General features: G+C 40.4%; 2 protein-coding genes across 2 annotated transcripts; one reads left to right on the top strand and one right to left on the bottom strand.

The window, feature by feature from the left end:
- Nucleotides 1-42,063: 42,063 nt before the first annotated feature.
- LOC134535310 (peritrophin-48-like) lies at nucleotides 42,064-47,685 on the bottom strand. The gene is made up of 2 exons (XM_063374378.1): nucleotides 47,540-47,685; nucleotides 42,064-43,361 (listed from the first exon to the last, which is right to left on the bottom strand). The coding sequence occupies exons 1-2, from the start codon at nucleotides 47,591-47,593 to the stop codon at nucleotides 42,408-42,410; spliced, it is 1,008 nt and encodes a 335-aa protein (XP_063230448.1). The 5' UTR covers nucleotides 47,594-47,685; the 3' UTR covers nucleotides 42,064-42,407.
- A 9,689-nt stretch (nucleotides 47,686-57,374) lies between these two features.
- Nucleotides 57,375-66,866, top strand: LOC134534741 (zinc finger protein 300-like). The gene is made up of 6 exons (XM_063373249.1): nucleotides 57,375-57,702; nucleotides 58,164-58,327; nucleotides 61,602-61,748; nucleotides 62,979-63,076; nucleotides 63,239-63,324; nucleotides 64,490-66,866. Exons 2-6 carry the CDS (start codon nucleotides 58,235-58,237, stop codon nucleotides 65,689-65,691), a joined length of 1,626 nt encoding a protein of 541 aa, XP_063229319.1. The 5' UTR covers nucleotides 57,375-57,702; nucleotides 58,164-58,234; the 3' UTR covers nucleotides 65,692-66,866.
- The last annotated feature ends 5,223 nt before the right edge of the window (nucleotides 66,867-72,089 follow it).

Raw genomic sequence — 72,089 nt, 5'->3', positions numbered from 1 at the left:
CATTTTAATTATGGACATGCCCTTTAATGTTTACCTTTACTTCTGCTAATGTTGTGAAGTTGTAGTCATTTAAATTTGTCCACAACTCTTTGAAGTTTACTATGAGCTGGTCAAGCAGTTCATGCGGATTTTTAAGTTTTTGGTAGCATAATTGGCTTTTAATAGGTACATGTTTTTGTTCTGCACGAGACACAACTGTAAATAGGTTGTGGATATTGTGGTCAGGAATCTGTAGTAGGTATGGTTTTTTGTAACATACTATAGTTTTTTCATTTTGGCATGTTTTTCCTGATATTTAAAAACATCGGTTAAAACATCGATGTATCGGTTGTCAGAACGATGTTTTTTGACATCGATGCTTTTTCATTTGAACATCGATGTTCGTGATATCGATGTTTTTAAGGGCGATGTTGCATCCCTACTTAGGGTTAGAATTTCGGAAACTATAAAAAATGTTATTGTTTGTTTTAATATGTTTATTATTAGAACCCAATATAATTTACAACGCTTAATTGAATTGTGAGATATGATTATTAATTTTAAAGTATACTTACCTCTTTTTTACCCCTTAGGAGTTGGATTTTGCAAAATATAAATATTGTGGTTGCTTGTATTCGTATGTTTATTATTGTTACCCAATATCATTTGTTATGCTTGATTTAATTATGTGATATAATTTTTAATCTTAAAAACACAATTACCCTTTTTTCACCCCTTAGGGGTTGATATTCGCAAATATAATAGTTTTTTTTTATATTTGTATTTTTAATATGGGCACTAATATATCATTTATTCTACTTAATTAAATTTGGAGATATAATTATTATATTATTATTCTTTTAAACATACTTACCCATTTTTTCACCCCTTAGTGGTTAAATTTCGCAAATTATAAAATTTTTTGTTGGAGGTTTTTGTAAGTTAATTACTGATACCGAAAATATGTTATTTAGCGTGATTAGGTACATAGTTTCAGAGATATATCATATTTACTCCTTTTTCAACTCCCCCCCCCCCCCAATCGGGGGTGGAATTCTGAAATAATATATAGCCTAGTTTTTAAATTAGCCAAATAACTTTCTAATAAAAAAAAGTTCATCAAAAAACTGTCAAGTAGTTTTTGAGTGATGCTCAAATAGAAAAACACCAAAAATTTTAAAAACTATATTTTTGAGTTCTCTATAATGTAAATACAGTAGAACCCCGATTATCCGCGACTCGATCATCCGATTCGCGGATTAACCGCGATTTATGTCCATCAAGTCCAATTTTTTAGTTACATATAACCAATGATTCAAAATGTATGTAAATGTTAAAATACTTTGCACAATGTATGTTGGTCAAAGTACTTTGACTCAGTTATGTTTATATACACAAAGTTTTTTAAAAAATACTAGTACATACATACGTATGTACATAATATTTTTGTGTTCCATGTTACGTGAATAGATTATACACTGGTGCGCGATTCCACGTCCGCATGACCGGACTGTACACTCCCGCGCGCAGCACGGCGCCGTGCCTCAGAGATTACCCGGCGCATGGAGACAGTCCATTCCATTAGTGTACGTTGTTGAAGCGTGAAGGTGGTAATAATTTTATGTATTGTAACAGTGATCTGCATTCCTACGGATTATACCGTTGTGTTGTGCGGAAGTGTTGAGCGCAACATTTCATCATGTCATCAAATGAACAGAAAAGAAAGCGAGCGGTACTGTCCATCGATAGCAAAACAAAAATTATAGAAAGATTTCAGAGTGGAGAAACGATTGCAAACTTGCGACTGAGTTTAATGTCGGTAACACAACAGTGCGCGACATCATAAAACATCGCGAAAAAATCCTTCAGTTTGCTTCACAGGCTGACACTTCAAGTGGATTAAATAAACGCAAGACGATGAAAGAATCCACATTTAGCAGCTTGGACACTTGTTTGTTTGAATGGTTTCAACAGAAAAGGTCGGAGGTTGTACCATTAAGTGGCGTAATTTTATCACAGCAGACGTAAATTTAAAAAAAAAAAAAAAAAAAAACTAGGCTTGACAGAAGAACCATTTTCCTGTAATATTACTTCTCCGTTATTTTATGAGCACCGACTGTACGGAAGTGTGTGTGTTGCAACTAGTGCTTGGCAAGCAAGATAAATTCAGCCCACGGTCTAAGAAGGGGAGGTCTGGACACTCGCCAGATAAAAGTGACCACTTACTGTCTCCATAATTCGTTCGACGTCCGCTATTCAACTCGAGCGCTAGGTGTCTTGCGGTGGAAATATATCACTAGACGTTATGATGAATTTGTCAATTCTCGTGAAAAACAAACAATAGGTAAATAATATACGATACTTCGATAGTTTAAAATCATCGCCGGAGGACTGCACAGTAACGTGATAATCGGGCATAGGGCCACGTTTCCGCAACCTAATATGATAATATCTATAAAACTTAAAAAAATACACTCGTTTAAAAAGGTAATTCTAGGCAAATTACTGGAAATATCGCAATGCCGTTTTGCAGAATGATCAGGAATCATGTAAGGAAGTAAAAATAAGTTGTTTTTTTTACTTTTATTTATTTCCATGGTGGCCCTCTACTCCATAATTACAAACGTAGAGAGTTACGACAGTATTTGATGCACTGCAATGAATTTTAATATAATTACATTATATTTGAACATTTAAAATTAAAGGCTGAATCAAATTACATAACTTGGCTGATTTACGTATTTGAATAACAATACCAAACCTGCATTTACAATACATTATTTGCTACACAAATAAGTGCCATCGTCAATGTTTTGTCTCTCATATCAAGGGTTGACGCTTCACATAGTAGAGACGTATTTTTTTTAAAAAAAATGTATTTACATTGGAATTACAATATTCAAATAAAAAATATATACGTTTTTATAAGTTGTCGAAAACAAACAACACGCACATACACAGCAAGCAAAAACAATGTCGCGACTGCATGAATGCACAGGTATTGTAATGTAAATTACAAACGGCGATTACTCCTAAACGAGTTGGAATACCGTATCTGCGCCTTTTTGAAATAACAAAGGAAAGTTTAGAGCACTGAATAAAAGTATTTTGGGGTTTTTATTATTTTTTTAAGGAAGAGACCGCACTCGTTTGGCAAATTTTGTATTTTAATAAAAAATGGTGTATTGTCAAACTACTTACAAACAGGTATTATCAGGGTTGTGCTGGTCATTAATAAAATTCGACATCATACATACATTTTTTAAAAAGTCGGGCCTATACAAAAATAAGTAATCTTTAGACAACATTCATACAAATAATAAAATTTAACTTACTATTCCAATGACGTTTCCGAAATGATCTTTGTGTTCCTTTTTTTGTGAGAATGTCTTCCACAAAATGTTTTTCGCATACATAATGGGATCTTTTAAGTACAAACTTGTCTCGTGGAATTGCTTTCTGCCACAATTGCCTAACATTGTCATCATTGGGAACTCGGAATATTGCAACTTTCTCGTCCGACTTTGCCTGATAATTTGTTTTGCAATGGTTTTACAATGGTTAGGCATTTTCACAATTAAAATAATATACGCTTATTCTCTTTACTAACAATCAATGCTCCTTGCTCACAATGAAGTTCCTGGCTTCCCGCCAATGCCAATGTGGAAACTATACTTCGTAACCTAATTTACCTCATTTATGAAATAATTCCAAAAATTATAAAACATAAACACATCCAATTTAATACTGTATCGATATCTGGAGATTAATGCATTTTTAACATTTAAATGAAAATTTAAATGATTATTATGTTGAGTTGTTCATAACAACAAAGCTTAAAATACCACCGCAGAACAACCAGCGCTACAGGTCAGATGGTGGAGCGGAGCGGAACTACGGAGACATTAGGTGTGCCACTTTTGCATGCTGGCCTGGTTGGGGAGTGTCCAGACCTCCCCTTCTTAGACCGTGATTCAGCCTATCACTTGATGACGCGGCGCAGTGATACGACGACGGTGTTTGTTTATTTGAAAACTCAGCTAAGAGTGAACCGAGAATAGATATAACGACCCCTCACGGTTCCCGAGATTAGGGTCGTTATAGAGAGGTGGTCGTTATAAGATTTCCGACCCATCTGCAACACTAAGTCATAATAGGCCGTTTTTGCACTAATTCCACGTTCAGCAAGCTAAAAATAAAAAATCTAACATTTAAAATTCATATAAATAAAGGGGGATAAAAACACCGTGAATTATACGAGACAGAGACACAGTTTCAAAACCATCAAATCAAGTCTCAATGCACTGGTATGAAAAATCTTATCTCGAAAAGAATTTTGAAGGCAGTCGTTCTGTTAAACCATAACCAGCCCGATGGTGTTACTGACAACAGAGCAATGAGCGAAGTGTGGCAGCGTCGCTTACGGGCGATGAAAAGAATGCGTGACCTTGGCAGCTATCAGCTGTCTTGGGCCCTCGGACTGGCGGGCGGCTAGTCACACACCTCGGTGCAACAACGACTCGCGTGCCCACGTCTCCGCACACGAAAGACTTAAAAACCACTGCTGCCCAGCACTAAGCAGTCCGCTTCTATGTCAACAACGCACACGCACACAAAGCATGTGTATATATGTAATCTCCGAATGTCCACAGATGGCTGTCTGTGGGCTAATGACCTTTGAGGCAAGCATGACTCGGTTAACCGCGATTTTCGATTATCCGACTCACTCGTCCCCTTCATTAACACGGATAATCGGGGTTCTACTGTAACCATTTCCAATAGTTGTTTTTAAACATCCCATCCAATGTACCGACTTTTTCCTCTAACAGTTTCATTATTAGTATAGATATAATTGACATAATGAATCATGCAATGAAGACTTAAACAATGGCCAGTAAATATTTGAGGTTTTTGGCCATACATTAGAGGACCATTTGCTGTTCCAGTACTCTTGGCACCTGTGCTTCCAGAAAAAGCCTTCAGGTAAGTGCTAGATGAGTTTACCTGTCCAGAATGTTTGTAGTGTAGGCTGTGGAATACGTCAATTAGAATGAACGGACCGACCGACCGACCGACCGACCGACAGACAGATTCTGCTAGCTTGTGAACTTCTCATTGTTGAGCCAAGATAGAGTTCATGTATTTTTTTGTATTTTTTTTTTTTTTAAATTTTTTATTAATTTATTTTTATTTTATTTATTAAATATTTTTTTCTGTTATTTTATGGTATCAAAGAAAAGTGAATTTCTGCTACTAAATTAGCACTTGCAATATTTTACCAGGTGGAATTAAAAAAATTAACAACCATTACTATGTCAAATAATATGCCATGAGACATCTGTGAAGCACTAACATGCAAGACGAACATCCTTCTCCTTGGTGTCTAGAGAAGCCCTCCTTCTTTTGCGATAGTTAGTGAGCATCCTGCATCCCACATAAAAGAACTAAATAATACTTACCTGTAAGCAAAGAGTATATAAAGGATAAGAGTTTTAACTCAATGTTCTTACGAGCACGGTCTAAGAAGGGGAGGTCTGGACACTCGCCAGATAAAAGTGACAACTTACTGTCTCCATAGTTTGTTCGACGTCCGCTATTCAACTCTAGCGCTAGGTGTCTTGCGGTGGAAACATATCACTAGGCATTATGATGAATCTGTCAATTCTCGTGAAAAACAAACAAGAGGTAAATAATATACGATACGATAGTTTAAAATCATCGCCGGAGGACGCACAGTAACGTGATAATCGGGCATAGGGCCACGTTTCCGCAACCTAATTTGTTAATATCTATAAAACTTAAAAAATACACTCGTTTAAAAAGGTAATTTTATGCAAATTACTGGAAATATCGCAATGCAGTTTTGCAGTATGATCAGGAATCATGTAAGGAAATAAGTTTTTTTTTTACTTTTTTTATTTCCATGGTGGCCCTCTACTCCATAATTACAAACGTAGAGAGTTACGACAGTATTTGATGCACTGCAATGAATTTTAATATAATTACACTATAGGCCTATTTTAACATTTAAAATTAAAGGCTGAATCAAAGGGTAAATATTTACTTGGGCGGTATTTCCGAAAAAAAAATGTTAAAAATCCGAAAATACCTTTATATAATGCTCTTCAACTTCCTCTTTTCATTAAAAGCGGCGGAGATTAGAAATTCCAAATACTTTAGGAGATATCGAATTTTTAAATTTCTTCATATGTAGTTGAGCGGTATTTGCGAAAAAAAATGTTAACAATCCGAAAATACCTTTATTATATGCTCTTCAACTTCCTCTTTTCATTAAAAGCGGCGGGGATTAGAAATTCCAAATACTTTAGGAGATATCGAATTTTTAAATTTCAGCACAAAACCAGCGCATTCCTGTGGCGTGCGTGACTGCACCATTGTTTCTTGTTTACGTACGAGTATTTTTTTTTTATTGGATAATGTCGTCACGTGATTGTTCGTGATAGGCCAGAATTCAAATGAACTAATACGTGATTATTTAGTTCAATTATTGTTTAAAACGGTGTTTAATTACCGCCTCCAACTTAGGTGAGTTTTTAACGTTTCTAATTTTAAAGTCTTATTTGTTATTTTGATATTGTTGCGCAAGTAATAAGTAACAAAAAAATTTACGTCAGTTGTTACTGTACATCCTTTGTTACGGGTTTGTTAGGTAAGGTCAGTTACATTATAAATAATTTAAAACTAAGGAATAATTAAAATTAATTCACATTATTTTTAATATCACCTTAGTTTGAAAGTATTTATAATGTAACTGACCTGACCTAATCGACCATTTTAGTTTACTGTTCACCCTTTGTCCGGGTAAGGTTAATTCTACTACAGGTTAGGAAGAAAACGGGTTTTCTTATGGGCGAGTTTGGCACAGGGAAAATTTCTGCCGCTATGTGCGCTGGCGTAGCGAAAGGGTGCACAACATAGTGATGGGCAGAACGGTTCTTTTGACCGAACCGGTACTTTCGGATCAGTTTCGTGAAAGATTCGTTCAGAACGATTCGTTCATCTCGGTCATTTCGTTCTTTTCTGTGAATAGGATCTGGCTCTTTTATCAGGTGTCGTAACTCGTTCATCCTTTAGAGTATTGGCTACGTGTTTGCTTCCAGCCTCCCCTCGTTATCGCGTGACCCGATAACGAGAGGAGGCTGGATCGCGTGGGTGGTTATCTTTATCTACTCTGCATGGGTAAATGAAATTTCAAACGTCTAGTTGTATACTGACTGTTATAAAATTATTGACTGTTGATCGCTGCAAATGCTTCATGCAGTGATTCTATATAATACGGGAGCATTAAATCTAAGAATGTTAGGTACGAAAGTGATCTTTCTTAACTTTAATTTGTAATCGCACTATTATAGCTAGTACTTGAACATTGCTTTTCGTAGCCAGTGAATCACAGTTGCGTATATGAAACAAGATTATTTATATTGTATTACTTTTTAAGTTACAAATATTAATATACAGGCTATTTACACTCTAGAGAGAGTAAAGTGTTTACATGTAGACCAACACATTTAGAGAAAAAAAGACAAAAATTGAATACTACTACTGCGATTCAGTATGAAGAGAGAAAAATGAAGTAGGTACATTAATTAACACCTAAATGGTAAGTGTGAACATTTGTAGTTACTTTCCCTGTTATTTTTAATTCATGTTTTTTTTCCCCCCCAAATTTGTGTATGTGAATGTGAAAACGCAATTTTAAACCACTACTTAACAGTTGACATTTTCAGGTATAGATACTTTTCATGTTACCCTATTTTATTTGATCAGTTATCGTTTGCTCTTATGAACATGCTCACGCTGTGATTACTAATTCTTCAGACTCCTGACGTCATGAATCATTTCACGAACGAATCAGACCGGGCGCGTGGCCGGTTCTCTCATCTCGTTCTCTCGTTCTCTCCGCGTTTTCGTTCTTCCGAATCTTTCAAGGTACCGGCTCTCAAAGAGCCGGTTGGTTCTCTCGTTCTCTCGTTCTCTCCGCATTTTCGTTCTACCGAATCTTTCAAGGTACCGGCTCTCAAAGAGCCGGTTCTTTACATCGCGAACGAATCGCAAGATTTCGTTCTCTCAAAGATTCGTTCTTTTTGAACGAATCGTTAACGAACGACCCGTCACTAGCACAACACTGCCATTTTATGAGGGTGAACGTGAGAAAACCGCATTGAAGTCAAATAAAATAGTCGGTATGGTATTTAGTTATGTGCTTTTTGTTTGCAAGAATTATATTGAACAAGTCTTCCGTTAAGAATGTGTGGATTTCACAACTTTATGAATACGTAAATAAAAACTATACTGCGTTTTTGTTTCGCTGTGAGCAATCTGCATATGAAGGTAAGCTAATATTTGAGGTAAGTTATGTCTGGATGAAAAGAGATGTGTTTGTTTGTCTTTTTATCTGTTTGATATCACAGTAACTATACTATTGTGATGAACGTTTTTTAGTTTTTGAACGTTGTTGATTCGCGGATTAATGGAAATTAGGCGAATAATAACCAAAGTGAAGTTGAGGTCAGGTAAGCTTTGTACTTCAATTACAGATTTACTTGTTAATATAGCAAGCGTAACATAAACAACCTTTCACTTGGTTATTATTCGACTGATTTCTTGGGATATGCGACAGTCTTTCCAAGCTTAACGTAATTTTTATTCATGCCTCTAATACAATTTACATCCCATATTCCATTATCAGTTGCAGCAAGTCCGAATTTAAAATTTACGGACACAAAACATTGGTGATTTACTAAGATATTTAAGAGAAAAATATTTTTTTTTTCAACTTTGCATTGCTTCACTGTGAAATTTGGTTTTTAAAACTATGAGTGTAGTGAGCTTGTATGGTGCACCCATCTACTTGCAGCATTTGTGCTTGTTTAGAAATTTGAAATAGGGATACAATGTGGTAGGTAAATGGTTGTTCCTTTTGTGCTTAATCTTCTAGCACTATGTGTAGCAGGATGGAAAGTATATTCAATTAAAAAAATTAAATAATTAAATCAATGCCATTGGATGTGTAGTTTAAAGGGGCGGTTCTTAACTAAATGATTTTACTATTTTTTTTTGTAGCTAGCCTAACTCAACTGACCATTTTAATATCTCAATCGTTGTAATGTAACTAACCTAACCAACTGTCACACCCACTATTTAAGTATTTTAAACATAGCTTACTAAATATAACCTAACCAACCATTTTCACAGTATCAAAATTCTTGACATATTTTTTAAAAATTATGTTATTGTAGTATACTGTTTTAACAAGTAGAAACGTTAGGTTAGCTACATTAAAATTACTGTGAAATGGAGTGAATGATTGGTTAGGTTAGTTTTATGTGTATGTTGCAGAACTATTAGGTATTAAAATGGAAACGGGACAAAACAAAACAATTCAAATTTTCAACCACATGACTGCCTTCATAAGAGTGGAGAATACACCATGTAGATATGTGTAAAGGTTTTAAGTTGGATTTGTTATATTTAATTTAGGTACTTATTTATTATGCTGTAAGTGATTGCCTCCATTTAATTATTTGTTTTTTAAATTGAAATCTCATTGCAAAGTACCACACTTAATTGAAACATATAATTCTATATCCATGTAATATGTTTTAAAATTGTGAACTTTTATAATGAAGTACCAAAGCTGTATTTTTTATGTTTCAATGAAATTTCACTGAAGTCAAAACACATGTTTTAGAGAAGTAATATAAGCAATTGTAACTATCACGTTTTAAAATTACTAGCTGATTGTTTTTAAATATATCAAATTGTGCTGGAAAAATCAATTAAATAATATGTGTATTTGTATTACTAAGCCTGCACTAGGATTAATTTGTCCCTTGGCATGTAGTGTCTCTTGCTCCTGCCCTCTCTGTCATCACCAGGTGCTCAGAGGCAGGGAATGCCACAATTGATATGTCCATAAATTTGACGTCAGCCGGGGCTACGCCCCATGAGCCTAGTCAGTCTCCGTTTCCTCAACATTCCTCTCCCCTTCCCCGGCATTTGTACCGCCATGTACGTAGTCGTGTGTTTGAATTGCGCGCCACGAACTACCACAAGAGGGCGCTTAGAAGCAGTGCGGCGATCCCTAAAATTGCTATGTTAATATTAATTGTAAGCCTTTTTGTTGTTTTCATCCATCTTCGCCCCAGTGCTGTGTAGTTTACTTGTGTTTCTTTAATTTAAATAAGTTACCTTAAATAACTATAGACGTTGCCCGGGCGGACCCGAACAGGCACGGACTTGGACGAGGATAGGAATGCTTTTATATGAATTATCATTAAATAAGTAAATAGTAACAAACTTTCCATTGTCAGTAATTTTTATATATTTTTAATGTTTATCTGTAATTTACTCAACTTTCGCCGGGGCACGGAGTCGTAGAATATAGTAACGGTAATTGCGTTGGCGCGAAGGGCGCCATGTTGCCACCTGCGAGCGATGAGCTCAGCCCAGTCGATCTTCATCACTGACCGAGAGCAGACGCGCCAGCACCCCGGGGACTTCAACCTTTGTTCTGCACTGACCAAGTAATTCTGTCTCGTTAAGTATTTCTGAATCTCTTTCGCTCGTCATCCTCGGGGCAGCTCTCGGCCAGCGGGCTGTTTAATTAATTAATTGTCTCAGTCGAGTTTTTTCATCACCGTGTAATAAGTATACTTTGCAGCATGGCCACGTGTGTGGACCATGCCTTCACCTAAACCGATTCGTGCCTCAGGCTTTTTAACCGTGTAATGTGTAACGTGTAACGGGCGTGTAGAGAGATGTGTTAGTGAAATTAAATCTGGAGAATAAATATAAAGTGAGTACTTATTTAATCACGTGGTGAGTGAGTCTAGGAGTGTGGCGTGCCCGACGCCTAGAGCGGGCCAGGTCTGGGTAGCTAGGATAGAAAGGGCTGGTAACTCGTCCCCACTTGGGCTACGTCACGCCCTGAGTGAGAGACTCCGCCGGGTCCACGTGCCCTTCCACGTGGTGGCGCCCATAGTTAACATCTCGAAATCACCGGCAATGCGCGATCAGCCCTCAAATGGCGCCCAAGAGCGTGGGGCGAGTTACATCTTCCGCGAAAACCAGACCTGTACGAGCGTGTGAGATAGGCGGTTGTTACGCGGAGCGCGCGGAACTAAAGTTCGCGCTGGAACTATTGTTCGCGCGGAGCGCATAGCGGGACTCTGGCGCGCCGGCCACGTGACCAGCCGGGCGCGCGCTTCCAGGAATTCGCTGCGAGCAGCCAGGTGGCCGCATTCCTCGCGACAACAGCAGCCGGGCCAGGTCAGTGTGTGTGTGTACCGCCATCCGCGTCGCGTCGCGTAGCGAAGGGAAGAGGGGCAATCGACCGGCCTCACCACCACACGACCATGTCGGACAACCACGGACTTGACAAAAATCCGGGCGCGATTAAGGCAAGTGAGTTGTTTCAAAAGAATAGCTTATATTGTGTTATGTGCGCGCGACCGCGCCAGGTGAGCGGGACGGCGATTTCTTCGTGGACGGACACGTGCGTGTGCGTAGGACAGTATGAAGCGCAGCCGAACCACGAGCAGGCAGAACGGGCGGATCAGTTTGAGGCGGGACACGGGAAGTGCACGGATGCGGAGTGTGAGGGCAAGACGCGGGAGGGAGGCTGGTGCCGGAACTGTCGCGCGTTCAAGCACACGGCGTGTTTCGCGAAGTCCGAAATAATCTCCTTTCAAGACGGGTGGTACACGTGCCAGTGGTGCCACCACGTGAGAATAGCGGGCCCGTCAGGCCGCAGCCCGGTGAGAGACGCCGCCGACACACCACGGAGCAGGGTACCTCTCATAGGACACGTGGAGCTACCGGAATTTGCGGGCAGAACCAGCGACGATCCGCGGAGATTTGTACACGCGTGTCGGGAACGCCTGAATCGCTACGGAGTGCCGGAGTGTGAGTGGGCGAACAGGGTGAGCACCGCGCTCAAAGGCGACGCCAAGACGTGGTGGCAGATCGTCCAGGAGTATGACATGCCGTGGACCGAGTTCGCGAGATTGTTCGAGGCCAGATTCGCGGACGTGAAGACAGAGATGAGAGTGCGGACGGAGCTGTATTGTCTCGAGCAAGGCGCGACGGAGGCGGCGGAGGCGTTTATCATGAAAAAAAATACGTCTGTACAAGCGGCTGTTTCCCGGAGAAGAACCTACCGGAGTGCTGGAGCGGGTAGTTGAGCTGATGCGCCCGGAATTTCGCCCGTATTTACGCCCGATGACGCGGCGTCCGGCAGAGGAGTTCGTCCAACAGGCGCGCGTCTTAGAGCAGGACCTACGAGCTGTCAGACCGACCAGGATCCACGCCACCCTGAGCACCAAGCAGGAAGACACGACGCCCGCCGACACCAAGGCGCTGGTGCCCTACACGGCGCCCACCCGAGACCAAGCTAGGCGCGACGAACCCGGACCGAGCGGCCACGCGCAGCTGACATGGCGGAGACGGACTACCGGCGGCAGCCCACCACCTCAGTGCCACACGTGTCCACCAGGCACGTTCCATTGGCACGAGAACTGCCCGGTGAGGAACAAGTTCCGGCCTGACTTCGCGGCGCAGCAGCCGTCGGGAAACGGACGGCAGGGGGCGGCGCGCTAAGACAGCCCACCTCCCCCGCCTCACCTAACAACAACAGACCTACGGCGGCGGGGCCTCTCCTGGGTCACGTGGGAGCGGCGGAGGCCGACCTGTTGCGCATTCCGGTGGTTGTCAACGGGCGCGCAGTCCACGCGCTTGTTGACACCGCCGCCAGCCACAACTGTGTGGCGGCACGCGTGATTGGCCGTGACAACTTCGAGTACCACCCGGGCCAACTCCAGCTGGCTACCACGGGGGACGCCTGCTACACCCAGGGCGTCGCGACGCTGGAGGTGGACGTGCGGGACCAACGGTCCGTCACGACGGCGCTGGTGGTGGAGCAGTTACGTGATGACGTCATTCTGGGGCTACCCTGGCTCTACGAGCAGCACGCAGCCATCGACATCCGGGCCGGCTGCGTCCACGTCGGCACCCAGGGGCGGCGGACCATCCACGGGCTGGGTAAGCCTACTCCACCAGCAGTAAACCAGGTCAGTCTCGACGAGTTCCAGCACGGAGTTCCCCCCGAGTTTCGTGCTACCATCCAGCAGGTCCTCGATCATCAGTGTAATGTGTTTGCGTCCGCGGACCCGCTGAAACGTACCACCATAGCTGAGCATGCCATCCCGACCCATCCTCACGAGCCAATGTTTATCCCACCCGGTAGCTACGGCCACGTTGGTAAACAGACCATCCTAGACCAGGTTCAGGACATGTTGCATGACGGGATAATTGAGCCTAGCGAAAGTCCGTATAATTTCCAGGTCGTGTTGGCAGAAAAAAAAGACGGGAAACTACGCTTCTGTGTCAATTTCAAACCTATCAATAGAGTGACAATTAATGCCCCACCCCCCCTGCTGAACATAGCCGACACACTTTCAGGCCTGGGTAACGCCAAGATATTTTCTTCCCTCGACCTAAAATCTGGGTATTGGCAGGTGCCGATACGTCCGGCGGACCGACCCAAGACGGCGTTCACAGCCCCAGACGGGCGGAGATTTCAGTTTTGCGCGATGCCATTCGGCCTACAGGACGCCCCCGCTACCTTCCAAGGGATGATGACACGGGTCTTAGACAACTACTCGGGCAAGTTTGCGGCCGCGTATCTGGACGACATAATTGTTTGGTCTCAGACGTGGGAAGAACATGCGCATCATTTAGCATTAGTCTTGGAACGCCTGGCGAGCCATGGTCTGACATGCAATCGCGAAAAATGCCACCTGGGGACCACAGAACTAGATTTCCTGGGCTTAGTGGTTAACGCGGACGGAAACCGACCCACGGAAAAACAGCTGAGTGTAATTATCAACAAGGAGCCCCCACGCACGCGCAAGCAACTGCAAAAGTTCTTGGGGCTAGCTAACTGGCTGCGAGCCTTCGTCCCAGAGTTCTCGGTAGTAGCGGCGCCGATGACAGAAGAGCTGTCACCCAAACGTCCGTTCAGGTGGACCGTGGAAGCCCAGAACGCTTTTGACGAGCTAAAACGCAGATTTCAACAGTGCCACTTACTCGCGCGGCTGGACCCAGGCAGACCCCTGATCGTACAAACAGACGCGAGCGAGAAGGGCATCGGGGCCATCCTGTTACAACTCGGCGACGACGGCGAACCTCGGGTGATTGAATATGCAAGCGCCAAGTTCGGCGACGTCGAGCAGCGGTATAGCGTGAACGAGCGTGAGTGTCTAGGCGTAGTTTGGGCCCTCAGACGCTACCGCCCACACCTGGAGGGGCAGAAATTCGTACTGAGAACTGACAGCCAATGTCTCAAATGGCTGGCCACGATGCAGGGGCGACGTTCGAAGCTGACGCGTTGGGCCATGCTTCTACAGGCCTTAGATTTCGAAGTCGAGCATGTACCGGGAAAACAGAACGAACTAGCGGACGAGCTGTCGCGAGATCCGGACGTCACCGTCACAGCCTGTGACGATGCGGAGTGGGAGGAGCTTTTGCCACCACCCAGCGGGCGCATACCCAGGACCCCGCGCACCCCGACAACCCAAGCCGCATTGTGTGCCCTAAACCTTAACGTCACACCGACATTACCGCCAGGCGCGGAGCTTGATGACTTAGACGCCTACGTGCGAGCGGCCCAACTCACGGACACAGACACACAGGAGATCGTGCGCCGTTGCGGGAGCGGAGAATGTGAAGGCTACCGTGTATTGGACGGGACACTGCAGGCGCGACCTAAGGGGACAGCTGGCCAATGGCGGACGTTCGCGCCAGCCGCCACCCGCCGGGAGGTGTTTGACATGTATCACGTGAACAGGCTAGCCGGACACCCCGGCGCAGACCAGACGCGACGCGATCTGCGGGAACAGTTCTACTGGCCAGGGGTAAACAAGTTTGTACGGGACTGCGTGAGGAGATGTAAACATTGCCAGAGGCACAAGGCGCGCCGCACCGACGGGACAGCCCAGCAGGTACCCAGGCAGCCCACCGAGCCATTCCATACAGTCGCCATAGACCTAATGGGACCATATCCCCGCACGCCCCGAGGGAAAAGATTTTTGTTGGTGGTGACAGACTGCTACACGCGTTGGGTGGAGGCCTACCCCCTGGCGAACATCCGCGCCGGCACCATTGCACGCAGCCTGGAAACGGAGTTTTTTCCTAGGTGGGGGTACCCCCGGGTCCTGTTGTCGGACAATGCCACCCAATTTGTCGGGCGCCGGTGGGCGCAGCTGGGGAGAAAATGGCGGGTAATCCTACACACCACCCCCGTGTACCACCCCCGCGCGAACCCCACGGAACGACGCAACCAAGAGGTGAAGGTTCAACTGCGGTTGAGGCTCGCGGATGACCACGCCCAATGGGACACGCACATCCCGGACGTTCTGTACTGCATCCGGCGACGGGTGAACGCGGCAACCGGCGAAACACCAGCCACCATGGTCCAGGGGCGGAACCTCACCCTCCCCGGGGAATATCACGTGCGGCAACAACAAACGGACCCGGACGTAGAGAGCCCCGAAGGACGCCTGAGGCGATTGGCCGAGACGCACGATAGGGCGCGACGTAACCAGGCAGCTTACCAAGCACAACGCACACCCGAGACGACCCGCCCGCCCCCTGAACTGAAACCAGGCCAGCTGGTTTACGCGAGGCTCCACCCCCTCTCCTCCGGCCGACGCAACTTCTGCGCCGGCCTGGCGCCAAAGTGGTTTGGCCCGGTGGCGGTGGTCAAGGCGGGGCCCACGGCGGTCGTGATAAAGTTACCCTCAGGCCGGGCCGCGAAATATCACCGGGACGATGTGCGCTTGGCACAGGAAGAGACGGAGGCGGCGGACGAGGCGGAGACGGGGCAGGAAGAGACGGAGGCGGCGGACGAGGCGGAGACGGGGCAGGAAGAGACGGAGGCGGCGGACGGGGCGGAAGAGACGGAAACGAGACGTGACGGAGCAGGGACGCGGCAGGAAGAGACGGAGGCGGCGGACGAGGCGGAGACGGGGCAGGAAGAGACGGAGGCGGCGGGCGGGGCGGAAGAGACGGGAACGAGACGTGACGGAGCAGGGACGCGGCAGAGAGAGACGGAGGCGGCGGACGAGACAGACGGGAGGGCGGCCGCACAGCTGGTCACGTCCACCCCAACAGACGGGGGCGGGTTCAGAGGCTTCCCGGACCTGGGGGCGGGACAGGCGACGCCCCTCGCAGTCACAGATGTCCGGCCGAGGCGGCTGTTCGAAGACTCGGGGAGTGACGTCTCGCCTTTCAGGGGATTTCTCAGGGACACGCCCGGAGTGACGGAGGGCCAGTCGACATCCCAACCACTGATAAGGTGGCCGGAGGAAGTAGAGAGTAGGCCGGGTTCGCCGGACGAGCCATTATGGCCGCTGCATTACTCGTTGGCAGACTCCACGTTCAGGGTGACAGTAACCGAACCGCAGGAAGACGAAACACCGCGGGAAGAGAGGGGAGACCGGGCGTCACAAGACCCAGTTCCGGCTCCGCGATACACGCTACGACCCCGAGGGATCGCGAGGAAGCACAGCTGTTGTTGATAAGGGGGCGACCACGCCCACAGGCGACCCAGCGGAAACGTCGACATGACCGGCTATTCGAGGGGGGGGGGCAATTGACGTCAGCCGGGGCTACGCCCCATGAGCCTAGTCAGTCTCCGTTTCCTCAACATTCCTCTCCCCTTCCCCGGCATTTGTACCGCCATGTACGTAGTCGTGTGTTTGAATTGCGCGCCACGAACTACCACAAGAGGGCGCTTAGAAGCAGTGCGGCGATCCCTAAAATTGCTATGTTAATATTAATTGTAAGCCTTTTTGTTGTTTTCATCCATCTTCGCCCCAGTGCTGTGTAGTTTACTTGTGTTTCTTTAATTTAAATAAGTTACCTTAAATAACTATAGACGTTGCCCGGGCGGACCCGAACAGGCACGGACTTGGACGAGGATAGGAATGCTTTTATATGAATTATCATTAAATAAGTAAATAGTAACAAACTTTCCATTGTCAGTAATTTTTATATATTTTTAATGTTTATCTGTAATTTACTCAACTTTCGCCGGGGCACGGAGTCGTAGAATATAGTAACGGTAATTGCGTTGGCGCGAAGGGCGCCATGTTGCCACCTGCGAGCGATGAGCTCAGCCCAGTCGATCTTCATCACTGACCGAGAGCAGACGCGCCAGCACCCCGGGGACTTCAACCTTTGTTCTGCACTGACCAAGTAATTCTGTCTCGTTAAGTATTTCTGAATCTCTTTCGCTCGTCATCCTCGGGGCAGCTCTCGGCCAGCGGGCTGTTTAATTAATTAATTGTCTCAGTCGAGTTTTTTCATCACCGTGTAATAAGTATACTTTGCAGCATGGCCACGTGTGTGGACCATGCCTTCACCTAAACCGATTCGTGCCTCAGGCTTTTTAACCGTGTAATGTGTAACGTGTAACGGGCGTGTAGAGAGATGTGTTAGTGAAATTAAATCTGGAGAATAAATATAAAGTGAGTACTTATTTAATCACGTGGTGAGTGAGTCTAGGAGTGTGGCGTGCCCGACGCCTAGAGCGGGCCAGGTCTGGGTAGCTAGGATAGAAAGGGCTGGTAACTCGTCCCCACTTGGGCTACGTCACGCCCTGAGTGAGAGACTCCGCCGGGTCCACGTGCCCTTCCACGTGGTGGCGCCCATAGTTAACATCTCGAAATCACCGGCAATGCGCGATCAGCCCTCAAATTTGTCCCTATTTTTCATTTTCAACACTGATTACTTTCCTGCATTTCATAACATTTTTTCTGAGGTCTCAAATATAGTTATTGAAAATTTTATAAGGCCAAAAAATTAAATTCCAATTGCAATATTAAACTTTTCCTATAGACATCACATAAGGATTAGTTAATTAGCTATTATTTGCTTTAAAAAATCAGCAACGAATGTTTTTTAAATAATACATACCTCCAATATGTTTTGGTTGACCTTTGATGTGAGAAGGTAACAAAAGCCAATAGAATTAAGTATATGTGACAACTCAATGATTGATGTTATCGTTACTCTTATTCCACAGGCTGTTGATGGTGAAAGAAACAATTCTGGCTGATATTTGGTGGATAATTCCCATGTGTCAATATACTCGAAGGAACCAAGAAGTGTCTACATAAGAAATAAAGAATTTTCCATGTTCCAATACAGGAAAATCTTTATTTTTGTTAAGTGCAGTTTATGAATAGAAGCAAATATTTCTTTTAATGTTTTATTATTACTGTATTGTTTTTATATCAGTTATTATAATAATTAACTAAACAAATAATTCTGAGTAGCCTATTTGTTATGTACAGACATAATATTGAAATATTTCAAAATTTAGAGTTTTACCTTTTCATCATCTGATCCAACAGTCAGGCCTTTCCATGGTTTGTTGTTGTCTAGTATGGAATAAACTTGTGCAACTTTTTCTATGTAATTTACGGTGCCAGAAATATTTTCTAGACCAGGCTTGTTACTGTAAAACTTCAAAGCTGCAGCTGTTTCCATTGTGAAAAGCTAAAAGCATGAAAATTTCATTATAATTTTTACAGCAATAATAAATTATTTTTTTTAAGGTGAGTTTCATGTAAGTTTCTAACCAGTTTTAATCATGTAATTACCCTCAATGTATTGTGTTTTTTGTGATATGTAAATTAAATTATTAAGCTAGGTTGTTTGTATAAAAAAATGTTAAATATAAAACTATACTGGTGACATACAATTTATTAATTTTTTTAGTTCTTAAATATAATGTTTTCATCAGTGATTATTGGATTATTTCATTTCATGCATATGCCCAATACAAATAACTTAATAATTTAGTAAAACTTTTGTTGTCTCCCCATGTTACAAATAATTAATGGTAAAAAATAAACTGTCTATAAAATTATTTTTGTGTACTTATTTAATAAAACAAGTATATATATTTAATTTACAAAATAATTTGTGTTGTGTGCACAGGATGTGAATAAATTGGCCGAGTCCATATTTCCCATATCATTCCCAAAAATGCTCTTGGAAGCAAAAGAAAATTTTGTTCATAAATTCATTAGTGCCACTGGTAGTTATTCGGTAAAGAAAACAATGACAAGTACCATTATCACTTAAATTTTGATGTGTGGAACTTTTATTATGAATAACTGCATTATGGAAATTACATAATTTGTACAGCAATTTGTAGTTACCTGCTACACGAGAGTAACACTCATTTTCTGGAAATTATTTGGCTGTACATGTTTATATGTTTAATTTGGGGCCATTCTTTGTAAACCATTGTGTGATAAAATAGGATTTTCTAAGCCCAGTGTAAATGAATTTTTCAGATTGAAATTATAATTCCCTTAAAGCTTTACTTAACAGTGATTAAATTAACTCACATAGGTTTTCTTTTATAGAAAAGCAAATACTTTGAAAATTATTATTCCTATTGTAATGCACTCAAAATATTTAAAAGAATTTCATCTGTAATGTGTTATATTTCATCTTTTTTTTTTTTTTTAAATTTTTTCTTCTGAATTGTTCTGGTGCCCAAGTTTTAATAAACATTGCAAATTATACTGCAATAAGGTAATTTTAAACAGACAATTATAGTCAAGTCTTTAAGTGAACATAGATTAACTGAATTTCATGTTACGATTCTCAATTCTATACCTTTAATAATAAAACTTAAATGTATTTCTTAATTTTATGTTTTACTTAAAAGATATGAAATAAAATATCATGCGATGCCTGCCCTGCAAATAGAGCACTTTGCTGCCATAATCGTTTTACAGCAGATCCAATGTTCCTGAAGAGCCAAAAAATTGTGGAGAAAAAAAAGGCAAGTTAATTTCCCCAGCCATGAAGAAAAAAAAATATTTTGTAGGACTTAATGCAAAAAAACTATCATAATGCACACACAAAATTCACAGCTATGCTATGCTGTAGCATAAAATCAAGTAATTATCTTAAAAACCACTTTACTACTGTATGGTAAAAATTTTTCATTAAAAGTAAAAATGCCATCAGCAACTGTAAATTGTTTTAAGTGCGATTTTGGTTACTTTGAAATTTTAAATTTAAATGGTCTTAACTGCAGCAAGTATTGTATTTGATTCAAAAATGAACTTACACTCATCTCTAGTTTTCTTCTGTATGGCTTGCGCTGTGTCAAGTATGAAGGAAAGTTTGGATAAATAGTTGGCACTGCAGATTTTGTTAAAGTTACTTTACCTCTTGGTATCTTGATGGTATCACCTTGAACTTCGTGAACATAATTTCTTAATATCATTTGTTCCTGAAATGTGTATACATAGTTGCTAATTACTTGACAGATTACCGCTGTAATAACAGCTGTGTTCAACATGTATGCCACATGCCACTTCATGTCCTGTAACAATTTGTGCTCTTAAAAAACTGTGCATAGTTGAATTTGAGCACATTATTGTTCGAGCTAAGTGGTTGTTAATGGATTTTCTCATTTTCAACCCAATCCACAATAATAAGCCCTCATTTGTTGTATTCAAATATAAGTATAAAAATAAAGATGTTGAGTAACATTACAGTCAACCCTAACAAAAATTAAATAGTTATCTCATTTTGTATTGTAAGTTTGGAACTATTAAATCACTTCATTCATTCACACACACACACATATGTTTTTTTTTTAAATCAATTGTGCTTTTTGTTAATCAATATTTTTTGCATGAATTTATTTAAACCAATATAATATTTAAAATCAAAATGCAATTAAGGTAATAAAGGGATTTTGAATGAGCTTCAAATAGTCATTGACTTCAAATGAATTTAAATATTAAATAATGTACCTACAGCACGCATTGATATATTTTTCAGTTGGTTGGAGCGAACTCAGGGCAGTTGGAAAGTAAATTATTATCTTTATACACTTGTGGTTGGGCTTACACCCGTTGGTAAGGAGCTCCCCTCTAGCTCTACCAATTTCTGAAGTCCATCCCTCCTCTCCCATTCAGTACCCTTCCCTCAAGCCCATTCCACTCTCGCCCTGTCCTCACCAGAAACACTTGCTTTCCTGGTTCAGTTCGTCTCCACTCCCTCTGGATCTTACACTGGTGATCCCTCCCTCTGTACACCCCTCGGGACAGCCTATCTCCCGGATTTCCCCAGCCCCTCTACCCTTCAATTACTTTATATAACCTAACTCGTTAAATATATTTTTCCTACTTTATATTAAACTGAGGATCTTGTGTACTAAGTCACGTGCGTTTAGATTTTCCTAGTTGTGAAAGGAAATTGTACAGGTCTATAAATATATCATCTTAGGACATCTGGCTTCCACAATGTGTTTTTTTACGTTCCTTAATGCACAGTGTGTGTTCTCTGTGTTGTGTCTACTGGAAGATTGAGCAACAATTTAGACTGAATTGTTATTAGTCGACCTCCGTAGCGTAGTCGGATGCACACCGGCTTACGGTGCGAGGGGTTCTGGGTTCAAGTCCCGGGTAAGGCATGGATGTTTATTTACAGTAAGAGATATGATTGCTACGAAATGATAAAGATTGGAATGATTTAGTTCTGGTTGTGGGCGAAAGCCGTTAACCATTCAAACAATTAAAAAAAAAAAAAATGAATTGTTATTAATGCCAACAAAGTTTCAAAGTGCTGTTAACTTTATCTAGTAACAGCAATTGCATTTAAATTTAAATTAACACACATGTAGTTCTGGTGAAAACTTTTTCAATTAGAATATTTTGATTTAATTGGTCATCTAAAAAAATGTGTTAAATATAGTCAACATATTGGAATCCTTGAGCAAAATGATAACCTGAATGAAAGTTGCAACAAAAGAAATATTACTTAGTGGTAAGTAGTATTATGGCAAACTAAAAGGCTATTTGAAAAAATTACCCTACTTAAATGATTTTCGATAAAATATAAATAATTTTATTTAAATTTTCCAAGAGCAAATTTTATATTTAAAGTACCTACCTATTACAATTATCAACAGCCCAAAACGTACTGAAAATATGAATGCCAATTTTTTTTTTTAAATGTTGGGGTTATTGGCATACAAAAGATGTAACCTGAAGTTTTTTTTTTAATTATACAGAAGCGAAAACGAACCTTAACATAAACAAAAAGATCATAATGCATGTTGTAATACCATTTTTATATCTGGTTTGATACAAACGAACTCATCCTACTACAGAGCCTAACGTGACTATCAAGCTGGAAGTCGGGATGGAATTGGTTAGGATATACAATTTATTTTCACGAACCTCGAAATTTATTTCACATACATTATCAGTTTTCCTCAAATCTCTATCACTCCTTGGGATCCTTCTGTTCCATAATTCTCTTTTTTTTTCGTCTGCAGGAGCCTTAAATACGTTAATGCTTGCGTCGTACTTTCTCTACTACATCCAGTTTTGCAACCGGGCACAAAACAACACTTAGGCATATTGAAAAACTAAATTAAAAACTACTTAAAGATGAAAGTTAAGCTATCCTAATTTTAAATTCAAAACGAACTGAGAAGTTTTACACATATTGTTATTTCACTTTGAAAAATGCAAACGGCCCATTTAAATGCATTGAAACAGATGAAAATGACCCCCTCATAGAACACTACTGCTACCTGGCGGAGAAACCAAATAGTGTGCCAAACTTATAACATTGATCTTCCCAACCTGTAGTAGAATTAACCTTAGTCCGGGTTTGTTTGGTCAGGTCAGTTACATTATAAATATTTTAAAACTAAACAGCCATTAAAATTAATTCACAAAATAATTTTTAATGTCGGCTTAGTTTGAAAGTATTAATAATGTAACTGACCTGACCTAATCAACCATTTTATTAATTACGCATTCACGATTCACGTATTCACGTCTCACGAACACACGGCAAAATAACAAAAATGGCGCCGCTCCATAGATAAAGGATAAAAAAGATAAATTTTTTAATTTCATCATATGTAGAGTCGCGGTATATGCCAAAAAAAATGCTAAACATCTGAAAATACCTTTATTATATGCTCTTCAACTTCCTATTTTCATTAAAAGCGGCGGAGATTAGAAATTCCAAATACTTTAGGAGATATCGAATTTTTAAATTTCAGCACAAAACCAGCGCATTCCTGTGGCGTGCGTGACTGCACCATTGTTTCTTGTTTACGTACGAGTATCTATTTTTTTTATTGGATAATGAGGTCACGTGATTGTTCGTGATAGGCCAGAATTCAAATGAACTAATACGTGATTATTTAGTTCAATTATTGTTTAAAACGGTGTTTAATTACCGCCTCCAACTTACGTGAGTTTTTAACGTTTCTAATTTTAAAGTCTTATTTGTTATTTTGATATTGTTGCGCAAGTAATAAGTAACAAAAAAATTTACGTGAGTTGTTACTGTACATCCTTTGTTACGTGTTTGTTAGGTAAGGTCAGTTACATTATAAATAATTTAAAACTAAAGAATAATTAAAATTAATTCACATTATTTTTAATATCACCTTAGTTTGAAAGTATTTGTAATGTAACTGACCTGACCTAATCGACCATTTTAGTTTACTGTTCACCCTCTGTCCGGGTTTGTTTGGTCAGGTCAGTTACATTATAAATATTTTAAAACTAAACATCCATTAAAATTAATTCACAAAATAATTTTTAATGTCGGCTTAGTTTGAAAGTATTAATAATGTAACTGACCTGACCTAATCAACCATTTTATTAATTACGCATTCACGATTCACGTATTCACGAACACACGGCAAAATAACAAAAATGGCGCCGCTCAAATGGTTCCACAGGTCTTGTATTGCAAAATTAAAAAAATTCGATATCTCCTAAAGTATTTGGAATTTCTTATCTCCGCCGCTTTTAATGAAAAGAGGAAGTTGAAGAGCATATGATAAAGGTATTTTAGGTTTTTTTACATTTTTTTTGGCATCTACCGCGACTCTACATATCATGAAATTAAAAAATTCGATATCTCCTAAAATATTTGGAATTTCTTATCTCCGCCGGTTGATTTGAAAAGAGGAAGTGAAAGAGAATAGAATAAAAGTATTTTCGGATTTTTAGCATTTTTTTTGGCATCTACCGCGATTGTAAATATTTACCGGAATTTCTTACCTCCGCCGGTTGTTTTGAAAAGAGGAAGTGAAGGGGCACAGAATAAAAGTATTTTCAGATTTTTAGCATTTTTTTTGGCATCTACCGCGATTGTAAATATTTACCGTATTTTGGGATTTTTATTATTTTTTTAAGGAAGAGACCGCACTCGTTTTGCAAATTTTGTATTTTAATAAAAAATGGTGTATTGTCAAACTACTTACAGACAGGTATTATCAGGGTTGTGTTGGTCATTAATAAAATTCGACATCATACATTCCATTTTTAGAAAAGTCGGGCCTATTCAAAAATAAGTAATCTATAGACTACATTCATACAAATAATACAATTTAACTTACTATTCCAATGACGTTTCCGAACTGATCTTTGTGTTCCTTTTTTTTTGTGAGAATGTCGTCTTCCACAAAATGTTTTTCGCATAGCCTACATAATGGGATCTTTTAAGTACAAGTCGTGGAATTGCTTTCTGCCACAATTGCCTAACATTGTCATCATTGGGAACTCGGAATATTGCAACTTTCTCGTCCGACTTTGCCTGATAATTTGTTTTGCAATGGTTTTACAATGGTTAGGCATTTTCACAATTAAAATAATATACGCTTATTCTCTTTACTAACAATCAATCAACAATTAATGCTCCTTGATGGCTTGATCACAATGAAGTTCCCGGCTTCCCGCCAATGCCAATGTGGAAACCAGTGTTGCCAGATTGTAAATGTCAATGTCTCGTACCAAGGAGCGACAATTCTCGTACGAGACACAAAAAATCTCGTACACAATGGTATTGTAAAAGCGAAAGTTTAAATGTGTTTCTACAATATTTTTATATACTTGACATTGGAGTTACAAGCCTAACAAATCTAAACTAAACAATTTTCACAATCCTATGATTACATAAGTAAAACATTATTAACAACAATTTTCACAACTATACCACTATTCCTGCCATTCACTCTTTTTGCATTATTTTTTTCGTAAAAAATATTCAGTTTTTTTTTAATTTTCGTTAATTTAACATACAAAAATACTCTAAATTGTGAGTTAGGGGTTGTGCATTTAACATTATTCTGACTGGGTCATTTCCTGTGCTAGACAAATAGAGGTTGGCACCTGCTAATAAAAAACAAACACTATCTTTGGTAAATATATATTTACCCTCCTTTGCCATTAGTAGAAAATGATGTAGTCATTCACCTACGTCGCGAAAAAAAAAAAAAAAAAAATCCTACTCGTAAACAAGCAACAAAGGTAACTGCCGCAACAGTACACAGGATAAAAATTAAAAAAATTTGATATCTCCTAAAGTATTTGGAATTTCTTATCTCCGCCAGGTTTAATGAAAAGAGAAAGTTAAAGAGCACATAATAAAAGTATTTTCGGAATTAAAATTTTTTTTTTAACAAATATCGCCCAAATATGAAAACTAAAAAATTCGATATCTCCTAAAGTATTTGGAATTTAGTATCTCCGCAGGCTGTAATGAAAAGAGGACATAAAAGAGCATATAATGAAAGTTATTTCAGATTTTTAAATTTTTTTTGACGATAATCCGTACACTACATATTTACCCTATATTTTAGTCTGCGTTCCCTGTTTTGCCAGCCAAAAGAAAAATGTCAACGCTGTCGGGCAGGAACTTCACTTAATGGTATTAAGTTACAAAATAAATGTTATACACTTGTTTTGACAAAACGATAAAATAAAACTAATATATCTTACTAGAACCCGGGTAAAAAAAAAAAAAACCAACATTGATAGTGATCTTCAAAATTCTCGTACAAAAGCGTACGAGATCCAACTTTACCTCGTACAACGTACACAGGTTCTAAATTCTCGTACAAATACGAGAATTCTCGTACGTCTGGCAACACTGGTGGAAACTATACTTCGTAACCTAATTTACCTCATTTATGAAATAATTCCCTAACTTATAGAACATAAACACATCCAATTTAATACTGTATCGATATCTGGAGATTAATGCATTTTTAACATTTAAATGAAAATTTAAATGATTATTATGTTGAGTTATTCATAACAACCAAGCTTAAAATACCACCGCAGAACAACCAGCGCTACAGGTCAGATGGTGGAGCGGAGCGGAACTACGGAGACATTAGGTGTGCCACTTTTGCATGCTGGCCTGGTTGGGGAGAGTCCAGACCTTCCCTTCTTAGGGCGGTATTCCAAGACACAAAAATAAGGGTTTAGGTGTTGAATATACAACATATTCCAAGTGCTCGATAGGTCACGGCCAGTCCCTTATTTTTAGGGCACTGATTTTTGGTGTCCTATCTGTTGCCGATTTGATCCATAACTGTATATATTATTTTTCTTTTTTAATGAACTTAAACGGAACTTTTACGATTACAATTCCACCCCCCCCCCCCCCCCTAATAGCTTAAAAAAACAACAAACATAAATGCGGCCAAAAATTCATAGTTTATTCTTGTACAACCAAAATTAAATATTTTATTTCACATTATTATTTCCATAGTTTTAAAAAATAAGCTAAAATTACGATGGATTCCACGAAGTGCAACTGTTTTTAGCCTCGCAGAAGTCCTCGTTTATTAAAACGGCTGTCGATCTGATACCTTACAGGGGTTCAGTTAGGACACGTTTTGGAATATGACCCGAGAGATAGGGTACGGCAGTTGCCCAATAAGGCAGAGCATATTCGCTACCTTACTGAAACGTCTTGGAATACCGCCCTTAGACCATGATTACATGCGAACCTTATCTAGCTCATTTGTTTGCCGAACATACCCGAAGTAGAGGTGGGTCGCAGAGTATCAACCTGTTACTTTGTCACTGATACGCACCTGTATCAGGAACGGCAAACGAGTACACTATTCAAGTATCAAGTACTTTAGTATCAGTGTAGAATTCGCCTTGAACAAAACCACGGCCAATGTGCGCAGAACTCGATCGCAGATGATGGTCACTTGGGCGGAGCTTGTAAAAAGGGGAGGGAGCGGCACGACGAAGAAGGGATAAAGAAGGGAAAGAATGTAGGGGAGGAAGCACAGGGGAAGGCGTTGAAGGAGAGGCGCAGAGCGAAATTGTTACAAGTCGTTTTTTTTATTGTCCTACTTCAAAGTACGCTCAGTGCGCAGTTCATGCTTCTTACGAAGACTGATGACTCTAGTTAGTACGCTAATAGCGATACAAGGACACTGGTTCTAGATCCATCATCCTTAGGTGATAGATATGTGGATCCACGATCTAGGGAGCAAAGCTAAAACACAGTCTCGTTCAATAATAAAACTTATGAAATTTTAATATTAAAAAGTACATTAATAAAATATATAATATTTATATTTGTGCACTTAACAACTATGAAAATGCAAATAAATACTCAGTTGACCCTAATAACAGATGTAATCAACATATGGACTTTCTTTTTTTGAAAACAATTAGTAACTAGTGTTTTCATACATTAAAAAGTTACGATTTTATCAAAAATTAAAAATAAAATAAAAACAGATAGGTACATTAGTGAGCATACTATATCAATAGACATTTGAGTTACATCAGGCAGATAGCAGTGCCAATATCGATAAAAAAAAACACTTTGCAAGTTCAGTCACTATTTAACAAATAGTATTGCATTATAACTCAGTTTTTGTTTACACAAATTACACTTAGCAAACTCATTATTTTCCGTGAAAAAATTCCACACAAATGAAGTATTTTTCCTGCACTTATCCATTCCTTATTTCACTATAAAGATACTAACTACAGAGCATGACAGCCCGCAACAATGTACGTGGTAATAGACGGCCAGGACGAACTGCAGTGAATGTTGAACTGATTGATACTGGCTGTATTTAGGCGGGCATGAGCATAACAGAGGTAGAGAATTACCGGGCGTGAGAAATAATGTATCAGAGACACCGATATCTTTTTACGCTGGTGATGATGGCACGAAGGATGTGTAACCTGTAACGAGAATGCTGATACCTTGCTGCTTCCTAGGACCGCTACTGCTCTACCTGATACAGAAATATCAGAATCTTGTAACTAGTACATTACTGTATCAGTAACAGGTTGGAACAGATACCGAAAATTGCTGTAACAACCCACCTCTAACCCGAAGTACGGACCCCAATTGTGCCAACTGCTAAACACACTAAATAAATAAAATTTGATTTATCATCGCTGCCACCATCATGATAAAATGATTTATTAAATTATATTAAAATACAATAATTAAACAAGTTGTACACATTTTAATTAATATTACACCATTTGCTTACTTTCTGTAGTACATTTTTATTAAAATAATTGTCATTTTTTTATATTACAACGTTTGCAGCATGTTAGACTGAATCCTCGGAATTATTAGGTAAGGAATTCGTTGCCCTATTCGAGTGAGAGGGGCCTGCCTGTAAGCAACATGTGGTGTCATCTGTTGACAATAATCAACACTACTTTAAACAGGTTATTTTGCATGAGATAAATTAACTTTCACCACTGAATGGTGCTATTTTAGTCAGAGTCACGTAGTCTCGTAGCCATGTAGCCTCGTGTACTGGAAGCTTCGTAGTCCTGTAGCCTCGCAGTCTCGTAACCTTGTGTTCTGGAAGCTTCGTAGTCATGATGCCTTGGAGCCTCATAGACTTGTAGCATAACCAAGTAGCCTTGAAATCACGTAACCTTGTGTTCGAAAAGCTTTGTAGTCCTGTAGCCTCGTAATCACATAACCTTGTGTTCTGGAAGCTTCGTAGTCTTGTAGCCTCGCGATCACGTAACCATGTAGACTTGAAATCGCATAGTCTCGTAACCACATTACTCGTAGTCACGTAGACATGATGCCTTGGAGCCTCGTAGAGTTGCAGCTATGTTACCAAGTAGCCTCGTAATCTTATAACATAATGCTGCTGGAGCAGTTGGAGCAAAAAAATAACATTCCGTCGAAGACAGATGCAGCAATTGAAGCCTTGTAGACATGAAGCTACGTAACCAAATGGCCTTGTAATGTTATAACATATTGCTGCTGGAGCAGTTGGAGCCAAAGAGAAAATTCAGCCGAAGACAGATGTAGCAGTTGGGGCCTTGTAGACATGTAGCTTCGTAGTCAAGTACTCATGTAGACTTGTAGTCCTGTATCCTCGCAGTCTCGTAAACTTGTGTTCTAGAAGCTTCGTACCTCTGTAGTCTCGCAGTCTTGTAAACTTGAAGACTCGTGGTCACGTAGTCTCGTAACCTTGACGTCGTCCCAAGTGCTCCTCTGGCTCGCTGAGGCCATTATTGCCCGTTGCTGCTTCAGGCTTGCGTGTGCGCCGGCGCCCGTGCGCAAAAGTGTAACAAATGGCCTTGGCCGAGAGGGGAACACCATGCAGAGGCACCACCATAACAGTAATGTGCCTTTCATAAGGGTTTTATTTATGTAATTATGTGAGTGTGTAAATATCTATTTGTGTTGTGTACCTGTAAATGTGTTTCCCGGGCGACTGAGTCATTTCTCCCCGCCTGTGACCATGTGGGCTCCACGCACTCGCACACGAAGGGAAGAGGGGGGATTCATGTGCGCGCGGCAAGGGGGGAGGCCGCTGAGATGTCGCGGAGCATGGGTCGAGTTAGTCGCCTAAGTGGGATGAGAGAGTGCAGTCGCGAAGTTGTGAGTGAGAGTCGAACGGACACTGTCAGTTGTGTAACCGTTGTCACGTCACCGTCATTCGCATCGGCAGATACATCACAGTCTTTCGTGTCATCGTCATTCGCGTCACTGTCAGTCACGTCACCATCAGTCACGTCACCATCAGTCACATCACCATCGTTCGCGTCGGCAGTTACGTCAGAGTCTTTCATGTCATCGTCATTTGCGTCACGGTCAGTCACGTCACATTCAGTCACATCACCATCAGTCACGTCACCATCAGTCACGTCACCATCGTTCGCATCGGCACCATCGTGTCACCGCCAGTCAGGTCACTGGTAGTGTCGTGTCGCGCTCAAAGTGCATGGAGCCGGGCCTCTCCCTGTTAGACTGTCACAGATGGGAGCCGTGACAGCCCATGTATAGTGTGTGACGTAAGCAGTAAACAAAACTTAACATCATAACCTATTTTATTTCACCCGAGTTAGGGTAGTTCCCTTGCCACGTGGCACGTACCCTCTCTACTGGAGCAGCTGGGCAGCGACTCCGAACCACGGGAACGGCCCTAACATCGACAAAATGGCGCCCAACTAGTGTGGCTGACCATGAGCTATTACATAGAAACGGACATGAAAAGTGAGGATTTTCAAAACTTTCGTGAGCCGCGAGGATGCTGCAGGGAGTCGAACGGGGACAAGAGTGGTGCGGGAGCGGAAGCCGACGCGCCAAAATGGTGTGAGATTGCGCTATCAAGCGATAAGAGTGCGTCACACAGGTATCGGGTTTCATTCGGCCGCACGAGTGAGTTCGCTCTTCCACCCTTTTCCCCTTCAAGGGATCGCGCCGGATGAGCGCAGGCGAATTGCGCCCTTCGGGTCGAGCGGGAGACGAGTCCAGCCAAGCGACGACGAGTACAGCCGAGTCGGACCATTCAAGATCACCTCGTCGCCAGTCAACTTCCGCGGGGCGAAGAGCGTGCGGAAACGGGACCTCCGGCCGTGGAGGAGGGGAGTCGGGCCCCCCTGCCTGTCTGTTCCCTGCCACCTGACGTCCCGGTCCACCGCTCGGGTCGGTCAGCCGCGCAGGATGCAGAAACTTCACACCTGTGCGCGTGAATATGGACGGGGTCTGCCAGGTGTGTCATAAGCCACATGGAGAGGGCAGCTTGCGAGGGGAGGGCACTACACTATGGTGCTCATGTACCCCTAAGGAAAAGACTGTAATAAAGGAAATATATAACCATGACACAGAGCGGGCCATGATAAGGGAGCGCGTGGCGTGCGCGATAGTAGGCTGTCCCGGGCGACCAGGCGAGACGGCGCGGTGCTATGTGTGCAGCACTGTCAGACACCAGATTAGCACGACTGCACGCAAATTCGCTAATTTCAGGGACGGACTATTTCTATGCGCAGCCTGTAACGACGGTGTGCGGTGCTATGGGGAGGCACAACCGGAACCGGTACCACGAAATAGAAGCGTGGCGGTGTCACTGCCTGTATTCAGGGGGCGAGCACATGAAGATCCGCATGCATTTCTGCAAGCATGCTGGGACAGACTATCAAGACACGCGGTGCCCGAGGATGAGTTCACGGACAGAGTTAGAGGACAGCTCCAGGGCAGTGCCCAAGCCTGGTGGGTGATGGCAGGCGAATACCGAATGTATTGGACCGAATTCGTTACCCGGTTCGAATCCCGTTTTGATGACGCGCGTTCCCGTGCCAGCTGTCGGTACCAGCTGTACTGTCAAACACAGCGGGCCGGGGAAAACGTGGAAGGCTTTATTTATCAAAAGCTACGCCTCCACCGACGTCTGACGACAAGCTGCTCAGTCGCCGAGATACTGCCAGTGATTGTGGATCTACTGTCACCGGAATTACGACCTTTCATGCATAATGCCGCGGGTAGAAGCGTGGACGATTCCCTAGCCATGGCAAGGGAAACAGAGAAAGACATCCAGGCCATACAGAGTGCAATGGAGACCTTGATCCAGTGGAGGCCCAACCCCACCCCGGCGGTGCTGTCACCAGAAGATGCTGGAGCGGTGGTGCGGTACACTGGCCCGCCAGCACCGCCTGACAGATCCATCCAGTCAACGGGGTCGCGGGGACGCAACCATGAGTCACAGGGCCAGTCGCGGCTGACCTGGCGGCAGGCCGACTGAGGGGAGCGACGCGGAGGCCCGACAGCCCGCGAAGAGCGGCCTCCCCGCTGCAGGTACTGTCCAACAGAAATGTTCCACTGGCACCGCGAATGCCCCGTCAAGGCCGCCGGAGAAAAGGGAAACGGAGGTGACACAACACCATCGGGAAACAACTAGGTGAGGGCGACGAGACAGCTGGACCCCGCTCTCCGAAACTGCAACCAGCCACACCGCCCCGCTCTCCGAAACTGCAACCAGCCACGCCGCCCCGCCTACCTAACGTCGACGGAAGCGGTCCGCGCCGGCCCGACGGGCCGTGCCCCGAGTCTTCGGCGAGATCTACCGCTCACCCCACATCGTCGGTGTCCCTGCCAGCTGCTGCGGGCGCCAGTGAGCTACCGCCCCGCCCACCTGACGTTGGCGGAGATGGGGTCTCCGGCGAGCTCTGCCGCTCGCCCTACATCGCTGGGGGCCTCGACAGTAGATGCGGGGCTAGAGGACACGCTGTCCCGGCTCGGGCGCATGGGTCCCGAGGAAGGCAGTCTACTGCACATACCTGTCCGGGTGGACGGCCGGGAACTGGAGGCGCTGGTATACACCGCCGCCAGCCACAGCTATATTGCCGCCCACCTCGTCGCTGGTGCTGATGTGACGGCTGAGGCGGGGACAATCCTGCTGGCCACCAGGGGAGCTTGCGCGCCCACATCTGGGCGCGCCCAGGTAAAAATCCACATAAGGGACCATGTTAGCCAAACGGACGCCATAGTGCTGCATGAGCTACGAGAGGAGCTGATCCTGGGAGCCCCCTGGCTGGCACAGGTCGATGCTACAATTGAAGCCTGTGCCAGGCGCTTGCACCTTGGTACCAGTGGCCACTGGACTGTCTACGGTATCCACCGGCCTATTCCATCCCCACCTAGCACAGTTGTAGGTTTGGATGAGCTGTACCATGGAGTTACAGCCGAGCATCATGTCGACATTGACGAGGTGATAAGGGCTCATTCGCAAGTGTTTGCAGCTGCGGACCAGCTACGGAGGACTACAATTACAGAGCATTGCATACCCCTGGTGCCCCATACCCCTCCGTTCCAGAAAGTGTTCGGGTTGAGACCCCGTGAACAGGATGCCATTCAGGCACAAATCGAGGAGATGCTGGCGAGTGGCATCATAGAACCTAGTATTTCACCTTATAATAGTCGTATATTAATGGCCACCAAGAAAGATGGAACACTGAGATTTTGCGTAAATTTCAAAGCAATAAATCACCGCACCATTCCGGCACCACCACCATTAATCAACATCAAGGATGCCCTCGCTGGCTTGGGGAATGCCACTATATTTTCAAAGCTTGAACTCAAGTCGGGGTACTGGCAAGTGCCAGTATGCCCTGCCGACTGCCCCAAAACAGCTTTTACCGCCCCAGATGGCAGGCGCTTCCAGTTCTGCGCGATGCCGTTCGGCCTGATGGATGCTGCTGCAACCTTCCAGACCATGATGGTCCGTGTCCTGGATGGATACATCGGCAAGTTGGCCCAAGCCTACCTGGACGATGTTATCATCTGGTCATGTTCGTGGGAGGAACACGCACACCATCTGGCCTTGGTGTTTGAGCGGCTTGCCAGGCACGGGCTGACGTGCGCCCCGAGGAAGTGCCACGTTGGGGCGGAGGAGATCGAGTTTCTGGGCCATATTGTGGACGCAGAGGGTTGCCGCCCGCTGCCCAAACAGTCTATTATTGAGGGCAAGCAGGCACCCAAGACACAGAAGCAGCTCCAGAAACTCATGGGGCTGTTGAATTGGTGTAGGTCATTTGTTCGCCACTTCGCCTCGATAACTGCACCCTTGCCTGACCTGCTTTCACCAAAGCACAAATTCCGGTGGACCCAGGCTGCCGACCAGGCCCTGGGCGAGGTAAAACAACAGCTCCGCAACTGCCACACCCTGTCGCGGCTGGTGCCAGACGAACCACTGTTCGTGCAGACCGATGCCAGCCAGGAAGGCTTGGGGGTGGTGCTGTACCAGCTGGATGGCCAAGGCCAGAGACGTATCGTCGAGTGCGCGAGTGCCAAGTTTGGCCCAGCGGAAAGACGATACCATGTCAATGAGCAAGAATGCCTCACTGTGGTGTGGGCACTAAAAAGATACCAACACTACCTCGAGGGGCGCCCCTTCATTCTCCGCACGGACAGCCAGTGCCTCAAATGGCTGGATTCGGTGCAGGAGGGCAAGTCCAAGTTTTCCCGGTGGGCCCTTCATCTCCAGAGCTTCCACTTCACGGTGGAACATGTTCCCGGCCAGGAAAATGAGCTCGCTGACGAACTTACCTAGCACCCGGACCCCAGAACCATAGTCTACGATGACCAGGGGTGGGACAACCTCCTGCCCCGGTTCCGATTACCAACTATTCGGACCCGGCCCCCGACGATGCCCTACTCTACACGCTGCCTGGGCCCAGCATACCGAAGCCACCATGGCAGAGCTGGTGGCTCACGTGCGTGACGCCCAGCAGGACGACCCACAAACGCGAGCCCGATTGTCCGAGTGTGGTGACCAAGCATTTCCCCATCAGCATAGTCTCAATGGCATGATTCAGACCCGTGGTGCTTGCAGAGGAAACCGCTGGAGTATTCATGCACCCCCTTTCCCGGTAGAGGACCTACGGGCTGGAGCACGCAAGCATCAGGCCCAGTTTTTGGATCATCGAACGCCCCAGACTTTAATCCACCCCCGCAGATCATTCCAGGCCAGTTTGTGCATGTAAGGCTCCAGCATCTGTCAGCCAAGGACCGTGGGTTTTGCACGGGCCTCGCGCCCAAGTGGTCCGAGCCCAGGGAGGTGGTGGCTCGCTTGGGGTGACCACTTACCTGGTGCGACAGCCGAATGGCCGAACGGCCAAAATACACCGTGATGCCTTGTGGCTAGCCATGGTCCCGATGCCACAGCATCCGTCAACCGCAGGAGCCGCGGATAGTTTTACAGATCAGGACAGCCCCAGTGACCAACCAGAGACACCACTAGGAGGCCGTTGTGCCAATTCTGACCCGATGCCCCTAGACACCGACCCTGGAAGAAACCACTGCAGTAGGGAAGTAAGGAGATCGGACTCACCTCAGGTGCCGACGAACTTCGGTGACGAAATGGTCACTGGCAATACCAACCCAGCGGGTTGCGAGGTTTCTTTAAATCCCGAAGCTCCAGTATTTTCCCGAGAAGCTACGCCCACCCAACAAGCATATGGGTATGAGCCCAACGGTTTCACCATGGACCACCTGGATGAGCTTGCTGACAGGCTGGACTCCAGGGATGCCTAAAACTCCATCGTTAAACATCCCTAATCCCAATCCCTGATGAAGAGGACCCTGAGTTACCAACCATTGACACCATCCCTAAAATCGTATTCCCCGAGGAAGTAATGGAAGGGTTAAACAGGGATGGGTACCACCACCACATAGGTTATCCACCTGAAGGGCCCTGTGGTCCCGAGGAAGAGGTCATCATTGAACTCCTTGATGAGGTGAAGGAAGGGGACAGATCCCCACCTATGCACCCAGACACCGCACCGAATTCCCAGGTTCCAGAAATAGCCCGTCGTTCCACTCGTCACCGCAGTCCTCCCTCCTACCTGCTAGACTATTGGCCATGGGTACTCACCCAGCAGGTAACTCCTACTTCCGCCCATGGGATGCCAATATGAATGCCCGAGTACCCGAGTGTTAATGGTGAAGTGCGTGTGATCGTAGCATCAACGGGCCAAATGATCTTGGGGGGGGGGGGGGCATTTAACGTCGTCCCAATGCTCCTCCGGCTCGCTGAGGCCATTATTGCCCGTTGCTGCTTCAGGCTTGCGTGTGCGCCGGCGCCCGTGCGCAAAAGTGTAACAAATGGCCTTTGCCGAGAGGGGAACGCCCTGCAGAGGCACTACCATAACAGTAATGTGCCTTTCATAAGAGTTTCATTTATGTAATTATGTGAGTGTGTAAATATCTATTTGTGTTGTGTACCTGTAAATGTGTTTCCCGGGCGACTGAGTCGCGTCTCCCCGCCTGTGACCATGTGGGCTCCACGCACTCGCACACAAAGGGAAGAGGGGGGCTTCATTTGCGCGCGGCAAGGGGGAAGGCTGCTGAGACGTCGCGGAGCGTGGGTCGAGTTAGTCGCCTGAGTGGGATGAGAAAGTGCGGTCGCGAAGTTGTGAGTGAGAGTCGAACGGACACTGTCAGTCATGTCACCGTTGTCATGTCACCATCATTCGCGTTGTCAGTCACGTCGCCATCAGTCACGTCACCGTCGTTCGCATCGGCAGTTACATCACAGTCCTTCGTGTCATCATCATTCGCGTCACCGTCAGTCACGTCACCGTCAGTCACATCACCGTCAGTCACATCACCATCAGTCATGTCACTGTCGTTCGTGTCGGCAGTTACGTCACCATCATTGACGCCACTGTCAGTCGCGTCACTGTCGTGTCACCGCCAGTCAGGTCACTTGTAGTGTAGTGTCGCGCTCAAAGTGCGTGGAGCCGGGCCTCGCCCTGATGGACTGTCACAGATGGGAGCCGTGACAGCCTATGTACAGTGTGTGACGTGTGTAGTAAACAAAACTTAACGTCATAAACTCTTTTATTTCACCCGTGTTAGGGTAGTTCCCTTGCCACGTGGCACGTTCCCTCTCTACCGGAGCAGCTGGGCAGCGACTCCGAACCACGAGAACTGCCCTAACGTCACCAACCTCATTGCTCGTAGTCGCGTAGTCATGATGCCTTGGAGCCTCGTATACTTGTAGTTACGTAGCCAAGTAGCCTCGTAGACTTATAGCTACGTAAACATGTAGTCTTGTAATCTTATAACATAATGCTGCTGGACTAGTTGGAGCTTTGTAGACTCGTAGGCTGTTGGAGGAGTCTTGTAGATTCGTAGAATTGAAGCTTTGTAGCCAAGTGGTCTTGAAGTCATGTAGCCTTGCAGTCATTTGGAGCCGAGTAGACTAGTATCCTTGTAGCTTCATAGACATGTAGTTTCGTAGCTACACAGTCTTTTAGCCATGCAGTCTCGCAGCCATGTATAACTCATAACCAGCTAGATCCTTGTAGACATGTAGTCTTGTAGCCTCATAGTCTTTTAGACTCATAGCATTCTAGCCAAATATAATTGGAGCTGTTGAAGCAAAAGACAGTTGGAGCCAATGGCTGTTGGAGCCAATGACTTTTGAAGCCAAAAGACTGTTGGTGTCAATGACTGATGGAGCCAATGACTATTGGAGCCAATGACTTATGGAACTAAAATTTGATGAATTTATATACTGATGGAGACATTATATCCTAACTTAAGACTGTCGATCGCATCCTACCGAGTTGAATGTAGGCCTATGTGAGAATGTACCTCCTTTTCGTTAAATGAGCATCGTTTTGTAGCATGTGCTTCCTTTTGTTAGACGGTGCATCCAAAATGTGCTTCCTTTTATTTGATTGTGCTTTCAAATGAGCTGCCTTTTTAATTGTGCTTCCAAATGTGCTGCCTTTTTGTTAATGGTGCTTACAAAATGTGCTGCCTTTTTGTTGCTGGTTCTTCCTAAATGTTCTGCCTTTTTCGTTGAATGGGCTTCTATTTTTAATGTTGTTTTGACTCTAGTATTATAGTAAATGAATCTTGATTTTACTAGCGTATTGTTCCATCCGGTGCATGTATATAAGCGAGTCCTAGACAGCAGGTCGCTCAGTTTGTTACTGACGTCGACGGTGTAAGGATCACCTAGTTTGTTTCTTCTGGTGCATAAGTAGCGTAATAACCTGTTCTTGTGAACTCGATGGCATCATTACCGTGTTTAACGTCGAACTCAATGGAGGTTGTACCATCATCTACGGGAACCCTGATGTCAGCGGCAACGATGAAGGAGCAGATCCCGTTGGCAACGACGACATCAACATTGGAGGAGACTTCAACAGTCGTGGTACCACCAGCAGAAGAGTTTTTAATTCCGGTAGTGCTGGCTGCACAGGAAAACTCGGCGAACGCTGGTCCGCCATCGATGGAGACTTCAATGTGTGGTGATTCGTCAACAACTAACGAACATCGGTGCTGTTACTGTTACAAGATTTTCTCAAACAACAGCAATGCTCGTTGACACGAAAAGAGAGAATATGCTAAGAACCCTCCTCGCAAAATGTTTGGCTGTGAGAAATGTCACAAGTAATTTGCAAGACAAGATAATATGAAAACGCACATGAAGATATGCAAAGGTCCTGCTGTTCAGCAGAAAGTAAAGGTTTCTATTCAACAACGATGCATTGATGTTCATAAGAGTATGCCTGGAGATGGTGCAACTGCAGCATATCTGTATCGGGTCTGAAAGGCTTGTCTTCATCACTCCGGTAAGTAACTTTGCAGCTACTGTGATATGTCGTTCGCATTTGCTCATGATATACGGAGACATGAGAGGAGTAAATGTACGAAGAATCCTTCTCGCATGAAGTTTCGCTGTGATGAGTGTCATGAATGGTTTACTCGAATTGATAATTTGCGTCGACATGTGAAAAACTGTAAAGGTGAAGTCCGTGCGTCTACTGCTGAACTACCTACAGAAAATTCGACTCCTCGCTTTAGATTGGAGACTCAAAAGCGTACAAGCAAAAAAACAGATGCTCAGTAACCGATTGCTATGGCATCTGGACGTGGAACTAAACCTAAGGCTGTGATCGGTGCTCTACAGGTGAATGATAATGGCTTCTACTTGGTGCAGTCTGCATTTCGTGGAACATTGAAAGACTACTATTATCTAAATACGCTTAGTGAGTCGAAAGACATTTGTAATTGATATCAGACAGAACATAATCAATCAGCTTACTGATGACGTAGCAACAAACGGACCTTTGAAATATAACTTGTGGTTGGACTGTATATATGGAAAGCACTATCCGTTCGATGACAAAGTGATGAAGTGTGCATTCAAGACATTGGCTGCAGTAATTTACAGTTCTGACGATGTGAAGCAAACTGTTAAACATGGTATCCAGAAACTCTGTCAAGAAAAGGAAGACTATGTCAGAAAAACGTTCTGGTTGGTCTCTGTCTAGTATAAACCGATTGGAGCTAAGAATTAGTCATTTCGCGGCTATGCAGGGCTAAATATGTTTATAAGATTGCTAGCTCTCGCAAGTGATCCTGTAGTAGAATATAAATTATGTAATAAATATTATGTTTGTAAAAGAACTTGCGGTGTTTTATTTCTCGAACCAGACACTTTTCTGGTATTTAAATTAAATTTTATTTTTATTCGTCCATAGATCGAACCAAGAATCGATTCAATATGTAAAGTAATGTGTGATTTCTTCGGTGAATTTTGGAATCTTTCCCGAATTTCTAGGTCAATAAATACAAATATCCAAGATGGTGGTCGCAATGGCTTCTAGGATGATGGTTGATTTGGAAAATATGCTTCTTTTAGGACTTTGATCATTATTTATTGAAATTATATTTTTTTTACATAAAATTAGATGTTTTACATCGTCCAGGGATCGAATCAAGGACGGGAATCGATCTAATCAATCAGCAGGGTCGCCGAGAGGGGGGGGGGGGGCGCAAAAGGGGCAAATGCCCAGGGGCCCGGTAGCCTTAGGGGCCCGGGCGCCTGCTGGGAAGTGGAAAATAAATGGCTGGAAAAACCTTTTTCCCTGCTATTAAAACATCTTGTACTATATATATATATAATCAATGTGATCACCAATGCAACATTTGTAACTACAGGTTGAGAAAAATACTACTACGACCAAACATTAATTCCGGGAAAAGGAGGGGGGCGAAATGCTACTCTCGTCCCCCCATGCATAACAGCACCGGGGCGACTCGCCCCTGCTGTCCCCCCTGTTCCGACGTCCCTGTAACGTTTCCATTTCTGCTACTACGCAATGAAATGGGAACGTTACAGGGACGTCGGAACAGGGGGGACAGCAGGGGCGAGTCGCCCCCGTGCTGTTATGCATGGGGGGGGGGGACGAGAGTAGCATTTCGCCCCCCTCCTTTTCCCGGAATTAATGTTTGGTCGTAGTAGTATTTTTCTCAACCTGTAGTTACAAATGTTGCATTGTTGATCACATTGATTAGAAAATCAAATTTATGATGGTCAATATACTGTAAAATGATTGCAAATTCCTAGATGGTATTTTATTTAAATTGTACTACATCTACTGTCAGAGTAGTATTTAATACATACTACGTCATCAAATTCTTGGAATGGTATATTTAATATTTTGTTTCGGAAACTCATTAAATAGCACAATTTTGCATCTAAAATTCCAAATTTTTCCGGGGGAGGGCCCCCGGACCCCACGTTCTATGACTGAGGTAAGTGTGATACATCTGTTCGGCCCCTCACTAATGAAAACGTTCCGACGTCCCTGGAACGTTATAAATAATTAATATGTATTACAAATTTTTCAATGAAATGACCGTGGTTCAGTGTGTTTGATGTTTTCGAAGTAATAAAATTGATTATTACTTTACATTATTTTAATAATATTTACTTTCAGAATAAATTATTATACTTATGTATTTTAAACACTCATATAATAATGCAATTTCTGATTACCATTAAGATTTTTTTTTTAGCAACATTTACATCAAAATTAATTATTATTTGTATTTTGATGGGATTAACAATGTAAAAGTGCACTGAGATAATACATGCAAATGTTCTCTTTTTTTTTGCGTAACTAGGAAATCGTTATGTATGTTCAAATGAAGTATGCAATTTTACGATACCATATATATTTATGGTATAGGCCTACGTAGTAGTGGTATGCAAAAAAAAGGAAGGGGGCCTACTACCCCAGCTGCCCAGGGGCCCACAAATTCTCTCAGCGGCCCTGTCAATCAGTATTCTAATAAATTAATTTTTTGATGAATTTTTAACTTTTTTCATTAAAGAAATAAAGATTAAAAAAATAAAGATTTTCAAGATGGCGTCCCTAATGATAATTGATACAGTGGTGACAATTCAAAATGTCGAGTGTGGTGTAAGACATTTTTATTACCTTTTATTGAGAATTTTTTAAATATATTAATAAATTACTGGTTTACTCTCGCCGGAAATCGAACCGAGGACCGAAAACAATTAGGTATCTAAACATTTGAAGAAGGCAATTTTTTAAAATATTTTTTGGAATTTTTTCGGGATTTCTATCATTGAAATTACGGATTTTCAAGATGGCAGCCGTAACAAAACATGCAACATTAATAGGATCCAATATGGTGGTCGTAACGTAAAGTGTAACGATGACATCGTACTCAACCAAGATGGCGACCATAATGATAAGTGCAACAGTGGTTTTTAAGTAATATTTTATTAATTTTTTTTATTTAATTCGATTGATTAATTTTTTAATGATTTTTAAAAATTTCCCGAATTTATAACATAAAAATTACGGATTTTAAAGATGGCGGACATTACATCATAGGTTCTAGGTAAAAAAAATTGGTGGGGATCAGTGTGCCTGCAGCCACCATGAGGGAAGGATTGGACGCAATTTTTATTTTTTTTTGCCCTCACCGGGTTCGAACCGAGGACTCCGAGCTCCATGTCGAAAAAGTATTTTTTTTAAATTTAATTTTATTAATTCAATTTTTTTATAATTAAAAAAAAAATTCATTACAATCGGATAATAAATAAAGATTTTAAAGATGGCGGCCATTACGGAAATTGCAACATTGACGTCATAATCCCAGATGATGTCAGAGGCTTATCGGAGGCTGTAGACATGGATGATTAAGCCTCTTTTAGGATTTTGTCTTCTTTCTAAGGCAAAAGACTTTTGAAGTATTTCGAAATCCTAATTTTTTGAATTTTTGAGAAAGAAAACAATAAATTTTTCCTCAATAAGGTAATTTTTGAGTCATTTGGAGTCATTTTTGAGGAATTTTGAGGATTTTTTGAGTCCAAGATGGCCGCCGTGACGTCAGAGCAATCGGTCATTGACCCGGCACCAGCACCACACCCTGAACCCTGTGCCAGTACCGGCTATTACATACTACTACTTAACTAGTAGCTATAAAGCTGTATTTTCTCTTGAATCAATTAGATGGTTATGATCGTGTTCTATTTGTGCTATTTAACGCCATCTGCTTCTAATACCAATTGATCTCCTCCACGTCATTTTAGTGAGGACGGGAATTGCAGCAAAACACTATTCATATTATCAAACGTAGTTTATTTTTAAATGTTTAAAGTAGGTATGCATTTCCATGAGGATGATTAATTTCAGTAAGCCTAAACTTTCATAATTTACTCACATACTCCAAAAATTTTGTATTAACGAATTTGTTTACATTAACTTAAAAATAAGTTTTTATTTACATATTGATTATAAACCTAGGTAACTTCTGTTAAGACAATTTCTTCAATTTCCTTTAAAATTTTGATTTACGGACTAACAAGTAAATTTGAATTATAATTTTTTACTTCTTCATTCAAACTTTAAGTAATAGGTACATGGAATTATTCAAGTATCAGTGACATGGCTAGAATTATTAAGTGTTTAATTGTCACAACTTGCTGAACTAATAACACATAGGCGAGTAGAAGGATCGAAATACAAATCTGTCGCACAGTGTTCGTGCCTTGGTGCTAAACCTTTTAAACACAAATAGTAATAATTACATTTTAGGAGGTCAGGATACAGACCGGTCTCTTTACATGTTGTAGGGTATGGAGTTGACGGGGTCTTACAAACTGATGCGTCTGAAAGACACAACTGAAGAGCAGGATTGTAATACGTATCCTTTGAGCAAGTTTTGTGTAGTGGTGCTGATATTCCTTCTTTGCATAAATAATATTGGCTACAGTCAACAGGATCAGGGTACACGGTAGAGTTTTCGCACCTGGATGGAACGACTGACGTTGTTGTGGTCTGAGTGGAACTGGCAATTGAAACGCACTTCATCGTCGTGGAATCGAACTCTCCTTCTTCGCACTTGTAGAGCACCGGAACCCCGTCTTCGCACTTGTAATAATACGCTGCGCTCCACTCCAGAGGTCCGCTCTGTCCTTCGTAGCTGCACGCAGGGACCTGGGAGTGCTTGCACACGGAGGGATTTTCGGAAGTCTTGAGACTACATTCTCCCGTCGAGGCGTCGAATGCGAACCCGAAATCACAACTGACCGTGGTGCCAGGAGAGTTCGCCAGACACACGTGGAACTGCGTACAGTCGTAGGGATCTGGAAATGTGCCGTCCGATGTGCAAATGAACGGAACCGGGCAGGTGCTCAAACTCGGCGAACATTTTTTGGTTTTTTCATCGCACAGCTCTCCACTTCCGCACACTTCCACGTCCGCAGACATCAGCTCGTCGCCTGTGTTTATGCACAACTCAAGTTTTTTGCAGTCTAAACTACATCTGTACCCAGTAGTCGTACAATTTCTGTCTTTTAATCGAGATAAATCATTTCGATTATGCTGGATGAAATCTTCTGATACGCACAGACTTGGTAACTGAAACAAGAAAAAAAAAAAAAAACAACAAAAAACGTGAGCGAGTCTTTCAGTACTATCCAGTTAACGTCTAACATCGGTAACGAGCAAAGTCATATGTTATGTTGTTCATGTTGCAAATAAACTTTTAGACAATGAATTTTATTAAAATACCGTTCATGTTGTTAAAATTCATTAAACAGTTAATACTTTAAAGTCTCAGCATACGTTAGAAGTTATACTTCCATAGAATGACTAAAATGTTACTTACTCTGAAACATTTTAAAACACATATTATAACACTAAGTATGGGTTTACATGTATGCTTTTGCTTAAACGCCTGAAATCAGTCTTTAAATAATTACTACAATCAAATATTATTCTTATTGAGCTAATTCAACATTATTTTATAATTGTTTTGTATTATGTTATTAAAAAAGAAAAAAATTCTAGTGAAGAGATTCAAAACACGTCCCTTACGATAAAGAGAGCGCGCTCTGCCGCTGTGCTACCCAGCCCTCTACATATTACAAGGAGAGTATGTAGGTATTATATTCATTGAATGCCAGTTTTCTTAGGTATTTTCAAACTTGAGATAATACTTCTTACTATTACTATTTTAGTTAAACAAATATTTTCCGGGGTAGTTTCACTATCAAAGTTTCATTTGGCACACCAATACGTTTTTTATTAACCCTAATGTTTACGAACGTGACCAGTGCGTAGCAAGCGGGTGGCAGAGATGGCCCCCGCCAGGGGCGCCGTAGCAGGGGGGGAGGGGAGGGGGGGACCGCCGCCACGACGTTTTCATGTTACTGAAACCTCCCCTGCCCCCTCTTTCTCTTTTAAACCAAGAGGAGGCGCCATTTTCAATTCTGGCCAGGGGCACCAGTCACCTTAGCTACGCAACTGAACGTGACTATATTCGAGTTTATGTTTGCTACACGTGGGTCCGCTATCTTTGTGTAACATTTCCGTTTATCGACTTCCGTTCCATTTACACGGAAATACTCCTACCAAAAGCCGTATACTGAAAGCTAAAATGTTTACACAACAAAAATTGTTTGAAAAAAAAAATTAAAGCCATATGGCACACTGGAAAGTTCAGTACAGAATCCGCTAAATTCTTCTAAAAAAAACTGCTGTCTGAACCTCCATGCTAGCTGGTATTGACGTTTCTATGGAATAATCTATGCCACAATAATTATTTATCCCCTGCATCGACAATACTAATGTCAACATAATTCCTTGTGGAAATAAGTACTACCAATTGATACAGAAATATTTACAAAAATGTATTTTCAAAAAGTAATTTATGAATGTGTAGCCTATATTGAGTTTTAAAATGATTACATGTCATTAAAAATTATTCACTTTTAATGGAACAAGTTCTCGGCAAATATTGCGGGAGAAAATTTTAGATTTTGTAGTGTTGCGGCTTCTGGGAAACAATATACATATTTATCGAATTTTTTTCCGACCTAACTAAACACTAGCAAATATCCTTTCCGGCATATTGTTTATTTAATACAGGTATGGTTTTAATTGTTGAGGACATGTGCTGTGATTGGGCCGTTTGATTTTGTTCGGATTTTTGTTTTGTGCTGTGGCAGCGCAGTGAGTTGTAGATGTAGAGCCGTAACATCATATGAAAAGAGCTCGCGCGAGCCGAGGTCTGCTGACCCCTGGCTAAAACGTGAAGTGGCGTTAGGTTAGAGGCGTGCTCACAGACCAAAAACACGTGAAGCTTACTCCTTCTACTTCCTTTCAGACCACTGTTAAACGTGGTAACGTCTCCGGCAAGCCAAATGGGCTGAACAAGCAGCGATCCTATCTCAATAGTTTGAGGCTGTTCATCACTGAGTTGGCGACGAGAAACTACTTTCGTCGCCTCCGGAGACTTCTGCTAAGTTTCCACTCCGAAGCAAAAGACCACACCACGAAAAGGCCCAGTCTCTGTCAAAATATCGTTTCCAACACCTTACGATAAGATCAGGCAAATTATGTTGGAGGTTCATGACGTCAACAAAAACGTCACTAGCACAGCCATGTCCGTTAGACAAGTCAGATGACTTGAGTTTCAATAATATATGTTATGCATAAAGGATGGGTTCTAAAATTTGTTGGGTGTTTGATTTAATCAGACGATCAGAATCGTGCGCAAAGAAAACGAAAATGGTGGACCTTTCCGTCTCGAGAAATATTTAAAATGGTAATGGGCAGCATGAAAAGATTATTAATGTAAAATAATGTTCATATGAATGTCATCTGTTTAACATTTATCTGGAAAAAGCGAATTTTGTGTGTATATATTTGAAATATCGCAGATACCTCATTTTCTTATGAAATTCGATTTTTAAACTACAATAGTTTTAAATGTTAAGAATACATAACAATTATAAAATGTTTAAACTTTTAATTCTAATCTGTGATTATGCATTTTTTTTATTTTAACGTTAAGTTAAAATTGAAACTTTGAGCTAGTGCAGTCCAATAATAAACCTTGATAGTATAACAGAATTTAAAACATGTTTGGGGTTATTTATCCAATTATAAATTTTACGGAGAAAATTGGAAGCCTTATTTCACCAACACCCTCAAACTTGGCTGTTAAATAAAGGCGGAGAGGAGAATTTTATATACTGACAGGGGCTTAGTTCAGGCGTCACTTAAGACTGACGATTTTTTCCCGGAATAAAATAAAACTAGTGACCTCTATAGTCTGGAGGTAAAGCTATGGTTGTTGTTCCTGACAAAACAACTCACATTTCGCGATGGTATGGTGACTCCACGGTGAATATAATTACTAATTCAGTAAGTTGAAATTCAACCTGTTATTTTCAGAATGAAATTTTAATTTTTTTTCCTTATAAAACAACCATTTTTTCCACTCATGCCTATATTATTTTCAAAGTTAAAATGTGACAAAGTATATTATTCGTATTCAACAATGTCAAGCTAACATTTTTTCGTGGAATCATATTAAGATTATCATAAAATTTTCAACCCATAATCTTATCTTGTTTAGATATTGGTTTTTCGTTATCGACTCTCAACTGTTCACTCATTGCTACATTGTAACTAGAATTCACATACATTTTTAATATTCGCCTTTAAATACTTTCCCCATCGACTTCGTAGCTACAAATTACTATTTTTTAATGCTCTTATTGATGTATTTGACTTTTATGCCGGCATGTTTGTTTGGAATTTGTTAACATAGTAATAAAAAAACTACTCTACAATGTCAACAGAGCAAAAACGTGGAACTATATTACAGATATGAGAATATTTACGCAAATTTTATAATTCACACTAACTTTAAGAAATAGAGGGCAATGAAAATGCGCGCTAACGTCGTTATATGACTCCATGAAACCATGATTACACTGTCTTTTGAAATCAAATTGTTTACAGGTACTAACATGGAAATGTTTGAATCAAATGTGCGAGCGTTTTAAAAGTTCGGAATAAGAGCTATGTTATTACACATGGACATCCACTATCACTATCACCGTATCACCGTAGTCCTTTATGACTATTCTAAAATGGAAAATATGTAGGAGGAAAATTTTAAGGTACGGTACCTACCTAAGATTTTATGTCACACGTTGAGCTACGAACCACTCTGTTAACGACTCATGCTTTTAAATTTTATAGTCATGATGGAAATCAGGAGTGAATCAGAATTGGTCCTTTGAACAAAATACACGAAACACCATTATATATATATATATATATATATATATATATATATATATATATATATATATATATATATACGAAAAATTTTCTGTCTAATCCTAGAATTGCTGGTAGCAGATTTAGCAGGTTCAGAGAACAATTCCCCACAGTTCACGACATTTATATGAAACGGGAGTACCTCGAAAAAACTCAGTAACAAATTTTATTTCCTAATCTAACTAAAACTAAGTGTATTTGTTTGTGAGGGATCTGGATTAGGGAAGACACTACGTGCGTCTCTGGCCGAAGCCTATGCACCTAATCATGCTCAAAGCAAAGTCCACCACCTTTCCCACTACCTAATGAAAAATCCAGCTGTGTCACTGCTGGATTTCGAAAGTAGATCTCTTTAATGGAAGACGAGTGATTTGAACACCCAAACACCATGGCCCTATCATATTTATATTCAAAACGTAGATTACATTAAGAATCATTTATCGCATTGATGTTCTTACCAGAAATAAAAACACCAGCAAACACCTAACCACGATGTTAACGGCAGCTATCATTGCGACAGTACGTGTCCAACCAAATCCTGAAATTTCTTTGACTGATACTGATATCAAAAACGACTTTAAAATATGTGGCGTGGTTCTTATCACGATGCAATCACGTCAAGTGGCGCACAATCAACTGCTTTCCCGAATCCATGTCACAAAGTTCAATAAATCTCGAACAAAATGCCTTATACATATACACTAGAGTAAAAAGTCGATAAAAAAATAAACAAATGGTCCTTCTCTGCCATGGATGCAGGGTACCCTAGTTTATATAGATATATGTGTATATGTAACATTATCATATTATAAAGTTTAAGAATAAGCATCCACGTCGTAAACTGTGGGGACTTGTTCTCTGAACCTGCTAAATCCATAGGATTAGACGTATAATCGTGACCGTGAAACGGGCTTGATAAATCTAAGTGTCAGATCTATGTTTTAAGGAAAATTTTCTTCATATTTTAAAGCTTTATGTTTATTATATGCCAAAATGTTGGCTGTGTACAACATACCCTATCCATAGATGACTTGTGTCGGTTAAAACCCACGCGCAATAATCGGGCCGCGCGGACATCCCTGCGAATCCCACACATTTCCAACCCTGCATATCTCTGTATAGGGCACTTGTGTCATGTACAGTGCCCATATTTTGGCCTGTATGCATACAATAAGCAGAAAGCTAAAATATGCATAAAGTTTTCCATAAAACATAGTTTTAATGCTTACGTTTATCAACCCTGTTTCACAGTCATGGTTTTGAAAGCGCAAGCGGGTTCACTCAGTGAGGGGCTTCATAATTAAATCCGCGGGGGGAGGGGGGGGGTGTTCTCTCTGAAACCCATGCCATTGTGTACGTATTTGATGATGGGGCTGAAACACATTTTAATTGTAAACTAGCTAATGCCCGGCATGCGATTCAATGAATACACAAAGCATCTCTCACTCTTTCTCTCTCTCTTCCTCTCTCTCTCTCTCAATCTGTATCATTCTCGATATCTTTATATATATATATATATATATATATATATATATATATCTGCCTCTATATCGCTCTCCTCTATATACTTACTTATATATAGGTGTATATATATATATATATATATATATATATATATATATAATTATTTGCATCTCTCTATCCCTCTCTGTCGTTATAGCATTACATATCTATCTCTCTACAACATCGATATCATCATCTATCTATAATTCAATTAAATTCTGTCATGCGTGTGCACTCATTCACCGAAAACACACGAACTGCTACTAAACTAAATGAAATAAACACATTTGTTGAAACGTTTTGCGCGCCACCTGTTGCAAAAAGGTTGCACTTATTCAGAAACCTTCGCGGGTATGCGCATAACAACTCACGAAAATTTTATCACAATCGGATGAATGGTATACGAACGCACACAGGACAAATAAACCAACTTTCATTTTTACATTTTTATACAGCCATGATTTGTTTAAGAAAATGTTTAAAGAAAATTTGTGATGGACCAGGATCTGATCCCTTTATCTATCATTTATCAGGTACGCATAATACCGCACAGCTAATTATACCAATCTACTATGGCAGATAAATATTGGGTTATTAAGTTTGTAATCCCAAAATTATACTGTATTTGTTAAGTTGCTACTATTTCTCTGTGTAACTATTAAGTACTATAAAATTTATTCCAGAATATTTTTACTATCACAGAGATTTATTCGGCATTTACGCTTGATATGTCCCTCAGTGTTCATGAAAGAGAGTAGTGTGTTACTGGCACAGGCGTCAGGCGGTGGTGTCTGGTATCGGTCCGCCATCTTGGATTTGTAACGTCACGGTGGCCATTTTTGACTCAAAAATTCCTCATAATTCCTCAAAAGTGACTCAAAATGACTCAAAAATACCCGTTTTGAGTAAAAATTTCCCGTTTTAGTCCATAAAAATACCAGAGGCTGAAAATGTCCATATAGAGGCTTAAGCATCCATGTCTACAGCCTCCGATAAGCCTCTGACATCATCATGGATGATGACGTCACCGTTGCAATTTCCGTTACGCCCGCCATCTTTAATTTTTTTATTTATTATCCGATTCTAATGAAAACAAATCTTAAAATTTATAAAAAAATTCAATTAATAAATTTTTTTTAAAAAACAAACATTTACGGCACGGAGCTCGGAGTCCTCGGTTCCAAACCGGTGAGGGCAAAAAAAAATAAAAATGGCGACCGATCCTTCCCTCACAGAAGCCACTTACAGACTGACCCCCACCACTTTTTTTCCATGCTTATATATCATCAGGTAGTATGATGTCATGTCCGCCATCTTGGAAATCCGTAATTTTTGTTATAAAATCGGTGAAAATTCCAAAATTAATCAAAAAATTCACCTTTTAGAATACTGATTGATTAGATCGATTCCTGTCCTTGGTTAAGAGCAAAAAAAAACATTAGTTTCTTCCTCCACAGAAGCCACCTACAGACTCACCTACTACCAATACCAAGGTATATATCATCAGCTGGTATGACACCATGTCCGCCATCTTGTCTTCGTCCGCTGGAGACAGTCATCTTGTTTTCGTCTGCTAGAGTGTGCTGGCAACATGTTAGTATAATTTTCTGCTCACCATACCTTTAGCCTCGACTGTTGGCATTAAACTTTGACATTGACCTTGAACTTTGACCTTGACCTTGAACTATGACCTTGACTTTGAAATTTAACCTTGACCTTGGAATTTGACCTTGAAATTTGACATTGACCTTAAAATTTGACTTTTACCTTGACGACCATAATGGATCCATCATTTTATGTTCAGTACATGCTACCAGGAGCTACCGCCTGCTAGTAGTCATTGCCACCATATTTTGTTTTCGTCTGCTGGAGGACACCATATTGTGTGTACTTGTCTTACCATCATGCTAGTTATATTCTAACCCGCTACAGTGCAGTAATCATTTATTATTACTGAGGTGCCCGTCATCTTGAAATTTTGGGCGCCATCTTGAAATCATGTAATAATTAGCTAAAGATTTGGGAAAAATTCCAAAAGTCACCGTTGCCGTCGTCCGGGGTCTCGGGCTCGAGTCCCGGTGTGGCTCCTAGTGGGAAAAGGCGGTTCTTGATCTGTGTTGTCCGGGTGGGCGCCAGACTAGCTCGTTTCTAGTCGTGAATTTGGGGTCGTAGGTGTATATGCCCCTGCGTGGCCCACTAGGGCTGGCGGCGGTGTTGCGTGAGATGATTTTAAATAAGAGACGTGGAGTTGAGGTGGCGGTGTCGTACCTTTTATTCAGAGGAGCAAGTCGTACACAATACAACACTCTACAGAGGTCCCCGGGGGGGGGGGGTTTACTCGTTATTCCGTGGCGCCGTATTGTTTGTGTTCCGCGTTACGTGGGCCTCGGACGCTGTTACGTCTCAGACGTCTCACTGGGTACGCAGGTAACGTAATTTCGTAACACAAAGGCGGGACACAAATACACTGAATTAAGGGGGCGCGCACAGGTTACGTGGCACTCGTTACTCGGGTAACGTAAGTTAGCAATACAAAATACGGGACACAAAAATACACTGAATTAAGGGGGTGCGCACAAGTTATGTGGCACTCGTTACTCGGGTAACGTAAGTTAGTAATACAAAATACGGGACACAAAAATACACTGAATTAAGGGGGCGGACGATTGGAGACGGCCAATCCCGTATGCAAATGTCTCGGCGCGGGTGTTGTGCCCACTGTGGTGAAACACGCACCGCAATTAAGTTTGTCCAAGTTCCCTTGCAGGTTTGTGGTCAGCGCCGTGCGCGTGACCTTAAATAAAGTTCTGTAAGTTGCGGGAGGCGGCCCGTGCCGTATACTGAAGAGCAGCCCCGCTGACCAAGTGTGGTGCGGGGTGTCTTTAAATTGATGCGGTCGGATTAGGTCCTGGACCGAAAAAAGGGACCGGGTACTCACGGAGAGGTTAAGTAATAAAAGGGGTTCTGTTAATTAGTGACTATATTTACCGGACGTTACTTTCGATGCAGACAAAGGATGTTGCCTCTCCGTGGGACGTAGGTCCGCCCCGGTCCGTGAGCTGCGCTGAACTGCCGAACTGGCATGGCGTCCGAGGGAGGCTCGGCCTCTCTCGCGCCAGGCGTGACCTCATTACGCTAGACTCCAAATGGGTGTGTCTGGAAGAGACTTTATTGTCGCTAAAATTCTAATTTAATGTTCCAGGAGGAATGGGTACGGTTCTTCTCTTGTCTACTCAGGTTTTCGCGGTTTTGTCTTTAATTGCTGTTCGGCTCGCCTGACTCGGGTGGGCCATGGCCAGGGGTGTGTTCCGTTAGCGGGAGCGTATACTGGCGGGTGCAGGTCGGGCTCTGGGGTGGTCGTCGGCCAGACGACGTCACCGTAAAAATCAATTATTAATCTACAAATTGAATCGATGGATTCCTGTCCTCGGTTCGATTCTTTACTAGTGACAGGTGTAACTAAATATAAAACATACTTAATATTTTGTTTTCCATTACCTTTCACGGAGTTTATAAATCATTCACTCTACGAAAATCAACTCAAGTCAATATACCTGACCAACGAATCAAATACAGTGCCGCTATGCATTACATGAAAGTCTAGTTTTTTGATACTTAGATCAACCTTTAAAATGTTCATGTACAAAACCATCCATACATATACACCAAGCGTCTGCGAATCGCAAGACCGGTTCTTGATCAATGTCAGACATATATGGCCACGAACTCAGTACACACAGGAAAACGGAATTTACACACAGGAAAACGGAATTTACACACAGGAAAACGGAATGTACACACAGGAAAACAGAATTTACACACAGGAAAATTGAATGTACACACAGGAAAAACGGAATGTACACACAGGAAAACGGAATGTATACACAGGAAACGGAATGATCACACATACAATAGCGGAAACACATGATTAGTTGGAAATCAGAATACAAGAAATAAATCATACTTAAAAAATATAAATAATTAATTTATTTTCAATAGTACACACATGACAGTTAAAAAATTATTATTGTATGTAGCCAGCTTTCCACAGTTCTTTAAGTATGGACAATACTTCCTCGATATGCGAGTAATTTCCTCTACGAACAGATGCCACCATAAGTCTTAGCCGGTCATCCAATATGTTTGGATCTTTCCATGATGTGTAATCAATCTCTTCCGCCACCATCTTCCTTGCATGTTTATAATAAATATTATTATCTCTGGTGTCTTCCATTTTATCGTCAACCACAAGGTCACTTTCGTCATCGAGCCAGTGATTATCACAAGCTTGATCAGGATAATTTATTTTATTATGTCGTTTCCATCGTTTTGGTCTCAAGCCACCATCACAGTTTTCGATCTTGCCTGCTTTAGCTGCTTCAGCACAGTCTTCGATCACGCCACCAGCTTCAGAGTCACTGTAGAAATCACCGTAGAAGGCAGCGTCTTTACCCAGATTATCTTAAGAATTCGATATCGTTGATGTCGAAGTGTCTTCATCGTCTTCATGCTTCCTTTTTAGGAGTCCATCATTTTTACAAAGTATGGTGGTTCTATTGAATATTGGCTTGAATGTATTCTCACTTTTCACTGTGTTGTTACTTCCATTAGTTTCAGTCTTCACGAAGCCATCAACATCCTTCAATTTATGTTCTTCGTCACGATCAGGTGAGCTAATACCATCACGCTCAGGACAAGGAAAATTATTGTCGTAATGCAGATCACTCTTATTTAGTCAAGTGGATCCATCGATGTCCTCTATGCCGTAAGTAGGCTTGGCTTTACATGTTCTACCATGTCTTTTTAAGCTGTCAATTCGTGTTAACAACCTGATACACCGATTACAGCTTAACATTTTGCGTAGTGGATTTTTAACACAATCATTCTTCTCATGCCATTTAGCATTCTTTCTCAAGGTAAACACCTTGCTACAGTATCTACAGTGATGTTGTTTTGATACAGCTACAGACATCAAAGGCTCCAAAAGGCTACAATTGCTCCAACAGCCTTTTGTTTCAACAGCCCCAATTATATTTGGCTAGAATGCTACGAGTCTAAGAGACTATGAGGCCACAAGGCTACGAGTCTAAAAGGATCTAGCTGGTTACGAGTTATACATGGCTGCGAGACTGCACGGCTAAAAGACCGCATGGCTACGAAACTACATGTCTATGAAGCTACAAGGATACAAGTCTACTCGGCTCCAAATGACTGCAAGAAGACATGGCTACAAGACCACTTTGATACAAAGCTTCAATTCTACGAATCTACAAGACTCTACCAACTACCTTCGAGTGTAAAAAGTTCCATCTGCTCCAACAGCATTATGTTATAAGATTACAAGGCTACTTGCTTACGTAGCTTCAAGTCTACGAGGCTCCAATGTATCATGACTAAGAGACTACGTGACTACGAATCTTCAAGTTTACGAGACTGCGAGGCTACAGAGATACGAAGCTTCTGAACACAAGTTTACATGACTGCGAGGATACAGGACTACAAGTCTGCATGAGTACTTGACTACGAAGCAACATTGGACTAGCCAATGATTGACATGCCCAGGCTGGCAACACAACGAGTCGGCATACATGGCTGCAGCAGCCGGGGCAACCTGGGTGCTGCGGACATATAATTATGTTATTTAATATGCGCTTTTTTAATTATTAAGTGAGTAGACTCACCATAGATTAATAGGTGTCTGACCATGTGTCTGACCACGTCCTGCGGTGCAAATAGGCAACATTGGACTAGCCAATGATTGACATGCTCAGGCTGGCAGCACAATGTGTCGGGCATACATGGCCATGGCGACTGGGGAAACCTGGGAGCTGAGGTCATATAATTAAATTAGGTTCTTTCAATTAACTTGGCTGGCTGGCAGCCTGGCGGGAAACGACTAAAGTCGCCCCCAAAACAACCAGTGCCACCCAAAATCAATGCGCACAGTAATGTGCAAGCCCCCAACCCCCCGCATAGTAGACTTTTTTCTACTCTGTCCAACTCTTCTTCCTGAACCATCCTTCTGTTTCCCATATTCAACCTGCTTGCCAATAATGCATGAATTTTTGCATCCCACATGTAAGTGCCCAGGGTTTTCCTTGTGTCTATGCAGGTTTTACCTGGGCCCAACTTATCTAGTTTATAGTCTAGGATAGTCAGTGAGGGGAGTTAGTCATGGTGCCCTTCGCTGCCATGGCTGGCCAATCCCCCTCCTAGCACACGATGCATGCTCCCTCTCCCGCATGGCTAACCCCTGCATGATTAGAGCGTATAGGCTTCGGCCTGAGAAGCACTTAGAGTCTCTCCCTAACCCAGACCCCTCCCAAATACACTTAGTTTAAATTTAGGTTAGGAAAAGAAATATCACTCAGAGATCCTTACCCCAGAGAAATCTGGGGAAATACAGCAGGAATCTAGAATTGGTGTATGACTTTCTGCTCTCCTCTTTCCTCCTCTCACTCTCCTTCCTTCCTCTGGAGCGGCCTTCGGGATTACGCTCTGGAATCCTTCGCTGGAGCGGCCCTTGGGATTACGCTCTAGCATCCCTCTTCCCCTGGAGTGGCCTCTTGAGGATTACGCTCTAGGGCTTCCTTCCTGGAGCGGCCATTCGAGGATTACGCTCTAGCCTCTAGGGCCTTTCGCTCCCTCCTCTTCCTTCATCCCTGCCCAGCAAGAGGACCAGCCGCAGCCCCTCTCTGCCTGGCGGGCTGCCGACTACGGGAGCTGTTCAACAGTGATGACTGAGGATTCCACACCCCACCTCAAGCCACTCCAGCACTGGACGCTGTTGCCGGGACACGTCACAATTATATTTAAAAAATATTCACGTTTATCCGAAACATATCACTTTAACCATTACACTACCGAAGCTCTAAGAAGCTAGAGAGGGAAATTATGTATTATTACAGTGAATGCCACAGTTTTTCATTATATTTTAATGTATTCTTGGTGTCACGAATGTAGATTTAAATTTTCTGATGGTGATATGAATTCATCAACCATCATTAAAAATTGTCGGCTTCCACATCCATTGTACTCGTTCTGTAATCGATATGTAAATAAATGGGTCTGTTTAGCACTTGGAAATGTAACCACCAGTCACAAACAAACGCTAAATTCATTAAAAACACATATCAAATTGCTTCAGCACTTGATATAGGATTTATATAAGTTTAAAAATACGAGGTTCACGAGAATCAGCCATTTTATACACTGTGATCTGAACAATCAATTGCTTGTGATTTGTCTGCAGTGGTCTTGGCAAAGACGGATTTATTCGTGTTCTTAAGCAAGGTCTCAGAGACTATGAAACATGCTTATGTGATGGTGTTCTCAAGGAATTACTATGATACAAGAAAATGCCCTCGCGGAAATAAGAAATATGGGACTATAATAAGATTGTCTTCATCAAGACTGTTTTGTTTGCGATCTCTTGAGACAATCTCAAGCAATGTCTATGGCATCCAAGTATTTAGATGAGAATTTCTTGATGAAGGAATTGCTCAAGACATAAATATAAATACCACCCTAGGAAGTTGTAATGCCTTAACATATAATGCTTGCAATACAAATAGTGTCTATAATTTCTTGATTACTGCAAATTTACTCAATAACTCGCAACTCGACTGAATTATTAGCCTAAGGTACACCAGCCAAATGCGTGTTAGATACTGGCCCAGATAAATCTATATTACATAGCCTTTTCCGCTCTCTACCTTAATATCAACTCTATGGAATAATCTGTAAAATAAAAATATTCAGAGATTCAGATATATGGTCTAGTGATGGGCAGAACGGTTCTTTTGACCGAACCGGTACTTTCGGATCAGTTCCGTGAAAGATTCGTTCAGAACGATTCGTTCATCTCGGTCATTTCGTTCTTTTCTGTGAATAGGATCTGGCTCTTTTATCAGGTGTCGTAACTCGTTCATCCTTTAGAGTATTGGCTACGTGTTTGCTTCCAGCCTCCCCTCGTTATCGCGTGACCCGATAACGAGAGGAGGCTGGATCGCGTGGGTGGTTATCTTTATCTACTCTGCATGGGTAAATGAAATTTCAAAAGTCTAGTTGTATACTGACTGTTATAAAATTATTGACTGTTGATCGCTGCAAATGCTTCATGCAGTGATTCTATATAATACGGGAGCATTAAATCTAAGAATGTTAGGTACGAAAGTGATCTTTCTTAACTTTAATTTGTAATCGCACTATTATAGCTAGTACTTGAACATTGCTTTTCGTAGCCAGTGAATCACAGTTGCGTATATGAAACAAGATTATTTATATTGTATTACTTTTTAAGTTACAAATATTAATATACAGGCTATTTACACTCTAGAGAGAGTAAAGTGTTTACATGTAGACCAACACATTTAGAGAAAAAAAGACAAAAATTGAATACTACTACTGCGATTCAGTATGAAGAGAGAAAAATGAAGTAGGTACATTAATTAACACCTAAATGGTAAGTGTGAACATTTGTAGTTACTTTCCCTGTTATTTTTAATTCATGTTTTTTTTCCCCCCAAATTTGTGTATGTGAATGTGAAAACGCAATTTTAAACCACTACTTAACAGTTGACATTTTCAGGTATAGATACTTTTCATGTTACCCTATTTTATTTGATCAGTTATCGTTTGCTCTTATGAACATGCTCACGCTGTGATTACTAATTCTTCAGACTCCTGACGTCATGAATCATTTCACGAACGAATCAGACCGGGCGCGTGGCCGGTTCTCTCATCTCGTTCTCTCGTTCTCTCCGCGTTTTCGTTCTTCCAAATCTTTCAAGGTACCGGCTCTCAAAGAGCCGGTTGGTTCGATTTCGTTCTCTCAAAGATTCGTTCTTTTTGAACGAATCGTTAACGAACGACCCATCACTAATATGGTCGTTGATTCAGACCTTACTGTTCCGATTCTACTCGATGTAAACACGGAATGGCTCTGGAGATAGGAATAGAAAATGATTTAATAAATGGGTTTTGATGTATGGTGAGGTCGCGTGTTGTCAATCATTGAAAAGAGGAAATTGCTGAAATCATCAGGCACAATCTATGGGACAAATCAGTATGACAAATCTTCCCTTACAACGAAAGTCTAAAGAAATTAATGTTGAAGGTATGTTCTTAATGCTCTAACAATACAAAATACAGCGTTTATAAAACCATGATGATAATGGTATTTATCTTATTGAGATTGTGAATGTTGACTTGTTACTGGGCAACAAAGTTTTGTTTTATAAATATGGAATGTCAGCTTAGTTTTGACAGAGATCTAATGTCTGATAATGATTTATATGAAACATGATATAGGGCATAATTTTTGAATCCTCTTCCATAATATGGATTGGAACATAATTCTAATACAGTAAGTAGTACATGGGAACTAATTGTAGTGTGGTTTTGATAATTATGTCATGTTTGATTCGAAGCTAACTTATTCTCAGTTGACTTAAAATACATTTAATCTTATTAGCTAATCTGTACAATACTGCATTGGACTAAAAAACTAAAATGTAAACTAATAAACAAATTAATGTTTGGATTGAAACCTTAAAAAAAATTTTTTTTTTTGTGCAGTGTTGCAGAAAAGAGTATCGTTCCTATGAATGAGGAAGATTTTATAACTATGTAAAAACAATTTTTATATAATGGAATCTGTAATTAAGGAAGCAAGCCTTAATGGATCTAGAAACAGTGAAGAAACAAACTACCAACCAGTGGTGAAGATTGAACCTGAAATTGTAAGTTTGAAAGTTTATTGGTAAATATGTAGTGTACGGATTAGCGCCTAAAAAAATCGTACAAATATAAAATAACTTTCATCATATGCTCTTTTACGTCCTCTTTTCATAACCGCCTGCGAAGATAAGAAATTCCAAATACTTTAGGAGATATCGAATTTTTTAATTTTCATATTTGGGCAATATTTGTTAAAAAAAAAATTTAAATTCCAAAAATACCTTTATTCTGTGCTCTTTAACTTCCTCTTTTCATTAAACCTGGTGGAGATCAGAAATTCCAAATATTTTAGGAGATATGGAATTTTTTAATTTTCATACTGTGCACTGATGCGGCGTTCAGCGGGAAGCCTACGATTCACTCATCCTTCTGGACATACCCGAATACTCACGTTGGCAAGCCTTCTTTTCTTAAAATTAGCAAAAAGTAATTAAAAATACTTTAAAACATTGTGGATGGTTGGTTATATTAGGTAAGTATAGCTACATTAAAAAAACTGTAAAATAATTTTATGGTTGCTTAGCAAATAACTTTTTAATATGTAGTTATCCAGCGCTAGGAAACCGTTTACAATATTTCACAGTATCTTTAATGTAGCTATCCTAACCAAATCAACCGTCCACAGTGTTTTAAAATATATATAATGTAGCTAACCTAACCTAATTGACCATTAGTTATCGTGAGTTACAATGAACAAAAAAAAAAACCGAAGATGCACGATCGGGCGTTTGCCTCTCGTCTGTTGAAAGAAGGCTTGCCAACGTGAGTATTCGGGTATGTCCAGAAGGATGAGTGAATCGTAGGCTTCCCGCGTTCACCATTGTTGCTTGTTTACAAGTATGATTTTTTTTTTTTCACGACGTAGTTGAACGACTACATCACGTAAAAAGAAAATTATGTGACTTCCTACTGTTCATCCTTTTTCCCGGTTTGTTAGGTCAGGTCAGCTACATTATAAATACTTTAAAACTAAACAACCATTAAAATTAATTTTTATTATTTTTAATGTTCGTTCAGTTTCAAAGTATTTATACTGTAGCTGACCTGACCTAATCTACCTTTGTCCCGTTTTGTTAGGTCAGGTCAGTTACATTATAAATACTTACAACTATACAAGAAAAATTAATTGATATTATTTTTAATTTCCGTTTATTTTGAAGTATTTATAATGTAACTAACCTTACCTAATGGAAAATTTCTGTTATTTAGGCATTCACGCGCAACACGGCAAAATATAAAATTGCGTCTGTTGAATGATTACACAGGGCTTGTATTGCAAAATAAGAACGGCGATATCTCCAAAAGTAATTAGAATTTTTTATCTCCGCAGGCGGTTATGAAAAGAGGACGTAAAAGAGCATATAATGTAAGTTATTTTATATTTGTACGATTTTTTTTGGCGCTAATCCGTACACTACATATTTACCAGTTTATTCTTATTTAAAATTTATGCAGGTACATTTATACATAATTTTTTTTGAAAATGACATTTCAGTTGAATTATTGAGAACAATATTTTGTAATTTAAGTGTCTTGGGTCAAAATCCAAACAGTGTACATAGTTGCCTGTGACAAAGAATGTTAATAGTATTATGTTACTTATAGCAGCTCATCAGAGTAAAATAAATATCCTAAAGGTATTTTTGAACTAATGTTTCTTGAGCATCCTACAAACTGCATCTTTTATGTCTCTATCCTAACCAAACCTAAAATCGCAAACTATCATATTACAAATTACAGCAGTTACTGATGAATCATCTACCATTTATCATGCAACTACATTTTACTGGTATCGAAGCAGAGAACAAGAATTTGTGGAGTATTTTAAGAAAGAGGATAATTTAGTATTTTGCTGTGATATTGGCGGTTTAATAAAAAAATTCAATATCGTATACAATACACAAGAATGGCGACTCTATAGATTCTTCAAAAAGAAGCTTAAAGGCTGTCCTTTTGAATATCGGCAATAAATTTGCATCGATACCTGTAGCTCATTCAGTTTATCTTAAAGAAACTTACGAAAACTTGAAAAATGTTTTGGAGAAAATAAAATATACCGAACACAAATTGTTAGTTTGCGGTGACTTAAGAATCATATGCATTCTTCTTGGTTAACAGCATGGCTACACCAAATTCCCTTGTTATATTTGTAATGGAACAGTAGAGCAAGAAATTTACATTGGAAAAAAACTGATTGGAAAATTAGAATGGAATTGAAAGTTGAATTAAAAAATGTCATCAATCCGAGCTTGATGGATCCCGAAAAAATATTCCTTCCACCACTTCACATCAAACTTGGTTTGATCAAACAGTTCGTAAAGGCATTACCGCAAGATGGAAATACTTTCAAGTATCTTTGTTCATGTTTCCCTAGCTTATCTGATGCGAAGTTGAAAGAGGGAATATTTACGGGACCTGATATCAGGAAACTGATTAGGGATACAGAATTTGAAAAAGTGATGACAACCTTGGAACGAAATGCCTGGCATGGCTTTAAAAATGTTGTATCTAAGTTTCTAAGCAACACAAAAGATCCTGCGTATAAAAATATTGTCCAGGAAATGTTAAACACCTATAAAAGTTTAGGCTGTAATATGAGCCTGAAAATTCATTTTTTGAAGTCTCACATTGATTGTTTCTCCAAAAATCTAGGTGACTATAGTGAAGAACAATGTGAATGTTTTCATCAGGATATAAAATAGATGGAAAGAAGATATCAAGGCTTTTGGGACGTTAATATGATGGCGGACTATTGCTGGCTGATACACAGTTATGAAATAAAAAATAATAAACAAAAACCAACAAAATGCAGCTTTTTTTTCAAAAAGAAAATGTTATTAATAATTGTTTTCTTCATGTATACCTTAATGTTGTATTTTAATAGCTATTGACTCAATAAAACTTTATAAAATATTCTAAAATTATTCTCATTCATTTTATTAAATTTTTGTTTTGTTCTTTTTCATATTCAAATACTATATCATCTAAATCTGATAAATATGATGTGGTATATATCATATGAATACCGTTTTCTATTACTTTTAAGACAATTAAAACAAATATTAACCATTTAACAAAACAAATTTTGAAAAAAAAAATTTCAGACCTATCTTATTTAATTAGCCTAAGTACATACACAATTGTTTCTAAAAATTAGCTTTTCAGAAGTTTATCTTTTTAAATTACTTGGTATTAATCATTTCAAATTTGAATGAAATGTTTTCATTGTAGTTTAATAATCGGTATTCATGCTTAACTTGTATGTTTTGGATTCAGGAATCATGTGGCCTTGAGGAAACAAGCTATGGCCTTTTGCCTGTCAAGTGTGAATATGAAAGTGAGACTTCAGGTGCAGAAGACAATGAACCCGTACCATCACCTATATTGCCTTTGGTAGAAATAAAGGTTGAAGAAAATTGGAATGTAAGTTTTAAAAGTACTTAAGAATTCATTCTTCATTATTTCTATTCTCCTTGTACCTTACGGTATCATTATTTTTTGGGCGACGTGGGTTGAGTGGTCACATGATTCGCCGCTCACCAAGGCGATCTGGGTTAGATTCCTAACCAGAATATTTTGCAAGTGGGACACATGGTGGAATCTCCATGAGCCAGTGCTTTTTTTCAGGGTGCTCCTGTTTCCCCACAAGTACATTCCATCATTGATATGTCTCTAAAGACCTCAGTGTTGCCAAGACATCCACTCAATAATTCATTCATCCATCATTTTTACAGCAATTTCAGTTATTTTGTTATTTAAAACTGTTATGTAATAATTTATTGTGTGTTCTAAAACTGTATTTTGTATATGAAAATATGACAATTAATTTAATTCTTAGCTAGCATCTCACAAAATGTAGGGTTCATAGATCAGATTGCTCCTACGAACTTGCAACAGATATTCACAGCTTTTGGTCTCCCACATGCTGCTCTCTCCACGTTAAGACTTAAATTATACTGCGAAAATGTTGGCAAGATGAGGCTCCATTACCCATTAGCTGAAAAGTTCATTCTGAACCACAGGTAGGTTCATCAGGGAAAGATTTTCAAAGACGACTGTTAAAGTCAACTTGAAACCAATAAAAATAAATTGACTAAGCAACCCATCTCAGTAGTACAGAATGTTTATAATCCTTGGAAGGAAGAATATTGTTTTAGATGATATAATGAGTATAATGACATACATATTTAATTGATAGGAAGGATGAAATTCCTGAAGCAAACAGTTCTCATGTCTGTCAGCATTTCTTACGGAGTTATTTTTCTGAGTGTACAGATTATTATTTTAGGGGTGTACTCTACCTTAAAATAAGTACCCACAAAAGATAATTTTTATGTGTTTTTATAATATACAGATGTGATGCCATTGATAAATTATATATATTTTTCAATTAATTAAAACTATTTTATCAATTCTAAAGAAATCTCGTAGGGCAGAATTGATTAAAGACTGGGGCTGTAAAGATTTCTCAGAGAGATGCTTGGAAGATGCACTGATTAAAGGTGTTCTGGGAATAGATGGTTGAATCAATTATATGACATTAGGCTAGCACTAGCCAGAAAAATTGTTTTTCAGTTAGCACTATAAATAACTATGTTCATATTTAGTTCTGTTTTGAAATATTTTTTTTATATTTTTTGCTGCTGTTTATAGGATGGTGACGACAATTCCAAAGATCAGTTTGGTACTTTTGACAGAACAAACCCATTCTTCGAAAACACGTTAGCTGTAACCACCAACACTGTTCATGAGTAAGTTGATTATTTCTATTAAAATTGTTTTCATTCAATATTTTTGTGTTAACTTCAAACAAAAACAGTGGAATTTACCTAATAATTTACCATTTTTTAATAATGTTTTTATATTATTAAAAAAACATTTACAGTAATTTCATTTGTAAATTTTACTTGTAGGCCTACATCAATATGCAAGAGTGATAAGCAGAATAAAAAGAGCACATTTGCAAGAAAAACTACTAAGAAAATTAATCAGTCAACACGTAAGTAATTTTAGCTGGGATCGCATAATGTGACCATGTGAGTGCCATGAAACATGCCAAACTCTCATGCTGAACTTTAAGAGAGAGTCTCAGAATCTCCCCTACAAGGCTAGATCTCATGAAATATCATTTACACTTGACAAAACAATATATGGAATATATCTACAATACTTGTCAAAACTTTGGGTATGTATGCAGGACATGTAAAATCAAAGGAAGCAGCAATGTCAATGAACACAGGCCTGGAAATGATTCAGTTTATCACGTGATCCCTGATATGTGGGATTGGCAAGATACACAAGTTGTGTACTATGCACAGGATCGCTGATAGGCTATTTTACTGGGAAATATTTTATTTCAGTCTATTGGTAAGTATCACCATAAGATATGTAGTTTAAGATTAAAAAAAATCTGTTGGTCCAATTCATAAAACTGCATTAGTAATTAATTTTAGAAAATATTTTTGAAACTGGAATTTACATCATAACTTTGTTTACTTAACATTTTTTTTTTAATTTTGAAATTTGAAACTGGCAATACATACAATAAACATGCATTCATTTCAACCAACAAATCAGAACAAGTGGCCTGACAAATAAACTTAGAAGAATTTTAGTGTTCAGATTAGCTTAAATAAATACACTACTAAAGTCATTGTCTAAACATAAACACATATATGTATCACTAATGTAAAGTCCCAAAGTCCAAATTTGGAAAGAGGGATGTATACCTACTCCCCCCATTGTTTAGCCCCGGATAAATTCGATATAAAACTTGTTTTATCACCAAAAAATAGTTAGCCAGTGTTATTTTTTTATTTTTAAGGATTCTCTTAGTTATTCCCTTGCATTTTTAATAAATATGTGAAAATGAAAAATTATATGCAATACTGATAAATTCCTAGTTCCATTTAAAAATTTCACACTATTGGAATGGTAGGATTAAAGTAATTTTGGGATAAATTTTTATTAACAATTTACTACTGATTCATTGTATCACTGTATTTGAGTTAATAGCCTAAACCAATGGCAGTTACCTTGTAATGATGCTAAAAACGAATATGAAATAATATTTTTATGAATGTTATTAATGTAGTGCGAGACAATATGCTTGTTACAGCATTAGCTAATTTCATGGTCATTTGCCATTTGTGTTCTCTTTTCAGCCACATCAAACTTGGAACTACTGTGGAAAAGCAGCTCAGATAATTTAGATGAGCCGCGGCACAAATGCGATAAGTGTAGTGCAACCTTCCTGTACCTGTCAAGGTTGAAGAGCCACATGTTAAACCACGACGGTGAGAGGCCTTATTCGTGTGATCAGTGCAAGATGACGTTCAAGTTGAAGGGTAATTTAGCCACTCACCAGATATCCCACGTCGACGACAGGCCTTTCTTGTGCTCCGACTGCGGCAGGAGCTTCAAGATGAAGACAACGCTGCAGAAACACCGGAAAATACACAACACCGGCGCACCAGGTGCGGCACAGCAGCAGGATGAAGCAGAAGAGCAGCAGCAGGTGACGGATGGAACGGACGAAGGTATCAGTCGCAAGAAAAAAATAAAATGTCCTTATTGCGACATGAGCTTCAATTCGTCGTTTGGACTGTCCGTGCATCTGGTCATACACACCGGGGAGCGGCCCCACAAGTGCAGGTTCTGCGATGAAACGTTCACGCAGAAAGGCCACCTGCACCACCACCTGAGACTGCGTCATCCCGGCCTGAAGCACCACACGTGTCCGTTGTGCGGTCTGGACTTCGAGCACCTCGCGGAGCTCAAGGAGCACAACAAGTTTTGCTCGGAGCAGCACGGCATGGCGCCTAAGAGGCGTATCGCTCGCAAGGTCGACCACAAGTGCGACGCCTGCTCGGCGGTGTTTGCGTTCCGCACGAGACTGCTCCTGCACAAAACAGAGGTGCACGGCGACGACCGGCCGTTCGGGTGTACGGAGTGCAACCAGTCGTTCAAGAAGAAGTCGCATCTGGACAAGCACAACATGCTCCACAGTGGCGACAGGCCGTACGTCTGCCGAGAGTGCGGCAACGCTTTCACGCAGCGGAGTCACCTCAGAACTCATCAGAGGACGCATTCCGGTGAGAGGCCGTACAAGTGCGATGTTTGTGGCGCGGGTTTCTTCCAGAACTGCCATCTGAAGGCCCACAAGTTTCTTCACACGGGGAAGCCCTTTATTTGTGGGATCTGTAATAAGGGATTTTGTCATAAGCACCGCTTGCGTGGTCATGAAAAGATTCATAAAAAATTGAACACTCCGGATAGTTTAAGAGAAAAATATGAATGTGCTTTGTGTACTAAAGCGTTCATTTCCAAGACTCAATTAATAGATCACTTTGAAAATAATCATTAATTAAAATTTCTTGTGTGCGCAATGAACTGAGGTTTGGCCAGTTGAAAAATCACTTTCAGTGGGGTCACGAGTGATGAGTCCTATGTATCCATCCCCTTCTTCACCGTGAAACTGCTTTCACAAAACATCTCAAAACTCTTGAATAACAGTAACATTCCAAATTAACATGCACTGCAACTTATATGAGCTCGCAAAGCAGTAAACAGGTAATAATTAACTTGTATTGCTGTGTGCAGCTGGCAAATGTTTTTAGTTTTGGTGCACACACATTCTATTGTTTATTATGTACAGTATTTATTGTCCAAGAATATGCAGTGAAAATACAAACAAAATTTAAAATAAAGGTTTCTAGCCTTTGGCAATGCATGGTATTATCCTGCATGGATTGTTTTAACTCCTAAAAATAAAATAAAAACTTGTGTATTTACACTTTTGTTTGCACTGTTGCTCAAAGACTTTTGCAGTTTACCATGTATTAATCTCAAAATACAGCCATTACAACAAAAAAAAAAAAGTTAAAATTTTATTTATAAAAGGCCCTCGTTTTATTGTTTTAATTTGCAGTGGTATTGCTGTGGTTAATTAAATTGTTTCACATTATTTATTTGCATAACTGCATTGAATGTTCTGCCTTATAATTTTTTTTTATATTCTAAATGTTTTATTTGTAAATGCAGGGAACTGCATTGTACATGTATGGATTTTTCTTGTGATTTTGTCGTAAGTTGTTTTATCTGCACTTCTGGTATATATATAATTCTGACCAGAACTTTCCTAGCTATGAAAAATGTCTCAAATATATAAAAAATCTCATTTATTTCTAACAATAAGACATGTTTATGCAGATCACTGCATTTTAGGTTAATTCGTCGAGTTTTTCCATTGATTTTGATCACATCTGCACATCAGGGTATCATTTTAATGCAGTTATGTCAAATTATCATTAATCGTAGATATAGGTGTTACTGAATAATAAATATATATCATAGCAACATTTATTTTGCATTTGGCTAAGCCTTGCAAGAAGAGCTGTACCAATTCACAAAATTTTGCTGATATGCCGATTCACCGATTCCGAACTGATACTATCCAAAATGTCTCCTTGGAAAAGCATGCAATGTATTTTAGTTTAAGTAAACAAAAGTTAATTAAAAAGAAAGATAACCTAAGAAGAACTGAATGGGATTTCTTTTTTTAAACTTGACCCATTCCTGGATTTTTATTAACAGTCTTAATTTTACAGTGAATGTCTTTTGGTGCCATAAAAAAATTCCCCATGTGCTGAAAAGTCTCTAAGGTGGAACACTAGGAGCAGGTATACACGTGTACTTTGCAGCAGGACATAATTTATGTTGTACAAAAATTATTTATTTGCATTAACTTCTTAAAAATTACATTCACAAATGCATAATCGTGTATATTCTAGTCACAAAACAAACATTCTAGGTTTTCAGTTTATAAATGGAAAATAACCTCTCTTTTTTTAACTCATATTTTTAGCTTTTTTTCATTTGTTTGTTACTGATCCATTAGTTGCTTAATGAAACACAAACTTACAAATGAAGGCTGGAATATTTACTTATATAATATGTGTTGTGTCTGGCTGCCGTTGAAACTATGATGTGATCGCACCCGGACCATATGGGGTTCAAAATCCGAGCGGATGTGTTTAGTTGCCAAGTTTAAGGGATTGGTACCCCAGAGAAATCATCAACCTGAAGACTTATTTATTCTTCCCTTTAATTTACTAACTACATCATAGTTACAGGACGTATACGTGACACGTCTGCCTACAGTCAGGTCCAGAACCCAAGTCTTACCCCAGTCTCCTCTTGGCGACCACTCGCAACCAAATTAAGTTCAGAGGGTCGCCTCCAGTCACGAGGCCAGCGTCTTCTCGAAGTTCACATGGTTCCATTGACACACACACAGATCTATCTGTCCGTTTGCACAAGGTATCGAACAAGTACACGTGTTTATTGACATGGCTGCTGATGAGTGGTTCCTTGATGTCAGCACACTTTGAGCAAGGTTTGTACAGACATCCTCTGCGCATCATCCCGCCGACTGCGCATGCGCTTGTCCACATGAATCACTACAAACTAGGTTTTATATCTTTAATTTACGAAATTATAATATATCATATAATTTAACAATAAAAAAGATAATAAAGTGGTTTCCTATTCCCTAGCACCCGCACTAGGATTCGAGCAGCCACTCCCGGTCACAACATATGTAACTATACAACACAAGAATTTAATAATAGGTAAATATCAAATATATTGATTCACAAAATACAAAACTTAAAGTTTGCAAGATTGCGAGACTTTGTACATGCTTACGTTTCAAGAATGGCAATTCAAATAAATTAACGCGTGGGGTGGAAAAAATTCACTGCACCAAACATTTATACGGATATGCGTGTCATATGTGGTAGCTTTGCACGGGAAACGGTAAAAGTAATTTACGTTATGTAAAGTCTTATATTATTGTGTTATTTTATTTAAGTTAAGTAAGTTAGTTAAAAAAAATGTCTTCATCATGATATCACAAACATTTCTTTGCAGATCAGTTGGTATTTTCCATTGTTTGTAGTGGCAATTATGCGGTAAATAATCAAGTTTTTGTTCCTAAATAACTTTACCGTGTTGGTGATGTATTTATTATCTTTGTATTAAATTCAAAAACATTTTTAAAACACAGGATGTTTTTGTTTGAATGTACTGCTGGAACACATAGATTAGAAATGTGAGTTCAAGTATGTAGTACTGTGAAAAGGGTACTCGTGGCTTTGTGTGTTATGGCACACACTCGTTTTTCTGTAATCTTGGCTGAAAATTAACACGCGTATTGTGAATAGGCAAACACGCTGATTCAACTAAATATCTGCAAAGTAGGCTTCTGCCGATTAGTATCGGCACAGCTCTATTAGCAAGTAGTAGATGATTTCTTTACGAGGTAAGAAAAAAAAATTGTATTTTGCCTTGCATGGATTTTTTAATATACATAGATTGATTTTCTTTTCTAAAAGTTTTTATTTCAACACCATTGTGGCAGTTTTGTTTATGAAACGCGTTCATTAAAAACTAGTTCCTATCAAAAGGAAGACATTGCACAGTATTGTTGCCTATCATCTTGAGAAGGAGTTGCATGGTAACCAGAGAAACTGCACTGCAGGCATTTTATTGTTTTTAAACTGCTGTTAAAGAGAAAAGGCTGGCGTAGAAGAATAATTGGAACAAAGTAAAAGATTGGAGTTGCTAAAAGAACGAAACTCTTGTAGCACCAAAGCATCTGTCATTAATTATGGCTTCTGCCAGATTTCACTAATAAGTTTTTGCTGACATTGTATGTAAAACAAATTAAATTATATAAATAGTATGGTTTTTCCTCGTTAATTATTGTTTTCAACATAGTTCCCTTAATTGCTGATTTATTTAAACTTGTGTTAAAATTAGTTGGGATGTAGGTTATAATAAGTAGGGACCAAAAGCTGTGTTAAAATAAAGAAAGAAGTGCAAAAAGCCAGCACTAAAACAAAAAGTGTAATAGATTTATGTTACTTCTAAAATTTAGTATCAAATGTTCATTATTGCCTTTTATTCCCAGAAAATTTGTATTCTATACACTATGAATATATACTTAAGATTAAGAATTTGTGGTAATGCTGAGAAAAATTCTGTTTTCCAGGAAAATAATTAAAAATTTTAAAATCCTTTTTTTTTATATTAATATTTCCTGATTTTTTTAATAATTTTCTTAATGTGTGGTTTGATAGAGAATTTTATCATTTTTACGGGTGGTTAGGTCCTTAAAAGTGCTGTGGAATTGTATGAGGTGTTAGGAATGCTACATTTAAAATACTATAAAATTATGAGTATGGTTGGTTAAGTTAAGTTATCTAGGTAAATTTTAACTTGGTAATTCATAATAATAATACAGCACTTTTAATGTAGCTAACCAAACCGAATCAACCATCCCAGTGGTGAGACGTGGGTTGAATGTGTGTGTAAGCAATGCATCAAACACATCTTTATTTAAACTACTAAAAATTACATACTATGTACTAGCATACATTTTAGCAAACTACTATGCATACAAAAATATAAAATTTAATTTTAATAAGAATTTGATAGCTTACAACATAATTTTTTTTTTTTTTTTTTTACTAATTTATCACGAATGGATGTAAATCCCTACTTTTGTGGATGTAAACTCACCCTCTGTTTTGACGAGCCAGTTGGTGACTGAACTCGCTCCGCCAAGACGGATACCACTCATCGAAATAATTTGCTTAGTCGTGAAAGCTGTGTACAAATGTTTTTAGTTCTTAAAATATCGAACTTTGTCAAAGGCATTTAAATCACTTGCTTATACGTAAGCTTAATTTCGCAGCCCTTCTTCGAAAAAACATTCACATTGTCGTAAAACAAATATTTTTGTTTGGTCTTGCAATAATTTTTTTTCCAACTGATAATAAAGACAATGCTGGTCTTGTAAAAAAATCTTGTTTAAGTGTACATCACGAAAAGTTTGCTTCTCGTCTGGCAAAGTCGAAGACCTGTACATGAAAGCATTTCAAGGATTGCAAAAGTTTTTCAGGAAATAATTCTGTATAAACCAAATACTCTTAGAAATCTATTAGACCAATGAAGTAGAGATTGTCAACATCACCAAATCTTTGATGAATTTTTTCTTTAATTGTGTCCATGATTTCAAAAGACAAATGTTGAACACGTCTTCTTGTCATCCAAAATGTTTTCTATCCGTTGTCTTTTTTTTTTTGGGCCAACCAGCTATTTCAGGCTACCAAATAGATCATGAATTTTGCACCAGAAATCATCTAAACTCTCATGTAGTTTCTCAAGATGTTGCTAAAATTGCTCTATCCCTTGGATGCAGTAACCAATATCAAATACCTTCTTTTATTCCTCAAAAAGGAAGTCAGTGGGAAAATTTTAGAAAAAATGTGAAGTAAGAAGGTGGAATCTAAGTTGTGGAATGTTGTCTGAAAGCCACAAGCACTTGAATAAGTTTGCATACCTTTTTTCAGTTATCAATTATATATTACAAACAATTTATAATTTCTTGTTGGTTTTCAAAAACTGTCTCAACGAATCTTCTGTGTGATTCCATCTGGTAGGTGCCATGGAAGGAAAATGTTTTTCACTTCTTGTTTGAATGTGTGTGTTCTTTGGAGGAAACATAAATAAATGGACTGAACCCCGGAAGTCTCATTAAAAATATTTTGCATTCCTATATGCCATCCACCGACTACCAGAACAAGTTCAGTTTGTGTGCATAGCAATGTACGAACAAAGCATTTGTATTTTTCTTTGACAAGTACTTGCAAACCACTATGCTCACCTGACATTACAGCAGCACCATCATATGTCTGAGCTTCAGGCAGTTAAATAAGTGTACCGCTGTACGGTCATCACTAAAATCCGAGAACCCTTAAAATATTTATTCTATGCTGCCTTATGAATTGCAATAACATAGCACTGTTGACAACTGGCATTTGTTTTCTACATCTGTTGTTTCGTTCTATGCGCTGCAACTTCCCCTTTTATTTCAGTGATTACACGGAGTGAAATATACAGAATTATCTCATTCTGAATTTTAACACAGTGGAGTTTTTCAAATGGGTATCTAACTGTCATCAAACTCGCTCAACAAACCAATAAACTTTACATTATTGCCTCGATTAAGGGAAAAATCACTTTCATCACGACCCCCTGAACGACGACAATTCTTGTTTTGCAGAGAAACGAGTTGCATCAATAAGGTGGCTAACAACATACATATTATGTTTTACTATTTTGTTGTGATTTTCTGCACTTAGTCTCTGCTGTAATTCTATCCCAGTCTTTCCAAACATTTTCAGTTCTACTGATGATGTTATGTGAATAGGAGAACTCTTATGTCATTTTTACAAATTGTGTTCATTATTTAAATCACACACACCATGTTTTATCCAAATATGCAGATGAGAAAAGGATACATAGCCAACAATACAATCTTGAAAACTTTTTCCAAATGGCCACCAGCCTTCAATTTTGGGAAAAGCAGAAAATATGCATGAATTTTCATTGCCAGGGGGGAAAAACCTGGAATTATACTTGAATTACTTGTCATCACTGGGAATTTCATATATCTCACAGATAATTTGTCTGCTAGTTTTACAGGTTACGTCAAACCCAGAATTTTGATGTGTATTAGAATTTCATTTCAAATTGAAAAAAAAAAAAGTGATAGTTTTTACAGTTTTCTAATTGGTGGCAGTTTTGCTTTAAAGTGGTTTGGTCAACTTTGGTTTTTTCCTTCCAATTTTCTATTGATTGAATTTTGTATACAGCTTCCGACCAGTTTTATGGTATAAATGCAGCTATAAATTC

Source organism: Bacillus rossius, chromosome 8 (genome assembly GCF_032445375.1).
Source record: "Bacillus rossius redtenbacheri isolate Brsri chromosome 8, Brsri_v3, whole genome shotgun sequence".
In the NCBI taxonomy this organism is placed as follows: domain Eukaryota; kingdom Metazoa; phylum Arthropoda; class Insecta; order Phasmatodea; family Bacillidae; genus Bacillus; species Bacillus rossius.
Note: the sequence above shows the minus strand (reverse complement) of the source record. Positions and strands in the feature narration are given on the sequence as shown.

Excerpts from the sequence above, each read along its gene's own strand:
- LOC134534741 (XM_063373249.1), top strand. The coding sequence starts at position 58,235 with ATGGAATCTGTAATTAAGGAAGCAAGCCTTAATGGATCTAGAAACAGT. Across the intron at positions 58,328-61,601 it reads TGAAGATTGAACCTGAAATT|GAATCATGTGGCCTTGAGGA; the intron begins GTAAGTTTGAAA and ends TTTTGGATTCAG. Across the intron at positions 63,077-63,238 it reads ACCACCAACACTGTTCATGA|GCCTACATCAATATGCAAGA; the intron begins GTAAGTTGATTA and ends TTTTACTTGTAG.
- LOC134535310 (XM_063374378.1), bottom strand. The coding sequence starts at position 47,593 with ATGATAGCTGCCGTTAACATCGTGGTTAGGTGTTTGCTGGTGTTTTTA. Across the intron at positions 43,362-47,539 it reads TGCTGGTGTTTTTATTTCTG|TTACCAAGTCTGTGCGTATC; the intron begins GTAAGAACATCA and ends TTCTTGTTTCAG.